The sequence below is a fragment of the Apium graveolens genome, chromosome 5, assembly GCF_009905375.1.
Source record: "Apium graveolens cultivar Ventura chromosome 5, ASM990537v1, whole genome shotgun sequence".
In the NCBI taxonomy this organism is placed as follows: Eukaryota; Viridiplantae; Streptophyta; class Magnoliopsida; order Apiales; family Apiaceae; genus Apium; species Apium graveolens.
The window spans coordinates 316,493,378-316,557,154 of record NC_133651.1 but is presented as its reverse complement, the minus strand read 5'-3'; the positions used below and the strand labels follow the sequence as shown (position 1 = coordinate 316,557,154).

The following is a 63,777-nucleotide window of genomic DNA, read 5'->3' as shown; positions in this document are numbered from 1 at the left end:
TGGACCGGGATCACTTTTGGATTCTGTTTTAGGGCCTAATCTTTGGAATATTGGTGTGTTTTGTACAACATTTGTTTGTTGGGTTTGGTTGCTTTGTTTGAACTTTTTCTCCTGATGGTAACCCCCTTTCGGTCGGTCATCAGAAGATTTGTTCCTGTTTCCTCCATTCCGAATCATTCTCATCGCCTGGAGAACATCTGTTTCTTTTATGAACCGGGCTGCCATAGAATAAGCTGCGGCCAGGCTTTGGGGCTCTTTGTTTATCAACTTCACAATATACCTCTCATTGTGTTCTGAATCCAGGTTTCTTCGAAATATGCTTAGAGCCTCCCTTTCATCGAGATTCGAAACTTTGTTGATGGCTTCCTGGAACCTCCGCATATAGGCTGAAAGTGCTTCTTTATCATACCGGCGGATTGTCTCCAGGTGGCACATGTGCATTTCATGTGTTTTATTGGCTCTGAATCTTCTAAGGAAGGCTCCTCTGAATTCTTTCCAGGAGTGAATGCTTCTTGATGGGATTCCGCCGAACCATCTTTGAGCCCCCCCTTTGAGAGTCGAGGCGAAGAATCTGGATTTCGTCAAGTCATTGTAATAGTATATCTGAGCTATCTGTTCGAAGTAGTTGAGGTGCTCTTCCGGATCCCCCAGTCCATCGAAAGAGTCGAAGTTGTAGTGTTTGAGATTTTTCTGTCGAGGGATGGCTTCTAGGGAGTGGCTAAAGGGCGTGAGGGTCTCCCCAACTTCCAACCCGGAATCTCTCTCCATCTTTCTCTGGAGCTCATAAATCATGTCTTTAAGATCCTTCTGGCCCTCCTCTTCGTCATCAGAAATGAGTTCGGGGGTAGGGTCCCTCCGAGTTCTTTTGCCTCTTGTTTTAGTAGGAGCCTCTCCTCCTCCAACTGCATTCTTTTCTGAATTTTCTGCTCCAGTTTTTCCTCCTCTTCCTTTCTTATCTTTTCTCTGATTTCTTCTAACTTTTTCTTTCTGGTTGCTTCTGTCTCCTTCTTACTTGGCTCTTTTTGATTCTTTTTTGCCTTAGCCCCAATTCGGTCGAAGACAGATCTCCTGGATTGCTGAGAGTCCCCGGACTCTTCTTGCTCATCATCTTGTTCAAATTCCATCTGAGCCCGGGCTTGTTCATCTCTGTAGAGCCTGATTGCTTCAGCAAGTTCGTGGCTTGTTAAGTTAGCCATATGCTCCTCTGCAACTGGAATATTGGTGTACTTATACTGATTGAGCTCTATGACATTTCTAGCATCCCTTACCGGGGTATGCTGCGTCAGTGGTTGCTCCTGGAAGGTCTCCCTGTCTCCTCCAGGTTCTTGAACTTGAGAGGGGTCTTGATCCTGAATATGGGTACTGGCGGAGGGCCTACAGGCGGTACTTTTTCCTGCTCTTGCCATTACCACAATTGTACAAACAACTGACCAAGGTTTGAGGCTATAAATGAGGATCTGAGGTTGCTTTTTTGAAGGTTACAAAAAATTTCCAGAATAACAGCAAGCAAACTTTCTGGGTTTTGCTAACAATAATACTAAACAAGAACAGCAGGCTCTTAAACACAAAAGAAAATATGCAAGCTAAAACAGTTCTGGGTTTTGAAATTATCAAGACTATCAAACCCCAGGCTTCATGATTATCAAGATTATCAAACTCTAAACAACCAAAACCTAACAAACAAGAGCGGGCTCACACAAACGTGGCCTAAAGTAACAAGCTCACACAAACGTGGCTACAATGAAAATTCATATTCAAAAAAAGGGTTTGGTTGTTTATGTTCTTACAGGTTTAAAAGTGGACTCTCTCAAGAGTTTGCTGATGAAGATGAATCCAGGGGCACCTAGGATGGAGCCCCCTCATTCTAGCGCCAAATGATAACTCCGGTGAGCGGGCGGCTCCGTCCGACGGCGTTCCTGGACCTTCAGTGCGGGGGTGAGGTGTAGCTGCTGGTTGGGCGCCTGCAAAACAACACCGGAAGGGGGGTTTGGCTCCCACGGCGCCTCCGGTGTGAAAATAAGAGCAGGCTTTGGAGAAGAAGAAGGTGTATGTAAGTAATGTAAAGGCTGTTGTGTGTTTGTGTGTGGATGAGTATATGTGATGGCTGCTGTGTGTTTTGAGTGTATGAGAGAGTGAGAGTGTGCAAGAGTGAATATTTTTTTCACCCCTAAACCCTTCAGCCTTGGGGGGTATATATAGCCCAAAGGTAGGGTTTAGGGGTAGTTACCTCTAAATCTGGGCCGTTGGATCTTGGGACCAGAGGACGTCTGGCTTGGGTGGATTGCTTACACGTGTCCAGGGGAGGACCACCTTCAGAGTGTCCTAACGGCCTCTGATACGCGTCGTGCTTGTCTGGTGTGTTGGTTGTTGATAGCTGTCATAGTCACGTGCCCACGTACCCTTGCTTGGCGGGTTGCGGGATGTGAGTGTGTTTGCTGAGACCCCCCTCATGGTGGCCTTGGCCCCGATCCGGATCCGGGTATGCAGGTGGATCCGGATCCGGACAATATGATAGATCCGGATTCGGGTATGCAGGCGGATCCGGATCCGGGCAATAGGATAGGCCCGGGCCTGGGAGAGGGGGGTCTTGGTAGGTTAGTTGAGCTTGTATTCCTTTAGTCCAGGTTGACGCATATCCGGGTTTCTTACACCCTATCATTATATATATTGGAAAATGTCTCAAGTCATTGAATAAGTAAACAGGGTTTGTTGTGTGCAGGGGCGGCTCATAATATAAAGAGGGTTGGAATTTTTTTTAACAAGCTGGAGCCGAGCATTTGCTTTATTCTGCTCATGTTTGGCTTGAAATAAGTTCGAGTTTGGCTCAATAAAAAACAAAAATACATTTTTATATATAAGATTATTGAGAATATTTTCGGCTGAAAATTATCTGTTAATTGTTGCAGTTGCAATCGTTAGAATCACTGACAATTTTATCTATATATAAAATCAATGATATTTAATATCTTTTATGTAAGGCTGTAATACGATCCGGACAGCTCAACTTGACTCGTGAAATTAAATGAGTCGAATTCGGGTAGCGGTTTAAACTCGATTTAGTGTAAAATTGAACGAGTCGCCTCGCCCGTCTAGCTTTTTCCATAATGATTGGATGGTTGATTAACTTATGTGTCTGTTCCAACAGTAAACATATCCAGCATTTTATGCCCCGGACAACTGTACTTGGATTGACACTATCCAACAACCATCTTACCCTCCCACCTATACACAACCGGAGAAAGTGTATGGTATGCTATAGAGATGCAAAAAAAGCGGATCGGGCGGATTTCAGGCCGGGCTTTATACAATCCAGATTTTTTGAAACCCAGTCGGGGTTTTTTTTTAAATCGGGTCGGGCTGGATTTTGTTCTAAATAATTAGGCCCGTTTAGGCCCGTGGGTCGGGCCAGATTTTTTTAAATAAATTTAATATTATTATTTTTCATTTTTAAGTAATAATATATGATTTCCGTAATTTTTTTTGAATTGTATTTGTAAGTTCAGACTTTTATTTATAAGTACACATTGTTAATTAGAAGTTAGGACAAATTATTCATATTATATCTTAGAATAATTTAGAATTTTAAATTTACATCTCGGTAATTCGATCTTAATATTAACTAAATGTGTTCACGTATAAGTAAGAAATGTGTAACAATCAATTCCCTAAAGAGTTTATTTTAAATTTAGGGCTTTTATTCGAAATTATATTCAATTATAAAATAAATTTGAATAAGGTATATTTTTTTCAATATTCTATTCCAAAATTTATTAAAAATCAACATAAAATTTGGGCTTTTAACGAGCTCGATTGGGCCGGCTCGGGCTTTTATCCGAAATCGACAGAGCTTTTGTCCCGATCAGGCCTAAATCCGGATCCAGATTAAATTCGGACTTTAACTGGATCGGGCCGGGCCGAATTTTCACAAAATATATGTGGGCTATAAGGCCCGCGGGTCAGATCAGACCCGACCGGGCTTTTTTCGAATCGGATTTTTACCGGATAAAAGCCTATAATTTCAACACCTCACAAAAAATACATAATTTTAACACAAAGCACCTAAACCTAATATAAATAACTAGATATCACCAACATACTACTAAAAGTACAATCTACATCATACTTACCACCACCATAACCACACTCTTTAACATAATTTTCATCCCCAAGCCCTATCATTTTCACAACCGCCGTAACAACTCCTTTACTTCAATGTATTAGATCTATCATATCTGAAAATTTTAATACGAAAAAGATGTTTTGTATTATAAAAAGTGATTAGTATGCAAAAAATACACCAAGTTTCAATATTTGGGGAAGAAAGTGGCGGGGACTGGGGCTCCCTTTGGTCCCCCTAGTTCCTCCCCTGCTAGTTATCACACATGAAAAATGTTCATTGAAATATGGAAAAACATAAGCAACATAAAGTAATTTATTGACTGGGGTTCATGGTGTCCATTACTCCCCCCTCAAGCTTAGAGGGGAGTTCAGCTACAGCTCCCGACTTGCTCAATAGGTAATGATGCTGGTTTGTCGACATGACTTTGGTGAATATGTCAGCAACTTGAGAGTGAGTATGAACGTGTCTGGTAACTATTGTGCCCGAGTTGATTTTGTCCCGCACAAAGTGACAGTCCACTTTCACATGTTTTGTGCATTCATAAAGGGTCAGGTTTGCTGCCAAGGCTAATGCAGCTTGATTATCACAGTGCAGCAAGACATGTGGTAGTTCTTTGAGACCCATGTCCTGGAGTAATGCTGATAGCCACGTAATTTCACACGCTGCCAATGCCATAAAGCGATACTCTTCATTTGTTGTGGATCGGGCAACCACTGATTACTGCTTTCTTGCCCCCCAATCCGGATTGGGGTGTATAACTATACTCGGATTCAAGTAGAGAGAATTGGTTATCTTGTAGAAAAAATTTGTTGCTTTCTTACCCCCTAATCCGGGTTTGGGGTGTGAGATCGTATCCGGATTCAAGCAGAAGATTCAATCCGGGTTCGTGGCTTTGAACATCGAAAAATCGGAAGAAGTTGTAACGTTTCTATAATTATTTCCCCCCTATAATTTGAATCGTGATAGTTAATCTCCTCAAAAGACACCCAACAGCTACCCTCATAATATTAGAAATAATTACTGCGCATATATATATATATATATATATATATTGTGAAACTAAAACTCCAGCCAATGAGGTGCAGCCACGTCAGTGTGGCGGTTCTCATCCCCAAGGTGCTATAAAAGCCACAACCTCTTTCTCTCTTTTTATTTCACACTTTATTAATAAGCAAAACCATGTTTTATTGCAGCACAAAAGTACAGAAGTACAAAAGTATCAAATTTTGGTACTCACCTAACGAAAATTGACTTCCATTATCTCTAACCTTTATTTTCTACTATTAGTTAGTGTTCATCTAAGTATTTATTTACTTTTAATTAGAAAAATAATTTTTTTATCAATAATTAAATAATATTGATAAAATATATTGAAAAAGCTAATTGTACGATAATTATCAAATAATATTAATTAATGCTAAATTATCTAAAATAACAAATATTTACTTCATAAGATAATTTTATAATTTAATTCACAAAAATAAAATTAATATGTTAGATTCTAATAACAATAAAATAATGCAGAAGTAGAATTATTATTGAAAATTTCATATCATATTCGATTACTTTTAACTACATAATTATTCCTTACAAGTATAAATTTTATATTTTATATTAATATATTAATTCAGATCTGTATTTCGCACTACCAATACTAATTAATAGTTTAATCCGCTTCACACGTATTATCAACTATCTATACTATTAAGCGAAATCATGTTCTTTTTTAACACAAAATTACTAAATCTTGGTACTCACTAGAAAAATTATATAACTATTTTTTAAAAGGGTTGGCTCAATTGGTTAAAGAGGGGATAATTATCCTCTTGGTCACATGCTCGAATCTCACGGAAGGAGAATTTATGATAATGACTCCTGAACCAGAGTTTGTCGCTTAAGTGCGGTTTACCTTGGTTCGTGGTTTGCAGGCTATTGCGTGAGCCCGTGAGGTTTACCCAGTACGGACTTGAAGAGTAGCGGCTGCAGGTTCTCTATGATAAAAAAAATTATAGAATTAAATCTCAACTAACACGAATTGACTTCTACTCTCTATATACTTAATTTTCACATTAATTTATGTATATTTAGTGTTCATCCAAGCGACGATTTACTTTCAAATAATCGTATTGGTAAAAGCTAACATGTTAGATTAATATAACAAGTAAAATAATTAGGTGCATAACCAGAACTATAACTAGATCAAAAATGCTAGAGGTCTCAAATATTGTTATAAAAACTTTTTCCAAATGCTTTATAAATGGTAATTTCTCTCAATATAATATGAGACCCCGCGTGCATTCATATACGCCCACGAATGAAATTATAATATGTGTCATGCCACATCATTTTGTAACTTTTTTTTTATAAATTTTGGGTTATCTAGCATTACTCTAACTAGATTTAAAAATCATATTAATCAAGAAAAAAGTATACGGTTTTTTATAATTACACTTAACTTTAATTTTTTTTAACTACATAATTTAACAACATTTATTCTGCATTTCGCGCAAATCATTATGAAATTTAATCTTCTGTAAATAATAATTTAATATCACTTTTAATCTCAACCCATGTGAAGCACGATTTATCAACCAGTATATAAAATATATAGATGTGGTCCAGGTCTCAGTAAAAATATGTGTTAGCAACACATCATTACTTGTGTATATCATTTGATCATTATTATTTGTATATATCAGTTGATCATAATTTTTTGTTATCATTAAGCTCAACGGCCCACTAAACTTATTTTTTTTTAAAGAATACTTTATAAAAAAAATTGATTTCAAACCTAAGAACTGAGCAAATTGTTAGGTTAACTTGATGATATAAGACATAATGGATTAGATAATAACCGTATGTGTTGACAATTATTATCATAATTGGATTGGATTATAATTTTATGGATATGTAGACAATTATTATTATAATCAGATTATGTATGTATTTTTGGCTAAGTTTGTGATGACTATATATACATAATCATATTATTATTTTGATGTATGATTAGGAGATGTAGTTGTCTTAGCTATCGTGTGGGAGATACTTGAGCATTGATTGACTAAGTATCACTTTGAGACACAATTGAGTTGTTATGTATTAATGTATTATTAATAATTATTTAGATTAATTTATAATAAAAGTTAGGACGTGGCTTTTCCAGATCTAATATATTGTTATGTATGTATTCTATACTGGTAGAATTGAATCTCGAACATGTGTTTCCTCCTAACACGAATTAAATGCCGTGCATGCATGTCTGCCCTCCCTGTTATGTCATGTAGAATGCATGGTTTGGTATTTTTCATTGAGAACATAGTTTGCTCAATGTAAGTAGTAACGGATTCACATGGTGCAGAGCAGTTTCCCATACCATGTTTGCAGATGCATGATTAGCTGTAAACATAATCTACACAAGGTTTCAAAATGTAGCACAAGGTTCCCTCATCCCTGTGCTGTCTAGAGGAATCTTGTGCGTATATATATACTATTATACTCGCAAGATGAACTAGACGCGAGAGTTATTTTAGTTGATCCTTGGTGACCTGGTGTGTTATAAATTAGTTGTCTGAGCTCTATGGAATCATCTGTGATCATTTGTTTCCCGATCCCATCTTAGGATTCTCCACAAGAGACAAAATATTTATATCTATAAATAAATTGTCGTCAATAATTCAATTTAATTTAATTTCTCATTAACAATAAAATCATGTGTTTCCCGATCCCATCGTAGGATTCTCCACAAGAGACAAAATATTTATATCTATAAATAAATTGTCGTCAATAATTTAATTTAATTTCTCATTAACAATAAAAGACAGAAAGAAACAAAAAGAATTAAATGGTTCCATTAAGAGTACTTATGCCTTATAGACATAAGTCATATTAATATATAATTTCTTCTTATATATCAAAGTAATGTTCTTCGTATTATTATTATTATTATTTTAAACGGGTAATACATTATTACACGAGCTCACCTAATAAAGAAACTTATTTTTTTTTAAATTTTTAAGAAAATATTGTGTGCGTATAATAAGTCTCATGTACTACTGTATAAAAAAGGAAACATTAAAATTTTTGTTAATAGTAGTTAGGTCAACTCTATTTGATCATCATCTAAATTAAAAAAAATTATGCCCCAAACATCATAAATTTTATTTCTAAGTTTTTAAATTTGTTAGTTCAATTAAAATACTTCCTAAAAGTTGTCAACAATAATTCAATTTCTTTTCTTTTTTAGTGTCAAGAACAATAATTCAATATTTAACTAGTGTTGAAACATAATAAAAAAAGGGAATCAAATGATTCAATTATGAGTACTTTATTCTAACGTACAGACAAAACTTAGGCGCACATTCAATTATTACTCCCTCTGTCCCAACAAGATATATACATGCACTATTTACACGTATTTCGAGACTTTTATAAAATATAGTTTCATAAATTTTTCTCAATTTATTTTTTTGAATAAAAGTTTAAATATAGAACTTTCAGCTAGTTATGTATTGTTATTCGGTGAAGATACATGTTGATTTCATAAAATAATATGTCACTTAATCGAGATGGAGCACACTATTAGAATATAAGATCCCGAAAAAAGTTATTCTCTAACATCTTAAGATTCCATCTTCGACCCATTAATGAGCCCTCGAGGTAGGGGAATGTTAGAATATAAGATCATAGATTAGACCGTTCTCTAACATCTTTAGATTTTAGAATAATTGGTTTCTTCACACACGTCTTTCTAGCGATTAATTGATTGATGAATCCGATTAATTATCAATTTGCAGAACATATGATATCTATAAATAAAATATTATCAATAATTTAGTTACTAACTATAATAAAAGACATAAAGACAATAATAATCAAATAATTTCACAAAGAGTACTTTTTCTTTAAACGTGTAGATAAAACTCATATGAATATATACAACCTACATTTCTTCTTTCTTGTGTATACACAAGTAAGGTGGTATATATCATTAGAGCAAGTTCAATCTAATGTTATAAGTGGTGTCATTTCTATAATTTAAAATCAAAAATCAAAAATTTTAACTTCAAAGAAGTTCTATACTTGGATGCAAATCCAAGAATAGATTTATTCATCTAGCTATATCATCAAACTACTACAAATTAGATGAATGTTGTTGTATTTTAAATGAAACTTAGGGGGAAGTGTCAATATTTAGGTAAATTAGGAAATATTTGGTTTCAAAATACATATAACATTGGAGTTAAAGTTTTATTTTAGTATCAAAAGACACTTTTGGTGCCAAATTATAGCAATAATTATAGCTATTTTGTATCTTGCATTTACTTGCTCTTACATTTTTTATTAACGGACAAAAATACAAAAGGAATCTAAGTGCTTCTACGAAAAGTTTTTGTTTTTTTTTTTTAATCGTAGGTAACCCGCAGCCGCTACCCTTCGGGTGCAATTCTCCTCCCGTGGGATTCGAACCTGTGACCAAGAGGTTAGTTTTTCTCTCTTTAATCAACTGAGCCAATCCTTGCTGGCAGTATTTATTGTATTAACGTGTAGAGAATTAGTATACGGTTAACTTTTCTTACGCACATACAAGGAAGATTGAATATATCACTACATCATGATAATTTTTTCATTGGACGGATACTACTTAATTGGGTCATTCCGTGTGTTAAATAAATTTTATCTAACATACTACTTTGGGCGTTAAATCTATATTTTAAGGGCTCAAATTTTTAAAAAAAAATTAGCATTCCGCGGATATTTTCTGCAGAAGGGCTTTTTCCCTTTTCGCGAAAAATATCCGCGGAAGGGGGAAAAGCCCTTCCGCGGAAAATATCCGCGGAACGGTAAAAAAAATTTCTTGCATCTGGACCCTTAAAATATTGATCTAAGAGTTCTGAAACAGTATGTTAGATATGTATTATCTGACACATGATTGTTAGGGATTACCGTCCTACTTAATTTCATCATTATATAAGCACACCTAACCATGAAACTTACTTTCCTCGGATAATCTCCATGTCAAAATACTCATGAATTAATAGCATTGCCTGAGTATAAAACACATAAATTAGTAGTAGCATTTTTGGAATTTCTTAAAAGCTTCTTATAGAGTAATTTTGTATGGCACAACATAAACGGGGATAACACGGATCGATTTCGATCAGATTTTGAATAAAATCGTAATTGAAATTATTTGTCTTCTTTTCAAAATTTTAAAAAATGTTAAATTTGGTTTTGAGAACTTCAATTTAGTTTCTATACGTTAACTTTCGGTTATATAGAACCGAATAGAATCACATTTTCTTGTATATCAGGGGTAAATTTGATTTTGGACAAGATATTCAAAATTACGATCATCAAGTCATGAACTAAATTTATCAGATCCGCTTGTACATCTTGTAGATCTGGCTTGATCTTGTTCTCGTCTGATCAACTTAAAAAATGTAGATCAAGTCAACTTGAATAGTATCCAACTTATGACATGTAAGTCTGGAAAAACTTATCGACAATTGTTTGTCCATCCAATTTAAAAATTTAATTTACAATGTATAGGATGATAAGTTAAATGTTAGTAATGACGTATTTTTTCTTTACTTATTGTGATTTTTCGTTTTTTATTGACTTCAGTGTTAAAATGTATGTTTTTAAATATTAATTTAATTTAAAATAAACCGGTGAAGATAATTATATTTAAAAATACTTATTTTTGTACATTTAAGTAAAAAAAATCTGATTTATAAGTAAAATTATCATAACACATATATAACTTATAACTAACCTATAACCCGTGCGATACACGCATTACTTTTAACACTCGAATAATTTTTAATAGTATATTTTATCTTAAAATTATTAATATATTAATATAGATTTTTAATTATTGAAAAATAAATTGAAGAACATAATAAGTTATAATAATATTTTGTTTTATTATAATTTGAGACTTGACTGAAAAATAATAATATAATATATAAAATGTTGTACACGGGACTCGAACCTTGAAACGGTAGAAATTGTCAAAAATAAAGAATAAAAAAGTTCAAATATAATACGCTGTGGACGGTATTCGAACTCTGAACCTATGAGAGCAGTTTAAATATTAATTACCCGTAGAAATTGTTAAAATTAAAGAATAAAAATATTTAAATATAATACGCTATTGACGGAATTCAAACCCTAACCTATGAAAACAGTTTAAATATTAATATAATATTATTTTATTATTATATCCAACGGTTCTCATCTATCTGTTTTTATATCTGACGGTTATTATATACTATATAATATAGTATTTATTAATCTATCACTTATAAATCACTTATTCATTTTTAACAAATGTAGTAAAACCAACTCAATAAGCCAAAAACAACTTGTAAAAGAATATTGTCCCCGGTGATCCTGAGTTCATATGCGACAAGGTACTAGGAGTTCATCCATGTTGTCAATTTACGAGTTTTGGTAAAAGTAATTAAATCTTTGCATCCTCCTATAAATACAAGTGCCGTATCAATACTTGTACATACAAAACTAAACCCCTGAACCAGCTTCACTGTCATGGCTCCAGCTTCCAGTTTTCCTATCAAGGTTGGTCATATTCATGATGTCCAGGAACTAATGCAGGCTAATGAACCACACGTTCCTGAACGATTCATCCGTAACAAGGTAGAAACGCAAGCATCTGCCACGACCGCCAGCAACATTCCTGTTGTTGATTTGTCAAAACTCTTGAATGGTGACGAAACTGAGTTTCAGTCAGAAATGTTAAAACTCTCTGCTTCGTGCGAGGAGTGGGGATTTTTCCAGGTATATATATCTAGATTATATAAAAAAAAATGCTTGATGAGCTGTTCACAAAATATTGGCGAAGAGAATGACCCTGTCCAGGATATTATATTATTCTAACACTCCCCTCACTCGAAAGCCCATTTATGGGTCGAAGAGTGGATCAAGTGGATCACGGGTGCCCATCTTTGGGGCATAAATTTGCCTTTCGTGTCCCTCATAAATTGTGAGAAATATTGGGGGTGGCAGGGATCGAACCTGAGTCCTCTGCCAGCCTGAGCTCTGATACCATGTTAAGGAACCAGTTACTCTAAAACCTCAAGGTGTTAGAGAATGGCCCTGTCCAGGATCTTATATTATTCTAACACTTAGCATGTACACGTGGTACTAATTCACGAGTAGAGCTAAAATATAAATTAAACTGCGATAATTCTGTAATTTGCTAGGTGATAAATCATGGAATTGACGAGGAAGTGCTGTCAGATATAGAGAAAGTGGCAATGGAATTTTTTATGTTACCTGCAGAGGAGAAACGAAAACGTCCAATTGCACCAGGTATGATCCAGGGATACGGACAAGCGTTCGTGTTCTCTGAAGAACAGAAGCTGGACTGGTGTAACATGCTCGCTCTCGCTATAGAGCCTTTCTCCTTCAGGGACCTAAGTTTATGGCCCATTTATCCTCCTACTTTCAGGTACATTTAGAATAAACCACATAATTTGTTGAGAAAATAATCAGTCTTGTACTGATTTGATTCTTTTACATATAAATTGCAGTGAAAGTCTAGAAAATTATTCGAGGGAGATTAACAAACTTTGCCAAAGTCTTCTGAGATTCATAGCAATGACTTTGTCCCTAAACAAAAATGTGTTTGAAGAAATTTTTGGTGAAGCTGTACAAGCTGTGAGAATGAACTACTATCCACCGTGCCCAAGGCCAGACGATGTTAATGGCTTAAGTCCTCATTCGGATGGGAGTGGTCTCACAGTTTTGCTGCAGCGCAAGGGTAGCTCAGCTGGCCTTCAAATCCTTAACAATGATACTTGGGTCTCTGTCGATCCCATTCCAAATGCATTGATCATCAACATTGGTGACACCCTGGAGGCAAGTACTAATCTCTCTCTCTCTCTCTCCCCCTCCCTTCCTCCCTCTCATTCTAGTCATAATCTCTCTCTCTCTCTCTCTCTCTCTCTCTCTCTCTCTCCCCTCTCCCTCCCTCTCTCTCACTCTAATCCTAATCTCTCGCCCCCCCCTCTCTCTCCCTCTCTCTCTCATTTTAATCCTAATCTCTCTCTCTCTCTCACACACACAAAATCTCTCTCTCTCTCTCAATTAAACTAAGTTATGCAACAGGTTCTAACAAATGGGAAATACAAAAGTGTGGAACATAGAGCAATTACGCACAAGGAGAAAGATAGGCTATCAATAGTTTCATTTTATGCGCCAAGCTACGACAAAGAGATTGGACCAATGCCTGAAATGGTAGATGAAAACAACCATGCAAACTATAAAATTTACTCTCAAGGAGAGTACAGTAAACACTACGTAACAAACAAACTGCAAGGAAAGAAGACGTTGGATTTCGCAAAGATTCATCCCTAAACTTTACAGTACTAAATGGGCTGCAGTCAATAAGATTGTTGTGGTTGAGGTCTTGCCCTGAGGTCAGAGTTCGACGAATCGTAGTGTGTGGCGTGTTCAACTATCCAAAAGCGAAAGAGATTACTTTTGAATTTTGATTATGTTTTTATTGTTTGTCAAAAAAAAAATGTTGTTATGGGAAGTTCCACAGCCCAAGAAGGCCAAAATTTATGTTTGCATAATTCTGTACATATGATTAATAAAAAAACTGCCGCCCTTGTTTCTTATTATACACTATAACAAAATAGGCCAACTACGACGGCGAACTTACGACGGAAAAAAATGCGATGCGCGCCCAACTTACGACGGAAAAAAGTAAAACGTCGTAATTATTTACGAGAAAACACAAAAATGTCGTAAGTTTAGTATTTTATTAATAAAATTATGCACGACACGATTAAACAAAAATAAAAATTATTTGAAGTTTCGATGATTTAAACATTTCGTCGTAAGTTAAATATTTTTATTAAAATTTTAAATTGAAATTGAATAAAAAAAATATTTTATCTAAATTTACAACGAAATATTTGCGACGGAAAAAATCGGATGGTCAAATTTACGATGGAAATTAAAATTCGTCGTAAGTTATCAAAGAGGGAAATTTAACTTTTTCCCCAAAAAATTTGGCAGGAAAATAAATATCATTTCAAGTTGCAACGATTTGAACATTTCGTCGTAATTTAAATATTTTTATTAAAATTTTAACTTGAAATTAAATAAAAAAATATGTCATTTAAATTTACGACGAAATATTTATGATGGAAAATATTGGAACATCCAATTTACGACGGAATTTAAAATTCGTCGTAAGTTATCAAAGAGGGAAATTTGACATTTTCCCCAAAATTTTGGCGATAAATTTGACTTTTATCAAATTTTTTGCAGATAATAATTTATGATGGATTCCGTCGTAAATTAGCACATGATTTTTGATAATTTCAATTTTTAAAAAATTTTATTTCATGATTTAACCATATTAATGTCAACATTTATTTGTTGGGGTAACATTTCAAGAATTTCAGAAAAAATTAAATATTTTGATAAAATAATTTAATAAGAAACATTGATTATATCACTAATATATATATATTGTCATCCATACAGTTGAATCGATGAAAAATATATTTAAAATAATCGAAACACAAATTGAGAACTAAACACTAGTTAGTTGTATTAGTCGAACTAATGCTTGACTGTTAAAATGACAAACCAAATAAATTTATTTTGATATGAAATTTTGGTTATATCACTAATATATATATATATATATATCTATTGACATCCATACAGTTGTATCGTTGAAAAATATTTTTAAAATAATCGAAACACCAATTTAGGATTAAACACTAATTAGTTGTACTAGTCAAACTGACGTTTGACTGTTAAAATGGCAAATCAAATGAAATTATTTTGACTTTTATCTTTTCTAGCAGAATATTGGATTCATGCATTGCATTTCTCGAAAGTTTGTGCTTTTGGTTTTTTGTTTGTTGATAGCTGTGTAGCAGATGGAATACAGACTATAGATGCTCTTCTTACATGCAAGGTGAAAAGAAAAAGGGATATTGCTGAGCCTATAAGCAAACCTGTTCAGAATCAGAGTTCTGATCAAGGTAAATATCAGCTATAAAGTTGTAGACTTGTAGTGCTTTCTGGGTTAAAAGAAGTAAAATAGTAAACTATCTTCGATGCAAGAACCTGTGATTCTGTTTTTGATCTATCCTTTGCTGATCTCTCGAAAGATTTACCATTTCCCCTGTCATATTACACACTCACAGAGACTGAACTAGAACAAAATGGTTACTTCCGTAGTCAACCAGGTGACAATATATATACAGTATACCATTTCCTTTTTATCCTTTATTCCCTTCACGTTTAAATTATTTGGTTGTTCTTGATAAAGCTGATGAGATACATCTTTTGTGCAGATTTTGTTTCAACTCTTCCGTGTCCTTCAGGAGCTCCTACCCACGAAATATTGGCGCTTGATTGTGAAATGGTAAGGCAGGGTTCAGATGTTCAGTGTTGTTCGATGTTTCTGGCCTGGAAGTGCTATATCATTATTATATGTATATTATATTTCTTTTTAAAAGTTGAAGTTATGTACTATATTCGTTCTTCTAATCAATTAACTGTATAGTTCCAGATCAGATTTTCTTAGTCAGACTTGTTAGTTATTGATGTTGCGGATTGAATTTTGATGGGATAATGACAGAGATATTGAGATTAAATTTACCATTTCTGGTTATCAAGAACTGTTTATCAACATGCAAGTATGACTTCCTCTTACTTGGTTCACCAAATTTCCTGCCAATCAATAGAACAAGTTTTGAGATATTGAAACTAAACATTTCAGGGATATTGAGATTAAATTTACCATTTCTGGTTATCAAGAACTGTTTATCAACTGGCAAGTATGACTTCCTCTTGCTTGGTTCACCAGATTTCCTGCCAATCAATAGAACAAGTTTTTTTTTAAGAACTTTCCACCTAAACCAAGCAAAACGAACAGATAAAAAGCAATATATTTTTACTAAGTAGATAGTTTTGTTTTTGTTATAGAAACTTATTATTTTATAATTGATTGTGATCATTAACTTGTATTATCTATTCTAGTTGTAGTATCTTTAGTTAATATGAGTATATAATATTGCCCCATGTGTTGTGTTCAATAAATACGTTTGGTACGTTGTTTTAAGAGGGCTCTGTCTAAGCAGTGTATAAAGCTGTCTGAATAGGGTTTACTACGTTCTGCGTAAATGAGAGTTTTCCTCACTTGCAGAAATTAGTTGAAGGATACTTGCTTAGGGCTGCTCACGGAGTGACATATTCGCGCATATTCTGATATGGCATTTACAGGTGGGAGTTGCTTTTTGGTTATTTTCCCCATTTTGTTAAACTCACTGGTTTACCATATTGATTTTTATAATAATATTGATTAATATTTTTGATTATCTTTAATTAATTAATTTCAGTTTATTCAAAGTTTTAAAGCTTAACTATTATATTTAAGAATGGCAGGGGGAGTCTTGTGAACGAGATACTGGGAAAGAGTCAAAGGAGAAGGATACATCAGTTGTTCCTGTATTTTTGATTGTTTTGAAAGGAGAAGGAGACTGGGGAAAGGAGAAGGATACATCAGTTTTAATTAACTTTTTGATTGTTTTTGAAAAATGCAGCAAGAGTCAGGAGGACAAGAGGACAAGAGTATATGGGTGCTCCTGTATTTGGATTTTGAAAATTGAAATATTATGTAACTTTATATACTTAGGCATCATGTAACATGGATCACTAAAGATCCTTGTTTTCTCATTCGGGAGTGTTTCACTTACCACTTTGAACTTGTATTTAGTATTGGGTTTGATGTAATAAAACCAGAAATGTATACGTTGTTGGAATTATCCTTAGGAGAAATGTCTTTGGTTTAGAGATTGTGATTGCATTAGACTTTGACATGTTTAGAATTTAAATTGGAAGCTGAAAATGGCTAGAAATTGAAAAATTAGAATTTGGCTATTCTGGAAATACAAACTTACGACGGTCGTTCATCATATATTCCGTCGTAAGTTGGCCCCAGTTCCTAAAATACGACAGTTTTTTCTGTCGGAAGTTACTAATTTACGACGTAAATTTGCGTCGTACATTTATGTTATATTTTATCAAGATGGGACCCACAAGAAAATATCTGACGATTCCTCCGTCGTAAGTAATTAACATACGACGATATTTTCCGTCGTAAGTTTATAACATACGACGATATTTTCCGTCGTAAGTTGATTTATTATTTTATTGAGTATGTGGGCCCCTTCTTCCTAACTTGCGACACAATTGTATCTTGTGACGGAAAAATGAACTTACTACTCGACCAAAAACGAAGATTTTTTTCCGTCGTAAATGGCTCAATTACGATGATTTCAGTTCAAAAAAACCGTCAAATGGCCTGATTTGTTGTAGTGTTACTACCTTCTTGCTAATTGGCATGATGAGTTACTTTGTTGCGTCAGATATTACCTCACTTCCCCTTGTTTCTTTACGATTTTTTTCACATATCTTACATATATTTTAATGTTAACTATAAAGTATATTTTCGTAATTTGTTTTTAAAATTTTCTTTTTTATAAAAATCTAAACATTATATTTTTATTTAAAAAGAAATTTTTTTTAAAAAAATTATGCAACTACATTTAATAAGAGCATTAAAGTGCGTGTCGAATCCCCGTCCCCCGGTGTAAAGAATTGAGGGGGACGAAGGGAGTATATCAATATTAAACTGTAATAATCGGAAGAGTGAAGGGCCTGGATAATCATATTTTAATAATCGTTGTCCAAAATACACACCAAAATATTAAACCGCCCAATAACAGTTTTAAAATAACAGTTTGATACTTCAGTGACATAAGAGTATTAGGATGATACTACTTTGCTAGTGGACTATCATGCCCGATACTCTCAGTGTAGTATCAGTCCAGATACTCCTTTATCAGTGGAGTATCATCTAAAATTTTCAAATTATTAAATTAAGGTTCACACTTTAATTAGGGTTTTGGCTATAGGGTCGCTTTTGCTACGGCTTCGGTGGGTTCCTTTAACCAAGCGCCCTAAATCCTCTATCCCAAACCCTAAATGAATATTACTTTTATTCATTTTTTAAAAATATTTCTAAATTTCAGATGGAAAATTGTTGAACCGTAAAATATTAAAAATTGTAAAATATGGTACATGCTCAACTAATAAAATTATTTAATAAATATTTAAAATTTGAAAAAAAAAAAATCACATAATGCTTCACTGACGATGGAGTATGAAGCCTGGTATTCCACTGAAATAGGAGTATCAGGACTGATACTCTACTGAAAGAGGAGTATCACCAATGATACTCCATTGTCAAATTAGTATCACCGGGATACTCCACTGGAAGTGGCAGTATCTGGTGGATATTTAGGACACCTTATTTCAGAATGGGTATTTTAGGCAAAATTACCTCTGAACAGAGGTATTTTGATCATTTTTTTCTAATCGGAAGAGGGTATAATTTGGTTCAACCTCCATTTTTGGTTATCTACTCCTACGACCGTCGTATCTTCTTGATCAAATGATCAAAATCGTTAGATCTAAATATTAAAATTATGCAATACTTAAGCTACAACTTCGAATCTCTTTAACAACAAACATATATATTATTATCTATAAAGATACAAATAAGTTCATAGACTCGAATCCACCCAACAACAAATTTTATTCAAATATCATATAATTGTTATTTTAGTAGTTAATTATTTATATTTGACGGGGAATAAAAATAACCCTAATTGCGTGGTTAATGTCGTATTAATTAGGTCTGATTTGGTACAAAAGAGAATCCTAATTTACAAAGCCCGGTAATTAATATTACATTAATTAGGCTCTAAAGGCCCAAAGTTATGGTCTAATTAAGACCTTATTAAGTTAAAGAGTTTGGCCCACTACTTTAGCTATACATGAATTAGATAAGGCCCATAAATCATGAATTTCTTATTAAATTCGTGGGTCATAAATCAGCCAAAATTACAGCTCAAAAAATATGTCAGAATTATACTCAAACTCCTAAAAGAGTAGTCCCCAAGCAACACAATTCTATAAGGAAACAAATCCCTACTTTCTAGGAGTTCTAAACCCAATCAAATATGGAGACTTGTACACCAAGTCTCCTAACCCTAAAACACAGGTTCCTAACATCTATATAAGGAGTCTTACCCCATAAATCAGAACTATATCTTGGAGTACAGTTCTAAACATCACAACGCCCGAGAAGGCTCTACAAGCCACGGGACCATCACCTAGAGTGACGTTTTAGACTTAATTCTCGAAGAAGGACGAATCAGTCACTATAACCTTGGCGAGCCCTTACCGCCATAGCTCCGAGGGCATTACCCAGAACTACGTTTTGGCTTCATCATTGCTATACACCAAGGTACGTAGGCATCTTGTGAGGGCAGATTCAATCCATGAAACACAAGCGCGACCATTAAAGCTTGAAACTCTCAAACCCTAGCATTAATTACATGCCACAAATTCACTTCAGATTTTTACCCACAACAGTTGACGTCGTCTGTGGGAAAAAGGCAACAATCATGAAGAACACGAAAAAGCACTAATGATCCGCCGTCCACAACTCACACTACTGTTATTCCGGCTACGACTGACCTCACTTGTGGATATATATATCCCAAAGTTGGAGGGAGTGAATCTTATTGACCATGTGAAGGGATTGAATCCCTGTATTTTCGAGTTTTGAGTCCATCCATGAAGGAGGTCGCGGTTTTTCTAGCACCTATATGGAAGATAGTGAATGATTGATTGATGAGGATGCTCATCTTTGAAGGAGACGTCCAACAAAAGATCTTATTAGAAGAAGGCGTTCACAGCCTTGAGGGCTGGAAATAGTAGATGATCAGTCCTCATGAAGCACACGTTCGGAAGCTCCGCAAAGGTCTAGAAGCATAAAAAGCAAGATAGCAAAAAAGGAACAACGAAGCTTGAATAACAAGGGAATGACTCTAGATCATTGAAAACCCCCCATTAAAACTAACACACGAGATCCTAAGAGGCTGAGCCCGTATTAACAGATACGCATGTAGCTCAACTCAACCTGGAGGGACGATCCTGAATCCTCAAATCTCAGGACTGCTTCCTCAAATTCAAGGACCGAATCCTCAAATGCAAGGACCAAATCTTCAAATCCAAGGACTGGATCCTCAAGTTCAAAGATTGAATCCTCAAGGGGCGAGTTCCCAAATTCCAGATGGTAGTTGACCCTCTAGCATCTAGCACACTTTAATAGTGGCGATGCTAAACCATCGTTCTCCCTTACCGAACCATGAGTAATTCAAGTTATGGATTCGCGAATTATGAACAAAAATTGGAATTTACCACTGATCCCATGGGGATGTATGCTTGTATTTAAGGTTTGAAACCTATTGGTAAAAGAGTTTGAGATTACATAGATCTATACATGACGGTTACAATGAATGTATTAGACACGAGGATGCCGCTTCAATAAAAGAGTTTAAACAAAGAACTGGAAAAATAGGGATGTCCTAAACCCCGAAGGCTGAAGGCCTTAAGGACCAAAAGATCAAAATAGTGAAGGAACACGGCTCATGAAACACATATCCAAAAGATGAAACAAGATTCATGGAGAAGAAAACAAAGCAACAATTCAGGGCCGATAAAGTTAATGCCTCGATGGTCGATCCTTGATAATTAACTTTGATGATCTTCCACAGAGGAGAAGGGTGGAGATATCCAGGGCTAATCCCAAAGATTTGATTTATCTAAGAAGATCTCGATGATTCAGCATGAAGGACATTATCTAAGTTTAGACTATCAAGACACACAGTGAAATGAGTGATTTGACAAATTATGTTAGGAATTCTCCCAAGGCACTACCGCTGTAGATGGTGACTGATGCCCTAAAATACATTAGAGCATCTCCAACGCTCTTCACCTGTTAGGTATAATATCTACGTGTCATCCTATTATACCTAACATGTAAAAAATGGAATACTCCAACGGGAAGACCTGTTAGGTATAATTTTAGATAACGAAAAACAAGCACGTCACATTTGTTGATTGTTCACCCATCATCTATAATACTCCACGTCATCTCCCGCCTGTATTAACCCTAATTTAGCCTAAATTTTATTCTAAATTTTATTCTTTATAATTTTTTATAACATGTTTAAGATTTAAATATATAGTATTATAATATGAAAATTATGTATATATCTTCATAATTATTATATATATAGATGTATAGATGTATTTTATTTAAAAAAAGTGTTATGTAATATTAAGTGTGATAAATAATTTATTGTTAACTAAATTTATAAAAATTCTAATATATTAATATATGTTCTAGTCATATATTTTATTTTATATGTAAGTAATGTTCATAATAATTACTCATTTTTATTTTATAATGTTTACTTTAAAATATTGATATAAATATAAAAATGTTATAATATTATAAAAAATATATTTTTATTAAATATATTATTTTATTTCCACTAATATAAAAAATATAAATAATTAAACTCCTTTTCAAAAAAAAGAAATAATTAAACTTTTTTATTTATATATTTAAAATTAATAAAAAGAATAATATTATGAATATAGCTAATGGTTATAGCTAATGCCACTGGAGTAAAAATGCTTACAGGTTCAATAAAATTTTAGCTAATCATGTTTTAGCTAACAGTTTTAGATGTTAACCTTGAAGATGCTCTTAGAGGCCTTAAATATAGTTACAAAAAAAGTCTCAAATATTTTAGAAATGGTAACTTTACTCGAAATAATATGGGAAACTCCGTGTCTTATGCATCCACGAATTAAATTTCGACACTTATGATGTGAGGTCATTTTGTAAGTATTTTGATATAAATTTTAGGTTACCTAGCGTTATTTGTTTGAGTTGTGTTAATTTATTTATTTCGGATTTTCTATGATTTGCCCATGAACATACAATAAGCACAAATTTTTATAATTTGAGCTTGTTTTAATTGGGCAACACTTTTTAATAGTGATGTACCCCTACATTCGCAACAACTACACTAATCAAAACATTCCAAACTTATAAATTTTACTCCCTCTGTTTTTTATAGACTTTTGTGCACACACTTTTAAGTGCTTTGACCGTATAGTTAGAATAATATTTTTTAATTTTTTCTTTTTGTGAATAAAAATATATAACTAAAACTTTAATTTAGAAAAAGAAAATTTTAAAAATTATTATTTTATCTATACGATCAAAGCACTTAGAATTTTGTACAATAAAGTCAAACGACATATAAAATAAAACGGAGGGACTAATATTTAGTACGTGCTCATAGACACGCACCAAACCCTATTTACTTATTCAATGATTAGCATAAGACATTTTTCCGATATATATATATGTTTGCAAATTTAAGCATCTTCTTACCTTGATTGTCTTTGGATCCTGTGTGTCCATTGTCTATTGTTAAATATTATGGCAGGCGCCGCACGCCCCTTAAAATTATATATTCCCTTGGTCTCTCACGGGTACGAGAAATCGGCATGTATTCTAAGATTCCCGTAAAATATGGTTTCTAAATAATTTTAAACATTTTTTCCTTTAAATAAAAATATAATGTTCAAACTTTTATACATAAAAAGAAAATTCTAAAAATAAATTATAGAACTATATTTTATACTCCATCAATTTTTATTATATGACGTTTGACTTTTGTGCACACACTTCTATTTACTTTGACCGCATAGTTAGAATAATAATTTTTAATTTTTTCTTTGAAAAATATATAACTAAAACTTTAATTTAGAAAAAGAAAATTTTAAAAAATATTATTTTATCTATACGGTCAAAGCACTTAGAATTGTGTGCAAGAAAGTCAAACGACATATAAAAGAAAATAGAGGGAGTAATCTATACTATATTATAATAGCCGGAATAAAGATAATTTGGTTTAACGGTTTGGTTCAACGATAATTCCCTAATTTTGATTATTACAAAAATTGATAAATAGTGTTATATATCTAATAAACTACTAAATTATTAAACTACTACTAAATATAGTATACTTATCCTACTAAACTACGAATACAACTTATCCTATTATTAAAAGATATAAATAATAGTGTTACATATATGCTAAACTACTAAATTGTTAAATTACTAGAAATAGTCTATTTATTCTACTAAATTACGACCGCATGTTATTATATTATTTTTATTATAAATTTATAAGCATTATATAATTATATAAATATTTTAAAAATATAATATAACTTGATAAATAAAAATTTAAGATATTAATGAAAACCCGTGCTTCGCACGGGATTTATGCTAGTAATCTTAAAATACGTGACAAGTATGAGGAAAAAAATACCTAAAAAATCTAGTGAGACCAAGGGGTAGCAAAACGCCAGAGTACTAAAAATTGATTCCAAGAATAATTATTAATTTCAAGTGGTTATTAATATCAACTTATCAAGTGGTTAACTACTTTTCCATTATTATTGAAATAAATCAGTCCAGTACACTATTAAGAATTTTTTAAATTAAAGAAATCTAATGTGATTCGAAAACACTCTTGAATTCTTTTCGAATACGTGACGGTACTCAAAAAGTAATGCCAAAATTTTGATTTTTTTGTCAAGCTAAATAAAAGAAGTGGGTCTTGAGTAAATGAAGAGAAATAAAAGTTTTTCAAATGATAAAGACTTTATTAGTTATAAATTATTTTTTCAAAAATACAATGAACCCACGAAACATAAGTGATTGTCTCGACAATTTATGTTATCTTTGTATACTATTATTTTTTTATCAATAAATATTAAACATTGTTATTAAATCCTTTTTTAAGTAATTTATGTTAGTTGCTCTTATTTATTATACAACAGTAAAAAACGGGAATCGGAGAATATCAGTCCAATTAGCCATGGGATTAATTGAAAATAGGACCATCAATAATAGTACTACCGAAGATGCTCTGATGTCGTTTAATTTTTCTATATATTCTGAAGGACCAGAGCAAACAAGTAGTTTGTTCTCCCCTGGCTTCTATAATAGCATACCATACACTTTCTCCGGTTGTGTATTGGATAGTGTCAACGCAAGTACATTTGTCCGCGCATAAAATGCGGGATATGTTAACTGCTGGAACACACACATGAGCTGCTAATCAACCATGCAATCATTATGGAAAAAGCTAGACTGGAGATGGATGCTGTTGTTGGAAGAGCAGATTAGTCGAACAACTAATCATCTTCTCTTCCAACAACCGTTTCTATCTTCTGTCTAGCTTTCTCCATAATGATTGCATGCTTGATTAGCTCAGCAACTGCCCATTCAATTAATCAAACTAGCTGCTGTTTTTGTTCCAGCAGTAAACACGTCCTGCAAAATGACTGATGTTAATCTCTAGAAGTTATATTTTAGCAGTAAGATAGCCTTCATTTGATACATGTTCAATGTGGATGCCTTAATCCATCTTCGTTCTCTTGTCTCCTCTGTGTTCAATGATTCGTGTGTTTTGAGAAACCCTTTAGCCATTCCAGGGGAAGAGACTGCCACACTAAAGTATGAGCCAACAAAGACTTATGAAGTGGTATAGAAGCCAGCAGGTGAAGATTTATGATGTTTGAGGCATGAATATGTAGTTGTTATATTGAAGTAATTTTTAATGAACATTTAATAAATTTGATTAATGCAATTTTTAATGAATATGTAATTATGTAACGTCCGTTTCATGATATATACAACCTTACTTGTATATACATTAAAAAACTTGGTTGTATACTCGTATGAGTTCTGTCTACACGTTAATAGAAAAGTACTCTTTGTGGAACCATTTGATTCCTTTTGTCCTTTTTTGTCTTTCATTGTTGGTTAGAAATTGAATTAATTTAAATATCGATATTTCTTGTGGAAAATCCTACGACGGGATCTGGTAAATTGGTCAATGTAAAGACCGCGGAGTTTGAAACAACCCAGTCCTACAAGAAAATGTAAGCTGATCATGCTTTTCCGGTTAAAGCATTGTCAGATAGTTAAGTTGTTTTTGTCTCAGGCAAAGCCAATAGCCCACACATTAACTAGTAGTCTTGTTAAATATCATTATGGCTTAACAGAGGGGTCCAAATTGTATCTACAAGTCCAGAGTAAAATTATAGCAAAATGACTAATGTTTTTTTTTTTGACAAATGCAGAAAACTTTCATTAACTTCAATATAATACAGTCAGGACAAACCCCCAACTGTCGATACAACCAGTTGGTAAAACAAATATCATACTAAAAACAATTAGATGATTTGTTTCTGTTGTTAGCTCACTTACAAGTATAGCAACATAGAGGCAAGTGTATAAAGAATTTAACAAGTTTAGGCCAAGACCACAGTTAACAAAACAAAACATGCAGGTAAACAAAATCAGTAACTGAAATAACGTAGAGAGAAAGAAAGATGTACCCGAAACCATAGCTTTCAACAGTGACTGAAATAAAGGTTTACAGATACAAAACGCCAAGAAAATGATTACAGCTGAGTCACCAGGCCTTGCTCAAAGTCCTGGCTGCTCTTGAAGAGATTATTGCCCCCTACCTGCTGCGTTTGGGATGTGCGCAATATCTCCACCAGGATAAAACAGCTCGGAGTTTATGTTAACAGCAGCAACAAAACCTCCACTTCGACCAGCACCTCAGTCGCCGGAAAATATCAGCACTTCAGGACTTATGGGAGAGAAATGCAGAGAGGTTGAAGAGAAGAGATGAGAATGTAGTGTGTTCTATTCATTCAGTTTAGCCTCTATTTATAGGAGAGGAAAAATGAAACTGTCCACACACTTAATGTCTGAATTAAACTGCTCCATTAATGAAAAAATCAAAACTGATCAGATTTTGAATTCATAAATGAAAAAATCAAAACTGAACAGCTTTTGAATTTAAATTATTTGTAACAGCTTTTCACATTAACACCCACATTATTATCAGAACTTAAGTTAAGTTCTGATTCGACTCATCAGTACTTAAGTTCTGATTCGACTCATCAGTACTTAAGTTCTGATTCTGATATCAGAACTTGTTAAGTTCTGATTTTATTCATCAGTTCTTAAGTTCTGATTCTTATATCAGAACTTGTTACAGATCAGATTATTTGCAGGTTCAATATATTTAGACTACTTAGCCTATTTCAGAACCCAGCCCAATAATCCAATCACCGATAAATAAATTCGAATTAAAATAATTCTCAAATAAATAAAATCCTCGCCCAGGTCGCCTCGCGTACGCGAGACGCCGAGACATTCGCCCAAATCGCCATTCGAACCGACCCGGTCCGGTGCGTGGCGTGGCGGGGCGGGGCGCGCGTGTGTGTGTGTGCGCGTGAAGCACACAACAACACAATGGACCATCACACACCTTAGTAGTTGTATACTACTCATGTGGGTAATACCATATAAAGCACACAACCCCCTTTATTTATTTCAATGTGGGACAAACATTCTCAAATTTTCCAAGCTTTTCCAAGCTACTTTCATCTCTCATTTCATATGGATTTCATTAAGAAAATTCTTAAAACCTTACATGAAAATTTAAGTTCAAATATCATTGAACAATTTCCAATCATTAGATTTTAGGATTAACATCAAGAACATAATTAAATTAAGCTCTAAAATCCTAATTTTCTAACAATCCCCCACAAATCCATACAGAAATGTGATCAATTTCCCATCATGACTTGTTTTTCAGAGTCGGTACCCTTCCGGGTTTGAACCCTCCTAATTCCTCTACTTCAATGGCTATCGGACTCAGATGGAATGTTTCACCTTGAATCTTAATCCATTTAGTATAACCATATTCCATAGACGACGACAAGTCAAAGGTTATGGTGCCAATCTACGGCTTTGAGACATTAATGGTCATGTCTCGATCCTGTTCGTCGAATGCTTCAAGGATTAACCCTATCCTCTAATTGCGACCACACAATTACATTCGCTTAGCTGGGCATCTCCAGAGATATACTGCCTCTATCTCGTCAAATGACTTGATCCCATTCAGAGTTTCAACACTCTTGCTTTTCTGGCAGTGTCAGTACCTTCTAGGTTTACAGGGGATAGATTCAGATACTGTAGTATCATCTATGTAGCAAAGGTACTACCAACTCATCCTTACAGCTTGTTATTACCCATTGAATACACTTCAAGGGATCTCCTCTCATGTGTATTGGGTTCCCACTGTTGATGAATTATGATGGGTTGACAATCCCATCCCCAACCTTGACTTAAGGACCACTGCAGGTTCCAGTCCTTTAGTAAGAGGATCAGCTATATTATTCTGAGTTCCTATGAACTCTATAGCTATGATCCTATCAGTCACTAAACCCCTTATAGACTTGAGTCTAACTTGGATGTGTCTCTTAGTTTTAGCATTATGCTTTTTACTGCTAATCTTGTCGATAGTTGTTCGACTATCACAGTGAATAGCAATAGCAGGAAGCGGTCTGCTTACTACAGGTATTGCAGACATAAGTCCATGTAACCATTCAGCCTCCGTCCCTGTGGCATCAAGTGCACACAACTCAGCCTCAAAAGTAGACCGAGTAACAATAGTCTGTCTGCTTGACTTCCAGGATATTGCTCCACCAGCCAAGGTGAACACGTATCCAGTCACTCCATTGGAACCAGACTTCTTAGCTATCCAACTTGCATCACTGTACCCTTCAAGCACACCAGGAAATCTCCTGTAGTGTAAACTAAGGTACATTGTGCCTTTTAGATATCTAAGTACTCTATCAAGAGCATCCCAATGAGTTCTGTTTGGACAGCTTGTATATCTCGCCAATTTAGACACAGAATATGAAATATCTGGTCTAGTACAGTTAGCAAGATACTGCAAGCTCCCAATAATCTGAGAATACCTTAACTGAGACACAGGCACTCCTGAAGTATTCTTGACAAGGGCAACTTTCGAATCATAAGGTGTACTAGTGATTCTACACTGTGAATAACCATATTTCTCAAGTATAGATTTCTCTATATAATGAGATTGAGTCAAGGTTATTCCTTCAGTGGACTGAATCAATTTGATTCCAAGAATCACACTTGTCTCACCCATATCCTTCATTTCAAAATGCCTTTTCAAGAATTCTTTAGTCTCGTTAATAATCTCAATATTGGTTCCAAACAGTAAAATGTCATCCACATATAGGCGCAAAATAACACACTCATTACCTTTAACTTTAGTGTAGACACACTTATCACTTTCATTAATCTTATAACTGAAAGGCAATATAGTTTCATCAAACTTTTTATGCCAATCTCTGGGAGCTTGTTTCAAGCCATAGATGGACTTGATCAACTTACATACTTTCCTTTCATTGCCTGATGCAACAAATCCATCAGGCTGATCCATATAAATCTCTTCCTCAAGTTCACCATGAAGAAAAGCCGTCTTTACATCCATCTGATGGATGATAAGACCATGGACTAAAGCCAATGCTATAAGCATTCGGATTGTTACCATTCTTGCAACTGGAGAGTATGTATCAAAATAATCAATTCCTTCCTTTTGCTTAAAACCCTTAGCTACCAGTCTAGCTTTGTACTTATCTATTGAGCCGTCAGGGTTCAACTTCCTTTTAAAGACCCATTTGCACCCAATAGTAGAACACCCAGGAGGGAGATCAACCAACTCCCATGTTCCATTGGAAACAATAGAGTCAATTTCACTCTTGATAGCGCCCTTCCAGTGCCTTGACTCAGAAGAATCCATAGCTTGCCGGAAAGTTAAAGGTTCGTCCTCGATATTGTAAGTGATGAAATCACCTCCAAAATCCTTGACTATTTTTGCACGCTTACTTCTCCTTGGTTCCTCTAATTCCTTAGGAATAGAGCTACTACTAGGTTCCGCCCCCACATTTGTCATCTTTTCCACATGATCAGGAATAGAACTTGATGTGTGAGTAGGATCTTCCTCAGAAGTCGTTTCAGGTATTCCAGTCTTCATAGGGTAGACATCCTCAAAGAATGTCGCATCTCGAAATTCAACTATCGTGTTTGCCACTATACCATCTATGTCAGATTTTAACACTAAAAATCTCATAGCTGTAGTGGTTTCAAGATAACCCAGAAAGATACAGTCAACAGTCTTCGGACCTAGTTTCTTTCTCTTGTGTTCAGGAACAAGCACCTTAGCAAGGCACCCCCACACACGAAGATACTTAAGACTAGTCATCCTGCCTTTCCATAACTCCAAGGGTGTTTTATCCATGTGTTTCAGAGGGACTCTATTCAAAATATGGCAAGCCGTATTTAGAGCCTCTCCCCACATGTATTTAGGCAACCCAGAGTTAATAAGCATACTATTAATCATATCTTTAAATGTTCTGTTCTTTCGCTCAGCAACCCCATTAGACTCAGGTGTGTATGGTGGAGTAACTTCATGAACTATACCATTGTTTGCACAAAATTCATTAAAAGCATTACTCGTATACTCACCACCTCTATCAGATCTCAATCTTTTAAGTAACTTACTAGTTTGTTTTTCTACTTCAGTTTTATATATAATGAATTTACTAAGTGCTTCATCCTTATGTCTAAGTAAATAAACATAACAATATCTACTACTATCATCTATAAAAGTAATGAAGTATCTAAACTGGTCCTTGGTCAACACACCACCAAATTCACAAATATCAGTGTGTACTAAATCTAACAAGTCTGAATCCCTAACAACGTTATGAAAAGGTTTCCTTATCTGTTTAGCAGACACACATACTTGACATTTAGAATTCTTTTCTATGGTATATTTTGGAATCAACTCTAAGTTCATCATGTTCTTAAGAGCACCAAAGTTTAAATGACCTAGTCTAGCATGCCATATATTTGAGGATTCAATACAATTAACAGTAGGAATAACATTATTATTCAAACTTCCCAAAACGGGATCCGCATTAATAACAAATAAACCATTTGACAAGTAACCCTTGCCAAAGAATGTACCAGTGTGAATAAGAACTACTTTATTACACTTGAACGAAATTTCAAAACCACTAGAAACTAAACAGCTTCCACTTATTATATTTCTACGCATGTCGGGAACATGATGCACTCTCGTCAGAGATAGAATACGTCCTGAAGGGAACTTCAGATCCACATTTCCAACTCCATGTACTTGAGCAGCACTAGCATTCCCCATCTTCACAGTCAGGCTATGACTCTGTTGATAAGATACAAATAAACTAATATCAGCACAAATATGTACATTAGCTCCAGTATCTATCAACCATTCATTTGACAGATAGGTAGAAAATATCACAGGGTTGTAGGATACATACCGGTCAACGTTGGTTTCAGAAGCCGTAGCCTCACCAACAACCATGTTCACTACAGGCCCACTTGCGGTTCCAAGCACAACATTTGCTTGTGCTACCTCGGTTTTCTTCGCTTTCTTCGTAGGGCAGTCCTTACTCCAGTGCCCAACCTGCCCACAAGACCAGCATGGTTTGTTTGCCTTGGGTTTCTTGGCCTTGGCCTTATCACTCTTAGGTTTATTACTATTAGCTTTCTTAGCAAAAGCCTTCCTCTTTTGTCCTACAGTTGCTATGTTTACCTTCGAGGTACCGTGTTCAGTTGGCATCACATGTCCCTGTTTGGACTTGTGTTGTTCTTGCACCGAGATGTCCATCATAAGATTGGTCCAGGTGATCTCTCCTTTCTGTCTTTTCAGGGAGAGAGAGAACTTTTCCCAAGACTTCGGGAGCTTTTCAATCACACTCATCACCTTGAACTTCTCCGGGAGATTCATTCCAGACTCCTTCAAAGCATGCACTATCATCTCGAACTCATGCACCTGCTCAGTCATGGACTTATTGTCCACCAGCTTGAACTCGAGGAACCTTGCCACAGAATACTTTTCTAGACCTTGTGAGTCAGTATTATGTGTCTGGTCCAGCTTCTCCCATAAGAGTTTTGCAGAGTAGGCATCAGAAGAATAGACATCAAACAAAGTGTTTGTTAGTGCCGCCATAATGGCCGCTCTAGCCACTCCATCCTTCTCAGCCCACTTCGCAAAAGCCTTAACTGTGTCAGCCTTCTCTTGATCCACTACTGGTTTCTCATATTCCACAACCGGCCACAGACCCTTTATAGTCAACCACAACTTCATCCTTTTCTGCCAGCGAGAAAAGCCAATGCCACCGTTGAATTTCTCCGGTAAACCGGTTAGTTCAACAGCTTGTGGGAAACTATAGGTGGTCCAATCAATGACCCCAGCAGTTACACCCGAACTGCTACCACCACCAACGATAACCTCACTTTCGTTAACCATTATGCTAAATTCTAAATAACCAATAATCTCTTCAAGAATGTTGTTCTGCTCACTTACAAGTATAGCAACATAGAGGCAAGTGTATAAAGAATTTAACAAGTTTAGGCCAAGACCACAGTTAACAAAACAAAACATGCAGGTAAACAAAATCAGTAACTGAAATAACGTAGAGAGAAAGAAAGATGTACCCGAAACCATAGCTTTCAACAGTGACTGAAATAAAGGTTTACAGATACAAAATGCCAAGAAAATGATTACAGCTGAGTCACCAGGCCTTGCTCAAAGTCCTGGCTGCTCTTGAAGAGATTATTGCCCCCTACCTGCTGCGTTTGGGATGTGCGCAATATCTCCACCAGGATAAAACAGCTCGGAGTTTATGTTAACAGCAGCAACAAAACCTCCACTTCGACCAACACCTCAGTCGCCCGAAAATATCAGCACTTCAGGACTTATGGGAGAGAAATGCAGAGAGGTTGAAGAGAAGAGATGAGAATGTAGTGTGTTCTATTCATTCAGTTTAGCCTCTATTTATAGGAGAGGAAAAATGAAACTGTCCACACACTTAATGTCTGAATTAAACTGCTCCATTAATGAAAAATCAAAACTGATCAGATTTTGAATTCATAAATGAAAAAATCAAAACTGAACAGCTTTTGAATTTAAATTATTTGTAACAGCTTTTCACATTAACACCCACATTATTATCAGAACTTAAGTTAAGTTCTGATTCGACTCATCAGTACTTAAGTTCTGATTCGACTCATCAGTACTTAAGTTCTGATTCTGATATCAGAACTTGTTAAGTTCTGATTTTATTCATCAGTTCTTAAGTTCTGATTCTTATATCAGAACTTGTTACATATCAGATTATTTGCAGGTTCAATATATTTAGACTACTTAGCATATTTCAGAACCCAGCCCAATAATCCAATCACCGATAAATAAATTCGAATTAAAATAATTCTCAAATAAATAAAATCCTCGCCCAGGTCGCCTCGCGTACGCGAGACGCCGAGACATTCGCCCAAATCGCCATTCGACCCGACCCGGTCCGGTCCGGTGCGGTGCGTGGCGTGGCGGGGCGGGGCGCGCGTGTGTGTGTGTGCGCGTGAAGCACACAACAACACAATGGACCATCACACACCTTAGTAGTTGTATACTACTCATGTGGGTAATACCATATAAAGCACACAACCCCCTTTATTTATTTCAATGTGGGACAAACATTCTCAAATTTTCCAAGCTTTTCCAAGCTACTTTCATCTCTCATTTCATATGGATTTCATTAAGAAAATTCTTAAAACCATAAATGAAAATTTAAGTTCAAATATCATTGAACAATTTCCAATCATTAGATTTTTGGATTAACATCAAGAACATAATTAAATTAAGCTCTAAAATCCTAATTTTCTAACAGTTTCCTGATCGTTTAACACATAGAATTTAAAAATTCTTGAAATTAAAAACGAAATCAAAGATATCCCGAGGAATCCAAATTGTACCAACATCTCTGAAAATAACAACATCGCAATTGACCATATCACATAAAACCCATTGTTAGCCCAATGTTCAAAAACACCAATCACTGAGATTGGAGAAACGACACCACAGCTATCTACTTGCCGGACACCGGCTATAGACATGCCGAAAACACCCCAGCTATCTACATGCCGGATACCAGCTATAGACATGCCGAAAGTGTAAACACGTGAAAGATGAACAATCTTTGGTTGTGAAAGGTGAGCTCTTGCAATAATGAACACCGCTCCAGATTCGACGCAGGCTTTGCAGATCACCAAGAATATCAATAAACTCGTTCTCAACCGATTCAACACGAAATAAACCCAACCATAATTAAACAAAAACATAACAAAACACTCCAAAAGGAGAGACAAAACACACACTCCAAAAGGAGAGACACACAAACACCCAAAAAATTGGGTTTTATTGAAGGGAAATTAATAAGGACAAAAGAGAATGAAGGGTTGGGGCTTTTCACCGGTGAAAATCAGTGGAAGCCCCTTGATTTACTTGAAAATAAACAAACCCTAGGAGAGCGGAAGGAGGCGGCTAGTTTACGCAAGTAAATTTTACTAGTACAATTTGATCCATGTTCAATCATATAGAATACAAACAAACGATGCATCTGACGTAGGGGTGTACACGGTTTGGCCAACCCGGCCAATCCAAACCGAACCGACCCTATTTCGGCCGAACCAAACCGATTTTTTTCAACCCGATATATAGTTTGGTTGAAAAAATGTCAACCCGATTTAATTGGGTTGAATATGGTTTTCGATAATATATATGTACATGTTAATAAGTTAATCCAAAATTATGTTTAGGCCATTTACATAGATCCATATATCTCTAACTCTAAATATAACTTATAACCTCCGAGTTTAGAGCTTATGTCTAGTTGTCAAGGCTGATAGATGTTTACCAGAATGATAGCCTTGATGTTATCCATGCCAAGCTTAGTTTCCATGCCATCATCCTCGTACATTTCAAGTATGAGGTCAAGGAAGTCCTGTGCATCCTCTGCACCACCATTCTCTTGTCTCCTCATCCTCGCGTGCCTGTGCTCCTCTATAATCTTATCCATCATTCTGTCGTACTTTCCACGTACGTCTGCTAGCCTCTTCTTTATTCCCTGCAAATCCAAATTCTTGCAAAACCATATATAATCAGAGAGATTAAATATCCCTGAAATTTGCAAGAGCTCTTTTATCAAGTTTCTAATTTCTCCAGCTTCATCCTCATTCTCTGAACACCTCTTCTTCATAAGCTTGCTTGAAATTACATTGTTGGTGAGCCTAGTAAGTTCGACTCCAACATCAACCGCCTCTGCAGCTACCGACTTTTTTAACATTACGTTGATCATACTCCGAATCTCATAGCATCTAACAGTTTGAAGAAGATCTAGAGTTCGACCACCAAGAAGCTCAGACATGATTAATTTCTTTACAAACTTCCAGTAGGGTCCGTAGGGAGAAAACATAAGGTTTTGTGAACCATAGCCTAGATACTGTGTGGCCACTGTTTGAGGCCTGTCTAACCAATATGCTTCCTGAGTTTTGAGAAACTCTTTCGCGATTTCTGAAGAAGAGACGATCACACAAGGGTATGAGCCAAGGTATAAGTGGATTAAAGGTCCATACTGATTAGAGAGCCTGTGAAGAGCCTGACGTGCTCTAGGACCAAGAAGGTGAAGGTGACCTATGACAGGAAGCCTTATTGGTCCAGGTGGAAGACCAGAGCTGGTTCGATTTTTAAATAATGCTCGGAGTATAATTATCGAAACAAGCGAAACGACGAAGAAAATAATATAACTCTGAAAATCAGCCATGTTAACTTAAAATCTAACTTAGACAAGAGTAAGAGGAGATGGTGTTGAATTACAGAGTGCAGTTTATTTATGCAAAACGAGAACATGGTTGTATTAGTTTAATCTAAAAGTTGCAGTTTGACAGACACACTTTGATAAACTATTTCTTGATTCTCCGGCGTTTACTTCTTGTTTCAATTTCAGTACTATCTACCTAAACGACGAGGGTATTGGCCCTTTATATCAAAATTTGGAATGAAATGATCCAAAATATCACTATATAAGAAAATGACCATTTACATCACTTGTAAACACAATTTTAACATGTTTTACTTAAAAACATAGTTTTTAATTGCGTTTTTCGAAATAGTTAAGAAATAAAAAAACTGAAATCGCAATTACAACATGCGTCAGAGAAGACAGCAACGCAAGGTTTATTTGCGTTACGTGAAAAACGCAAATTTGTATTGCGTTTTCTGATAATACACGAAGACATAACATCACAGAATGGGGTTTACCTCACATGCAGTGAGCAAGTCATTTGCTCAAAAACATTGTGGACCATGCACTCAACACCAATATATTAAAAAGTAAAAAATGGCATGACACCTAGTTGACCAGTTTAACTAGACAGTCTCTGATATTGAAACACTAAAAACGCATATATTAGGCTCGTTATTCAGTGATACAAAGGGCCATAAATTCCGGTCAATGATATTTTGGACCATTCACTCTGATATTTTGGACTATTCACTCTGAAATTGTGAGAAAAAGGGCCTTTTATCAACAACGATAACTTAACCTACAACCAGTATACTCGCCAATCTCAACAGGTTGAAGTATCATTTGAATCACTAAAATTAATATAATATTAAATGGATATCTCTAAATATGTAATAGAGAATTAAAAATTAACTTAATGAAGTTCTATATATTTTTCTCTAATGCAACTGCAGGCCTGCAACTATGCAACTAAATAAGAAGGTACGAATTCAAGTATTTTAAATAACATATTTTGAAAATGCAACTTTATATCATGTATATATTGAAAACATCACTTAAACTCATATTTTGCTTTTTTAAAAACGCAACTTCAATTTGTGATTTTATGCGAAAACTTAACTTAAAGTTCTGGTATTCAGCTAAAAACACAACTTTAAGTTGAGTTTCCCTCATATTACACAAACAAACCTAGTATCAAAACATGAATTAGAGTTACATAATTAATTAAAAAAAAAGGTCCTAAAAACGTCACACGTCATATTTTAAAATGACATTTGAGGTCATTTTTTCAAATTTTGATATATGGGGCATCTTATCTCAAAATAGTGACATTAAGGGTCCTTTTTTTGTCTTTAGTAAGACTTTATTAATTTAACTGATAAACCTGTTGAGATTGGTGTCTAAAGTTAATATTAACTCCAACATAATGCTAATGCTAGCATCAAAACAACACGAATAACTTTTCTGTTGCTCAAATTTGACTCGTAAAATACATAATTTTGACCTTGTAATAGTCGATCTAAAGTTAAGTTATCAAGCCCAACACGAATTTCAGACATTCAAAATTGTAGAACTCAAATTCGTATGTACTTTTGATAATACATAATACAAGCAATTGAAATTTTGAAATCGAACTCTGTTATGTTATTAATATGAGATATAATTCTTAATAAACGCGATTCCTAATAAGTTTGAGAACAGGTAACTTAATATAGTTTCAGAGTTCTGGTTGTGTGAGGTCATACCCTCAATATTCTCAATGATTATTGAAACATTGATCTTGTACTTTAGTAGGCCTAAAAATGGAACGAGATTCGTACCCGGATAATTGAAAATCGTATATTATAGTTGCCCAAAATATGATCTGATCTCTACTTGGTAATAGACCAGTCACTAGAACCCAAAATTGACGAAACACCTAACGATTCACTTTTCAAATCCTAATAACGGGATTTAGAGTGAGAAGAATTTTGATGAAATGTGGCATGATTCTAATAAGTTTGCTTCCCAACAACTTGAGATATTATGAACAACTCGAGCCTTTAAAAGTTTTCAAAATTGTAGTCTCTTACGATCTCTTATAAAAATACAGTTCTTATAATATTTATCAACTTGGTTAATTTTTATTAATCTTTAATGGACACCATGAACCTCAGTCAATAAATTATTTTATGTTGCTTATGTCTTTATATATTTCAATGAACATTTTTCATGTGTGATAACTAGTGTCTAGTATGTCATCTAGTGCTAAGTAAAACACAGCCGGTCTCCCTTGTCATGACATGGAGGACCACCTTTCTGTTAGAAGTAGCGGTCATTGTCCTGAGCATATATTGACTTATTGATATTTTTTGTAACACAGTTTTCAGATCCATCTTATGAGACTTTTGAATTATTTTGCTTCTCTACAATTCTTGTTTTGTGTTCTTTATTTGGCTGTTATTTTCCATTAAGTCACATGGTATCAAAGCTGCTAATGAAGAAATATTAGTGGAGTGAATTGAATAGAGAGTCTAGCAGTTGTTTAGTGTTTAGTAATCTCATAGATGAAGCTCGTGTAGTTCTCTTCAATAATGTGTAACTAGTGTATGTGAGCAGTGCTCTTACTCTAGAGCCAGTAGCAGTAAATTCTCCTTTTCGGATATGCAGAACCCTCTATTTTTATATTTTTCTGACAATCCATTATTCATCAGTGTCACCAAGCTTCTAAGTACAAGTGATTACCGTACTTGGAAGAGATCTATGGAGATACAACTCTCCTACAAACAGAAGTTGGGTTTTGTGGAAGGCACGGAGATAAGGAGCACAACAGAAATAAGTGAAGCGGTGCAGTGGGACAGATGCAACCGTATGGTAACTTCTTGGATACATAATAATATATATATGACTCTATTAAACAATCTGTGTTTTTAATAACCTCTGCGTCTGAAGCGTGGAAACAGCTTGAAAAGCATTTTCAATTAACCCATGGATCTCGTAAATATAAACTCAGTAAAGAATATTTCGGGTTGAAACAAAATGGTGCTAGAATATTAGAATACTATACATCCTTGAGTAGTCTGTGGGCTGAACTAGATTCTATGAATCTTTTACCCACTATTACTACAGTTAGTGAAGAAGTGGCAGCCCTGTTAAAAGCTATTTAAACCAAAAGGAGGAGTCTCATCTCTTCCAGTTTTTGAATGGCCTAGATGAGTCCTATGGACCTCTACGCAGTCAACTCCTGATAGTGACACCATTACCCAGTGTAAAAATGACCAGTACTGTTATTTAACAAGAATCTCAAAGAAATATCCTAAAAAATCCTCTCACTTGTGATTCTAAGATGTCAGATATGTATAGCAAAGCCTCCTTCAACCCAGGAAAACCATTAGTGCGTGGAATGTATGGTTGTAAAGGTTATAGTAGTGACAAGTGTTGAAACATCATTGGCTACCCCAGATGGCACTAGAAATATAAATCCCCTCAATATAATTATTCATCTCGTAACCAAAAGACATCTAATGCCCGTAGGTCTAATCAAAAATCCAACTTTGTCTCAAAAGTTCCATCAATTGCACATGTTACTATAGAACACTCACACATAAACCCTAATAACCCATTTGTGACCTTGTCAATACAACAGTTACAACAGCTGCTTCAACTATTGCCCACACAACCTCAGTCAATGTCCCATGAAACTGATGATTCCCACATGAAAAGTCCATTTTCAGGAATGATAGCATGCCACACAGTTCAAACAAACTCTCTCACCTGGATAGTTGACACAGGAGCAACCAACCATCTGACCTCAAATCCTGAAATACTCACCAATTTCAAACCTGTGTCCACACTATGAGTGTCAATCTTTCTACATGAGCACGGGCTTTTGTGTCACATGTTGGAGATGTGAGCTTGTAAAATATCTTAAAAATACTGAATGTGCTCTATGTGCCGGCCTTTACCCACAACATTCTCTCCATCCATAAATTATCACAAGACAATTGTTGTTTTGCTGTTTTTTCACCAACCAACTGTAAGATAGTTGACTCTCGAACCTATGAAGAAAAAGGCAAATGCATAGTGTCAAATGGGTTGTATCACATGTCTAACTCTGTATCTAAGGCCGCACCTACAATGACTCGATCTCAGTGTATGGCCGTGTCAAATCAGTCCCTCCCTTCTCAGTTTACTCGCTGGCACAATCGATTGGGTCATGCCCCAGCTTTGAAGTTAGAATTTATTGATTGTGTCAAACATTGTACTCATGTGGCTGATACAGTATGCTTGACCTGTCCGATGACAAGTTCACAAAGCTTTCATTTCCAACCAGTGAATCTCGAGCAACAAAGGCAATTAAACTAATCCACAGGGATATATGGGGTCCGTATAAGGTGAACACAAGGCAGAGATTCAAGCTCTTTCTCACTATTGTGGATGACTACTCACTTATGACATGGATTTATCTTATACGACATAAATCAGACTACTTGAAGACTCTTAAAGTGTTTTACAACTTTGCAAAAACTCAGTTCAATGCCTCTGTTTAAGTGGTGAGATCTAATAATGCTTTGGAGTTCAAAGATGCAGGGTGCAAGTGATTCTTTCAGTCTCATAAAATAGTACATCAGACATCATGTGCCTATCAGCCACAACAAAAAGCTTGAGTCGAGCGGAAACACAGGAACCTGCTGGAGGTAGCTCGTGCACTCATGTTCCAATCAGGCCTGCAAGTATCAATACCGGTGAGAAGCTGTTCTCACAGCACCCTATATAATCAACAGATTACCCTTTTCAATCTTAAATAACAAATGCCCATATGAATTATTGTGTAATGAGCCTGTAGATTACAATGATATGAAATCGTTTGGTTATTTAACATTTGATGTTAATGATATGCACACTGCTGATAAGCTAGCACCTAGAGGTGTGCCATATGTCTTTGTAGGTTACCCACCTACTCAAAAGGGGTACAGGCTGCTACATTTGAAAACCAGAAGAATATTTACTTCAAGGGATGTGTCCTTTAATGAAGATGTATCCCCCTTAAATTCTGCAACTCCCAAGCCTTACATGATATCCTCGCCTACTAAAATGCCTAACACCTCTGTGAACGTATATATAGATGATGAGTTTCTTTTACCATCTGTCATGGTCAATCTTATAGGCAACACTACAGTGACTGAAAACTCACCTTCTAACATTACATAAATTTCTAACTCTCACACAGTTACTAGCAGTGACTCTAGCTCCAGAATTGAACACCAAAACCAACCAATCTCATCTCGTAGATCAACAAGACCTCATAAACCTCCAGTATGGATGAAAACATACATCATCAAGCCCTTCCCATAAACATCTGCAAACTTAGTCACTAAAACCTCTCATCAAGTTGAACCAAAATTTGGGTTTTTCTTGTCCTCTCTAACGACTCGTGCAGATCCAGTAAAATTCAGTCAAGCTGTCCATGATATTAATTGGGTAAGGGCCATGAATCCCAAATTGAAAGCTCTTGAGAATAATGACACGTGGGAAATCACCACTCCCCCTCCATCAAAGAAAGCAATCGGGAGTAAATGGCTGTATAAAATGAAGTTTAAACTAGATGGCACGGTTGATCGTCACAAGTCACGACTTGTCATATTGGGTTATAGACAAGCATATGGAGTTGATTATGAGCACATGTTTGCTTCCGTTGCAAAATTGACAACTGTTAGGGCCTTGCTGGAAATGGGTGCTCTACACAGGTGAGAGGTTATAAAAATGGACGTAACGAATGCCTTTCTACATGGAGTTCTCTTTGAGACTGTATATAGGAAAATGCCTCAGGAATATAGTCATCTTGGTAGCAGAATGGTACTGAATCAGGGGGAGTGCACTAATGCAAACACCAAGCTTGTGTGTAGGCTGAAAAAGTCACTATATGGTCTAAGTCAAGCTCCGAGAAATTGGTTTAGTAAGCTGTCAACAATATTGAAGGACCTCAAGTTTCAGCAGTCCTTGTCTTACAATAGCTTGTTCACTCTAACTACTCCTTCAACAATAATGTCGGTGCTTGTCTATGTGGATGATTTGCTGCTGGCAATGATAGAAAAGCTCTTGATCATCTCAAACTCATGTTATCCAACACCTTCAAGATGAAGGATTTGGGAGACGTTCGATATTTTTTGGGACTTGAAATAAGCAGGTCATCGACTGGGTTCTTTGTTTCGCAATAGAAATACACATTGGACCTTATAGAGGAATTTGGACTCACCAACGTCTCAACTCTCAAGCTTTCGATGGACATACACTTGGGTCTAAACTCTAATACCGGGGAATTCCTCAAGGACCCGCATCCCTATCAATGATTGCTTCGTAAACTGATTTATCTTACCATAACCCGTCCAGATGTCATGTTCTTTGTGCACATTCTGACCCAATTCATGCATCACCCAACAACAACACACATGAATACTGCCATTAAACTGTTAAGATATTTGAAATCCAACCCAAGTCAAGGGTACTCCTCGCATCTTCCTCTGCTACTGAACTAAAGGGTACTGTGACAGCGATTGGGCCACATGCCCGTTCTCGAGATAATCTACAAAAGGTTATTGTATATTACTTGGACATTCACCCATCTCGTGGAAAACTTATAAGAAATTACTGGTTTCCCGATCCACAGCATAGGCAGAGGATCGCTTTATAGCATTAGCAACGTGTCAAATTACGTGGCTATCAACATTATTCCAGGACATGGGTCTCAAAGAACTACCACCTGTCTTGCTGCACTATGATAATCAAGCTGCATTAGCCTTGGCAGCAAACCCGGTCCTTCAATAACGCACGAAATATGTGGAAGTGGACTGTCACTTTGTGCGGGACAAAATCAACTCGGGCACCATAGTTACCGGACACGTTCCTACTCATTCTCAAGTTGCAGACATATTCACCAAAGCCTTGTCGACAAAGCAGCATTATTACATGTTGGGCAAGCTGGGAGCTGCAGCTGAACTCCCCTCCAAGCTTGAGGGGGAGTAATTGACACCATGAACCTCAGTCAACAAATTACTTTATGTTGCTTATGTTTTTCTGTATTTCAATGAACATTTTTCATGTGTGATAACTAGTATGTCAGCTAGTACTTAGTAAGACAAAGCTGATCTCCCTTATCATGACATGGAGGACCACCTTTCTGTTTAGAAGTAGCAATCCTTTCCTGGGCATATAATGTGCTCGTTTGAAAAATCTTAAAATAAGTAACTTATGACTTAAACTGAATAAATAACTTATATGTGATAAGTTGATGAATGTTTATAAGTTATATAAGTGTTTGAATAATTTTACTTATAATTCAGAATTCTTTTTACTTAAATGAACTAAAATAAATAATTTTTAAATATAATTATCTTGATTCTTATATTTTAAGTTAAATAAATATTTTAAAAATATTTTTTTAAACTAAAATTAATAAAAAAGCGAAAAATTAAAAATAAGTCGAGAAAAAGTACGTCGTTACCAACATTCAACTTATCAGCTTATAAGTTATAAATTCAACTTATAAGTTGGATCGACAAACACTCGTAAATAAGTTGTTGTGGGCTTATAAGTCATTAAGCCGACTCATTAGATTTGTCAAACATGTCCATTGACTCATTGACATTTTTGTAACACAGCCTTCCGATCCATCTTATGAGACTTTTGAATTATTTTGCTTCTCCATGATTCTTGTTTTATGTTTTTCAGTTGGCTGTTATTTTTCATTAAGTCGCAATCTCGTAATCACAACTTTCGAATCTTAGCTTTGTCGTTATTTGATTACTTTGATTCTGTGTAGATCCCATTTGATTCGTTTCATTGTGCAGGCGTTTCTCTTTAGTAAAATTTATAGTGGTGTGGCTATCTTTCATGTCAATTGTCAACTGGAGCTATTGGTTTAAAGTCAACTAAGTAGTTAGCTTGGGAATATATCATTTTCGGGTTAAATATCGATATGGTCACTTAACTCAAGCCCATGTATCAAAAAACACACTCTAGTTATCGGGTGCTCACTTGCATCACTCTAGTTGACGATAATGCAAGGGCCGTTAGTCAGAGTCGTTGACCTGACGGGAATCGTTTAAATGTTAATGGAATGCACATCAGTTTAGACGTGGCGCCATGTGACATATTACGTGGCATACAACTAAGCTGAATTAAATTATAACACGGGTAAAACATAAAAAACGGTTTAATAAATTCATATCGGGGCATTTGGAGCAAATTAGGGTTCCAGAGGCGATTTGGGCGAAAAAACCCTAAAAGGCAAAATCGTTCAATTAATTGGGAGATTTTGCATACATTGTGAGGAGTGCTTTTGTTTGTCTTCAATTAGAGGTATATTCGAAAAACCCACCTATTATTGAGAAGAAAAAGTATCGATTTTGTGTGTATGTATGTTGATATGTTTAGATTAATGTAATTTATGCTTTTTGTATGTATTTACAGCATGCCTACTACTGTGTACCTTCACCATCACGGTGATTTTACACCACCTCCTAATATTAAGTATGTTGGTGGAAGAACAGAGGTTATAAAAGATTTTGATTGTGATACTATGTCATTTCGTGATCTTGAAGAATTTGCTGAAAAATATTCATATGATGTTAATGCTTTGGTCTATTTCAAGTGTGATGGTCTTCATTTGAAGAATGGTACTAGGTTGGTTTATGATGATAAATATGTTCTTGATTTGATAGAAATACATAAGCCTTATGGTAGAATAGACTTGTATGTAGATCATTTTGAGCTTGATGAACTAATTGATGTACCAAACACTCCAAAACAAAATCCAAGTAAGACTGGCCCCCCTATAGATAAAATGTTGGAAATTGAAACAGTTAAGGGAAATAATCAGAGTGAGCCAGATAATGAGAGTGATGGTGTCTACTTGAGTGATGATTCAGATGACCCTGATGATCCAGACTTTAAAAACATGAGTGACAATGAAGATTCTGAAGAAGAGAGCTTAGTTCCTGATGATTGTGTGAGTGATGAGGAAGAACAAGTTATAAAGCAAAATGCTAAGAAATTTAAGGATAGTATGTATAATGCTATGAATATACCCACCAAGTCCCCTAGTGAGGAGTCTGAGTTTGATTCTCAAATTATGAGGTCCCTCTCTTCTTCAAGTGAGGATGAGAATGCTAAGATTGGTTATATAAGTCCACCTAATCCAAAAAGAAGGAAAAAGTTGAGAAGCAAGAGAAGTATTGGTGGTGTTCCAAGATGGGAGGTTGGTCAAAAATTTGTTAACATGGCAGAGTTTAGGGACCAAGTGAGATCATATGGAGTTAGTGAAAGAAGAGCTGTGCAGTTTATAACTAATGATGCACGTAGGTGTCAAGTAAGTTGTGAGGCTAAGTGCCCCTTCTACATATGGTGTAGTAGGGACAAGGATGGTCATGCTTGCACAATTAAAACACTGGTGGACACACACTTGTGCACTAAGCCATACAATAACAAAATGGCAAATGTTCAGTACTTAGTGGAGGTATTTGGGGACAGAATTAGGAAAAATTCACAATGGAGTTGTAAGGAGATGGCAGAAACTATCAAGAATGAATTGGAGATTGAGGTCCCTAGAATTAAGATTCTCAGGTTAAGGAAAGCTGCACTTGAAAGAGTTGTAGAGAGTCTTAAGCAGCATTACTCTAGGGTTAGGGACTTTGGCCATGAGGTTTTGCTAAGTAACCCCAAAAACATTGTGAAGATTTCAACTACAAGGCTTAATCCAGATGACCCTGTCAAATTTAAGAGAATATATGTGTGTTATTTTGCATTGAAGGCTGGATGGAAGGAAGGGTGTAGACCAGTTATTGGTTTAGATGGTTGTTTTCTCAAAACAGTCACTGGTGGGCAGCTACTATCAGCTGTAGGGAGAGATGGGAACAATCAAATGTTCCCAATATGTTATGCTGTTGTAGAATCAGAAAATACAGATTCATGGAGATGGTTCATTGATTTGATGATTGATGACTCAGAGTTGAATGAGGGCAGGGGCTTGACTATTATCAGTGACCAGCAAAAAGGGCTTGAAAATGCTGTGAAGGAGCTTCTACCTAGGGGAGAACACAGATTTTGCACAAGGCATCTGTGTTCCAATTTCACAAAAAGGTAAAACTCACCATTTTTTTATTTTTATTTTTCTACTTTGTGATATTTTGTATAACTGACCAATTGATATTTTGTGCAGGTTCCCTAGCTCTTTGTTGAAGAGGATTTTTTGGAATATTGTTTGGGCTACACACAAGGTGGCATATACCAGATCAATGAAAGAATTGGAGAAGCACTCAAAGGCTGCTTATGCACATTTATCTAAACTGGATCCCAAACAGTCGTGTAAGGCATTTTTTTCCACCCATTCCTTGGTTGATAACACAGACAACAACATGTCAGAGAGTTTCAATTCATGGATAATCAATGAAAGGTAAATTGAAATTTAATATGTATTTCATGCATTCTATTTTGTATTTTACCATCTGTTTCATGCATTTTATTATGTATTTCATGCATTCTATAATGTATTTTATTATGTATAATATAGGTTTATGACATTGTTAACTATGTTACAAGAAATACACAACAAGTTGATGACAAGAATGAGGCAAAAAAGGGATGACATGATGAAATATGACCTTCAGATTTGTCCTAAAATTAAAAAATATTTGGACATCTTGATCACTGAGTCAAGGAAGTGGTCTGCTGCATGGGATGGACATAAAAAGTTTCAAGTTAAGTTAGGCACAAGATCAGTGACAGTGGACCTGGATGCAAGAAGCCGTGATTGTAGGATGTTTGACTTAACTGGCATTCCTTGCCATCATGCCATTACAGCAATTCATTCAAGGAGGCACCAACCTGTTGACTATGTTTCAGAGTACTATACGAGGGAAAAATACTTGGCAACATATCAATACTCACTTGAAGCTATGAAGGGGGAGGAATACTGAGACTTTCATGCTACTGAGGAGTTGTTGCCTCCAGACATACCTAAAAAGCTTAGAGGAAGGCCTAAGAAGTTGAGAAGGAGAGAGGCATGGGAAGGAGGGTCAAGGAGTCAAGCAACACCATCTGAAGGTGTTATCTTATAAAGGTATTCCAACAAAAGGGTGATGCATTGCAGCAACTGCAGACAAGAAGGCCATAGAGTATCAAAATGCCCAGGGAAAGATGAAGCTAAGGACATAGCTGGAAATAATGAAACTGCAGAAAATGAAAAGCAAAAATCTGCCAGTAAAAGAAAGCCCACAAACACTACTCCAAAAAAGAAAGCAGCCAAGGAACTAAAAAGACAGAAACTCACTGTGAGAAGGCCAGTGAAAGGGATTAAAATCAATGAAACATAAACACAATCTTCACAAACTGGGAAGAGCAAGGTCAAGGAAGCATCTTATATTGGTAAAGGCAAGGCACTAGCACCATAATCTGAATCAGAAAATGAATCAGATGACAGTGAGCATGAGGTGTGGAGACTATTTGAAGATGATTATTTTGGGCATGAAGATGAACAAGGAAAAACATTGGTAGATGAGAAAGAGATAGATGAACCATTGGTAGCAGATGAACTAAAAGATGATGAGCCATTAGCATTTTTCAAAAAAGTTCCAAGGAAGAAAATGCCATTGGTGAAGGGTCAAAATGCAGATGAATGGAAGCAAAGTGGCAAAGACTATGTAGATTTTAGTGATAAACTATGGGGGACTGTAGGCACTAAGGCTGTTTTCATGCCTACACCAGGCCTAATTCCTTTCAATCCTCCAAGGGGCACACCACCAGTATCAACTCCCCCAGTCAGACCTGGAACCAGCAACAACTCAGCCAGAAATGCACAATAAAGCAGCAGCAGCACTAGAAGGATGATGGGGAATCCTCCACCTCAGCAAAACCCTCCACCACCACCTCCTCCTCCCAGCAACAGGTATGGACTCAGATTGAGTACTGAGCTCAAAAGGTTGAGTGGATTCAAGAACACTCCAGAAGATCCAATTAACCTAGCAGACTGACTTATCTATCTAATGATTATGAAGGATCTATTTCCAGACTTCTAAATATGTAATGTTAAGTTCCTCTCCAAGACTTATGTATTTTGTTTTTTGGTATTGTAAGACTTATCTATTTACCATCTGATTGTAAGACAGGGTATCACTTTTGCTATTTGGTATTGATGGTTAAATGCAGTTGAATGAATTTGTTTCCATAACCATTAATTTTTTAGTAAACATTATACTTTGGCTATTTACGCAAAGACCAAAATTAGGTTTACATGACCTTTTCATTCATTGCAAAATATACCATACATTGACTGTTACCAGCCACTACTAAATACCATTCACTACTACTACCTACCATGGCACATCAACAATTACTACACTACAACTACATCAGCATTAACAAAAATGCAACCCCTATCACAGCTAAGACAATGCAGATCTTCAATTTTTTTTTCAGGTTTGATTTGTCAGCCTCCAACTGAATTCTTGCATCAACTAACAGCCTCCTTTCCTCCTTCAAAATCTTTCTTTTTTCAACACTTTCTGCTAGATCATCTTCAACAAGTTTCAATTCTCCTCTAGATAGATTCTCCTGTGATTTAAGTGAGTAATCATTTCCATTGCCCTGAGACAAAAATCCTCTTCAAACCACTGAAAGAAATGGCATCCTTCTCCTGCCTACATTTATAAAAAATAAATTGCTTTTTACAATTACATAAATCTTAAGTTAAAAAAAAATAAACAATTACCTTAGGAATTGCACAAGTGTAAAAACGCCGTCCAGGATTTTTTAAGGTTCATGATACACAAATTCTAGCTCGTCTCCCACATAAACACATTTGGTGCTCTTCCTTTTTCACCGAAGATGAACTATCGCTGCTTCAACCCATGGGGCTTCTGATTGTCGACATGTTACCTTCAATTTTGTGCAATGAATTAAACTGATATATGGTGGACTTAGATTTCTACTAATTTAAGTTGATGAACCCTAATTTATACATACATACAGAGGTTGTATATCTTATATAGCCGTTATACAGAGGTTACATATCCACGTAGCAAAAATCGGACCGTTATGTCCACTCTGTCCAACTACTCACTGCCACGTCATATTCCCGTCAGGTCAACGGCTCTGACTAACGGCCCTTGTATTATCGTCAACTAGAGTGATGCAAGTGAGGCCCCGATAACTAGAGTGTGTTTTTTGATACATGGGCTTGAGTTAAATAACAAATGCTCATATGAATTATTGTGTATTGAGCCTATAGATTACAATGATATGAAATCGTTTGGTTATTTAACATTTGATGTTAATGATATACACACTGCTGATAAGCTAGCACCTAGAGGTGTGCTATGTGTCTTTGTAGGTTACCCACCTACTCAAAAGGGGTACAGGCTGCTACATTTGAAAACCAGAAGAATCTTTACTTCAAGGGATGTGTCCTTTAATGAAGATGTATCCCCCTTAAATTCTGCAACTCCCAAGCCTTACATGATATCCTCGCCTACTAAAATGCCTAACACCTCTGTGAATGTATATATAGATGATGAGTTTCTTTTACCATCTGTCACGGTCAATCTTATAGGCAACACTACAGTGACTGAAAACTCACCTTTTAACATTACATAAATTTCTAACTCTCACACAGTTACTAGCAGTGGCTCTAGCTCCAGAATTGAACACCAAAACCAACCAATCTCATCTCGTAGATCAACAAGACCTCATAAACCTCCAGTATGGATGAAAACATACATCATCAAGCCCTTCCCACAACCATCTGCAAACTTAGTCACTAAAACCTCTCATCAAGTTGAACCAAAATTTGGGTATTTCTTGTCCTCTCTAACGACTCGTGCAGATCCAGTAAAATTCAGTCAAGCTGTCCATGATATTAATTGGGTAAGGGCCATGAATCCCGAATTGAAAGCTCTTGAGAATAATGACACGTGGGAAATCACCACTCCCCCTCCATCAAAGAAAGCAATCGGGAGTAAATGGCTGTATAAAATGAAGTTTAAACTAGATGGCACGGTTGATCGTCACAAGTCACGACTTGTCATATTGGGTTATAGACAAGCATATGGAGTTGATTACGAGCACATGTTTGCTTCCGTTGCAAAATTGACAACTGTTAGGGCCTTGCTGGAAATGGGTGCTCAACACAGGTGGGAGGTTATGAAAATGGACGTAACGAATGCCTTTCTACATGGAGTTCTCTTTGAGACTGTATATAGGAAAATGTCTCAGGAATATAGTCATCTTGGCAGCAGAATAGTACTGAATCAGGGGGAGTGCACTAATGCAAACACCAAGCTTGTGTGTAGGATGAAAAAGTCACTATATGGGCTAAGTCAAGCTCCGAGAAATTGGTTTAGTAAGCTGTCAACAACATTGAAGGACCTCAAGTTTCAGCAGTCCTTGTCTTACAATAGCTTGTTCACTCTAACTACTCCTTCAACAATAATGTCGGTGCTTGTCTATGTGGATGATTTGCTGCTGGCAATGATAGAAAAGCTCTTGATCATCTCAAACTCATGTTATCCAACACCTTCAAGATGAAGGATTTAGGAGACGTTCGATATTTTTTGGGACTTGAAATAAGCAGGTCATCGACTGGGTTCTTTGTTTCGCAATAAAAATACACATTGGACCTTATAGATGAATTTGGACTCACCAACGTCTCAATTCTCAAGCTTTCGATGGACATACACTTGCGTCTAAACTCTAATACTGGGGAATTCCTCAAGGACCCGCATCCCTATCAATGATTGCTTCGTAAACTGATTTATCTTACCATAACCCGTCCAGATGTCATGTTCTTTGTGCACATTCCGACCCAATTCATGCATCACCCAACAACAACACACATGAATACTGCCATTAAACTGTTAAGATATTTGAAATCCAACCCAAGTCAAGGGATACTCCTCGCATCTTCCTCTGCTACTGAACTAAAGGGTACTGTGACAGCGATTGGGCCACATGCCCGTTCTCGAGATAATCTACAAAAGGTTATTGTATATTACTTGGACATTCACCCATCTCGTGGAAAACTTATAAGAAATTACTGGTTTCCCGATCCACAGCATAGGCAGAGTATCGCTTTATAGCATTAGCAACGTGTGAAATTACGTGGCTATCAACATTATTCCAGGATATGGGTCTCAAAGAACTACCACCTGTCTTGCTGCACTATGATAATCAAGCTGCATTAGCCTTGGCAGCAAACCCGGTCCTTCAATAACGCACGAAACATGTGGAAGTGGACTGTCACTTTGTGCGGGACAAAATCAACTTGGGCACCATAGTTACCGGACACGTTCCTACTCATTCTCAAGTTGCAGACATATTCACCAAAGCCCTGTCGACAAAGCAGCATTATTACATGTTGGGCAAGCTTATTACATGTTGGGCAAGCTGGGAGCTGCAGCTGAACTCCCCTCCAAGCTTGAGGGGGAGTAATTGACACCATGAACCTCAGTTAACAAATTACTTTATGTTGCTTATGTTTTTCTGTATTTCAATGAACATTTTTCATGTGTGATAACTAGTATGTCAGCTAGTACTAAGTAAGACAAAGCTGATCTCCCTTATCATGACATGGAGGACCACCTTTCTGTTTAGAAGTAGCAATCCTTTCCTGGGCATATAATGTGCTCGTTTGAAAAATCTTAAAATAAGTAACTTATGACTTAAACTGAATAAATAACTTATAAGTGATAAGTTGATGAATGTTTATAAGTTATATAAGTGTTTGAATAATTTTACTTATAATTCAAAATTCTTTTTACTTAAATGAACTAAAATAAATAATTTTTAAATATAATTAACTTAATTCTTATATTTTAAGTTAAATAAATATTTTAAAAATATTTTTTTAAACTTAAATTAATAAAAAAGCGAAAAATTAAAAATAAGTCGAGAAAAAGTACGTCGTTACCAACATTCAACTTATCAGCTTATAAGTTATAAATTCAACTTATAAATTGGATCGACAAACACTCGTAAATAAGTTGTTGTGGACTTATAAGTCATTAAGCCGACTCATTAGATTTGTCAAACATGTCCATTGACTCATTGACATTTTTGTAACACAGCCTTCCGATCCTTTCCGATCCTATGAGACTTTTGAATTATTTTGCTTCTCCATGATTCTTGTTTTATGTTTTTCATTTGGCTGTTATTTTTCGTTAAGTCGCAATCTCGTAATCGCAACTTTCAAATCTTAGCTTTGTCGTTATTTGATTGCTTCGATTCTGTGTAGATCCCATTTGATTCGTTTCATTGTGCAGGCGTTTCTCTTTAATAAAATTTATAGTGGTGTGGCTATCTTTCATGTCAATTGTCAACTGGAGCAGTTGTTTTAAAGTCAACTAAGTAGTTAGCTTGGGAATATATCATTTTCATGTCAATTGTGAACTTTTTTCTGGACGTCAATTGTACAACTACACATTTTGATAAATACATGTTTGCAGATTTAAGCATCTTCTTGGCCTTCATCTTGTCTATTGTTAAAAATAATGAGGCAGGCCACCTAAAAATATTGTTAAAACACTTAGCAATAAAAGAACTACTGTTTTTTTGTCAAACTATCAACTTGCCAAACCGAACACAGGTTCCAATTCGCCTTAAAGAGTCTCGTTAACCATGTACCAAACACCCCCTATAATTTCGTTAAAAGACTTGACGATAATTTACTATATATTCTGACGAACTAGGGCGACCAAGTACTTTGTTCTCCCCTAGGTTCTCTAGCATACCATATAAGATAGTATAATCTTCTCCGATCAGCATCTATATTCAGCTTAATGGCAAACACCGATTCACTTGTAACGCAAAGCAGAAGAAGGTGAGTAGAACTGTGACGTTTATTGTGTAGAACCTGTAGTATTAATTCTAAATAAATTCGAGTGTAGATTTGTTAAATAAAATTTAAGAATTTTTCCGTTGTATAGGTTGGAGGGTAAGGTTGCCCTCATTACCGGAGGATCCAGTGGCATCGGTGAATGCACAGCGAGGCTCTTTGTCCAACACGGAGCTAAGGTTGTTATCGCAGACATTCAAGATGAACTCGGGGAAGCTGTCATCGAAGCATTAGGAAAATCGAACTCTTTGTACATTCACTGTGATGTAACCAATGAAGACGATATAATAAACGCAATTGACAAAACAGTTTCAACTTATGGAAAACTTGATATCATGTTCAACAACGCTGGCGTCTCGGGACCTAACAAACCTCGAATTCTTGATAACCTAAAGTCTGATTTTGAAAGTGTGCTTGCTGTTAATGTGACAGGTGTTTTTTTAGGCATGAAACACGCGGCCCGGGTTATGGTTCCAGCTCGAAGTGGCTGCATTCTTTCCACCTCTAGCTTATGCTCTAATCTCGGTGGTGCAGCATCACATGCTTATACTGCTTCCAAGCATGCTATGCTAGGACTAACCAAAAATTTAGCGGTTGAGCTAGGGCAATTTGGAATACGAGTCAATTGTGTGTCGCCTTATGGGGTTGCAACTCCATTAGCTAAGAGCCCAGTGGGGGTCGAAAAGGATGAAGATTTTGAATTTATTATGAATTCAGTAGCCAATTTAAAGGGCGTGACTCTCCGGACAGACGATGTAGCCAATGCAGCTCTGTTTTTGGCCAGTGACGAGGCCAAGTATATAAGCGGCCAAAATCTTTTTATCGATGGAGCATTCGGGATTGTTAATTCAGCTTTTAAGATATTTCAATATCCTGAAGTTCAGTCTTAGCTACAATTTTTTGTGTTCAAATAAATTGCTCTCAAGCCGGAAGGAATGTTAAGTAGCCGTCGCTCTAAAACCTTGACGTGTTGGAGAAAGGTCTTGAGAGGATCACAGTTGTACATTATCACTTCCAGGCTCCACCTGTTGTGTTTTCCTGGATTTGTTTGTCGTGTTTATAAAAAATAATAAGCGTCCTCTTTATCCTCCCATATTGATAAGCGTCTTAATTTAACGTTCCGGGTCTAGGGTAAATAGTAGTACTTGTAATTTTGCATTTGGAATAAATATCAAAATCGTCACCATTTTTCAAATATATCAAGTCAATCATCGCAAAAATGGTTCAATTTAGTCATAAATTTGAAAATTTGTGTCAAATTAGTTTTGAAAAATCGAACAATTTAATCATCCCAGATGATCTTGATACAAAAATTTCAAATTAGTAAATAGGTTGAGTAATTTTTACGATGATGAGTGATTAATTTGACATATTTGAGTGATTAATCAAGCCTTGAATATAGTCCCCTGTAGCTAGACCTGGCAATTCGTGTCGCGTCGTGTACTTTCGTTTTTCGTGTACCAACATGTTGATCCATGAACGAAACGAAAATAGTTCGTGTACCCAAGTTATGAAACGAAACACGAAACGAACATTTTATGTTGACACGAAACAAAACGAAAAGTACACGAAACATTTCGTGTACTTTTCGTGTTACTACACGAAACTGAAACGAAAACGAAAACGAAAACGAAATGATACACGAAAAAGTACACAAAAATAAAAAAAATAGTCTGCCAACTAATTAAAGTTAATGTTTACATCAGAATGAACCTTAAAAATGGATTAAATCTCTAGAAATCCAAAGGAACTGTAATGGCTATTAATCTCCGCATACATAAAATATTAAAATGCTTAAAATGTCATTAAAGTCTAAACTATGCAGACTCTCAAATGGCAGAATACATCACAACCACGTCAATACTATGGATGACATTCCTGCATAATTTTACAGAATTTATGAAGCTGCTGGTCTAGGATATGCTGGCATACATGTAAACAAAATGAAGAATACTAGTAAATACAGTTAAAAATACCTTATGTGGCAGGGCCTAAATCATCCTTAATTGACAAGTTTATAATATCTTGAGTAAGCTCTTCCAAAGAATAATTGGGAAGAACTGAAAAAGGAAAATTGCAAAATAAGTATTTAGATAAAAGTTCTATTATAAATATGTATAAAACGAAATATACCACATGTTTTATTACCTTCTTTTTATTAAATCTCCAATCTCGTGTGCAAATCAAGCTTTCAACAACAGCATGTGCTAAACAATCATCCGTAATATAATGTGTCATAATTGTGATATACCCATCAGTTGCAACTGATGTCCACAAATCTGAAGTTAAACAGACTCTACCATCATAATTTTTGAACATATTAAACAACTGCTTCTTTTCATATTTGTATAGTGCTATTATATCGCTTTTTAAAGTGTTCCTACTAACCAAGGTAGCTTTCGGATTAGCATAAAGAAAGGTATCCCTAATACCTTCATACTCAACAAATGAAAGAGGTAGATTATGTCTTACGACTGCACTAGCGATCATATCTCTGAAATTTTTTGGATCGAATGATGTGTTCCGTAATGCAATAGAACCTTGACTGCTTGACAAGATCATCTGCCTTACATCTCCGGTGCTTAGACAAACTTTATGATGTTTAAGCATATTACATGTCCCATTTGTTGAATTGTAAATGCAGGTAAACCCACATTTCGAACATCTGACATACAGCACCTTATCTTCTCCAATCGGAAGTTCATCAAATGTATCTCATGCTTTCGATCTTCTTTTTCTTGTTCCCTTGCGCTTCTGTCCAGGTTTACTCGAACCCTCAGTTGGATTAGTCGGGTCAGTTGGGTCGGTTGCTTCATCATCTTTGTCTTCATCGTGCTTGTCTCCTTCATCATCGCTTAAAGATTCATAATCCTGCAAACGATTCACAATCGCAATCGAGTCCTACTTAGATATATGACGAACCTTATGAAAATTGAATTCAACTCATGAATTATGAAAAACCAAATTAAATCAAAAACAGATTTGATAATCCACACACTATATAAATTGAATTCAACTCATGAATTTGATATGTAATTTTCTTTAAGTACAAATTATAAATTCACACACAAATTGTTCAGCACCCAAAAACAAAAAAATTGCTTTCATAGATCGAAGCTTACCGGAATATTAGTGTTCGTTTCTTCCATTGGAAGCGAAGAACTCGCGGAGCGGCGGATTGAAAGAAGAGAGCGGCGAAATGTTTAGAAGCGGCGGAATGTTTGAAAGAGGGAGAAAATAAAAACCCTAAGCTGCTTTTAGTTTCAAAACATGTGGTCCACGATTTTGGTCTTAATTCGGTCAACAACTACTTCCGGGTAGAAAAGTAAAATTTAAAATTAATATATATATTTATATATATATATATATATTATTTAATTACATATTTATTTATTTATTTCGTGTACTTTCGTTTCGTGTCGTGTACCTGTCGATAAAACCAAAACCAACACTATAATTATTCGTGTAATATCGTGTTCGTGTACTTTCGTGTTCGTGTACGGTAAAGGTAAAACCAAACTCGTTATTATCGTGTCGTGTTCGTGTCGTGTTATCGTGTCGTGTACGATATTGCCGGCTCCACCTGTAGCCCGCACACATTGAATATATTCCCCTGTAGGCCGCATACAAGGTGTTTGATGGATTGCATAGCTGAAAAAAGAGATGATTTTAATGTATTATAGTAGTATTATCGAATTGTTTCAACTATTGAATCTATCTGTGTCGATATTCTTTTTATTCATTTTATACATTTCTGTTATGTAAGTTGCAGATGATATTGTATAGAATTGTGGATGTTGATATGATAAGTTCTAAAGATGTTGTAGTTTGTTTGTTTTGAAATTGTAAAATGAAATTGAGCAACATTTTGCTGCCTTTTTTTAAAATCTGGTGTTAGTTCAAATTGACCGCGTTCGGTGGAATTAAGTAGAATGTTTCATCTATATTTGGTCAAATTTAGTAAAGTTATTTTGACAACATTCTGTTGAATTTAGCATTTAGGCGGAATTTTCATTTTTTTTTGAAAATTTCCGCAGGGTTTTGAATATTTTGGAGGGGTTTTTGAATTTTCACTAATATAAATTCAACCGAAAAAACTAGTCGAATTTACTATAAATACAACCGATCTACTAAATATCACTGCCATATATACAACCGATCCCAGAACCGGTCGCATTCAGTTAAATTCAACCGCTGGCGGTCACATCTAACTAAATGCGACCGATTTTGGACCGGTCGTAATTAGCCATTTTTCTTTTTTTTGTAGAGATTGGTTGCTAGCAAGCTTTGGACACTTCCAAGTTACAAGCTATCTTGAGATAGATTTTAAGTTAATCCTTCGTGCCTGAAATACATCCTGCAGCGTTGTTAGATAAGGTTTTGGTTACAAACGCTACATATGTAAAGTTTTGGCCCCAAAACACTACTTTAACTAGCATTTACACATATTTTTTTCTAAAATAATATATTTTTAACCTCAAATAAAAAATTGTTAATTCCTAAAATAATAAAAAAATATTTAAGTTGTTTCTAAAACCCAAAAAGGGATTGGTGAACCCTAAAATATTAAAAATTATTAAATTAAGTTACACTTTTAAATTTAAAATTGTTTAATATAAAATTTATATTTTTGGTTTCTAGCCTAAACCCTACCTTAAATTAGGGTTTAGGTTCTAGGGTTTAGGGCCCTAAACCCTAAATTGGTGTAACATTTATTAATTTTTTTTAACATTTTTAAAATCCAAAAGTAGATTGGTGAATTCTAAATGTTAAAAATTATTAAATTATGCTATAGTTTTAAATTTTAAATATTAAATAAAAAATATCGAAAACGTAACATTAAATGATGTTTCCGGACCCCCAAATAATACACCAAAAGAAGCTCAAAATGAGAAGAAAAAACAAAAGTATACAAAAACGTGACATGAACTAATGTTGGCATCTTTAAAAGTAAAAAAAAATAAACAAAACGCTAAATCGTATAGCGTTTTGGATGTTTATCCAAATATTACACTATATAACGTAGTGAAATGACAATTTGAGTCATAATTTTCAGAAGTGAAGTGATATTTCAGATCATTTTACATCTCAAAGTGACACTGACATTTTGGTTCATTTCTCAATAAATATAGGGGTGTGGTACCAAAATCACCATACAAAACTATACCATTTGGAAAGCTCCACCTGTCGGCTTCGTTAAAATCAATTGTGACGCTGCATTAAACGTTGATGAATGGGTTGGCCCGGGAGCTATAGCAACAAATTCTTTCGGAGGAGTCTTGTTTGCTGGTACAAAAAAAATTTAAAGGTCGTCGGTCCCCTTTAATTGCAGAATATAAAGCCATCATGTTTGTTGTACAACTAGCTCGCAGATTTAAAGCATCTAAGATTATTTTTGAAGTAGACCGTCAATATATGATTCCTCGTCTCACCAAAGCATTAAATATATATTTTAAAGAATTTTATTCTCATATTTATAATATTATATAATTAATTTGATATTATTAGTCAGAGTTTATTATTTTATTACATGAAATAAAGAATTACCAATTTTAGATGAAATTGGGCTTATTTGGACTTGAATTATAAGCAAATTCGAATTTCAAGTGTTGCATGCACATACAACACAGTTTGAGCCCTAACTTCAGTTTTATACATCAGAATTGGGCGATCTTACAGCTCATGCGAAACCAAAAGAATTATCTTACAGTTTAGAACTGGTCCAATATCAAGATTCCAACTGCAGTAGTCCAGAATCAGGTCTGAAAACAGACTTCGAATTTTACATTAGAATCCAATTTATTTTGGGAATTTATTTATATTTTCTTGGAAAGCATTAAAAAAATTATATTATGTTTTAGACATATTGTATAAAGAGAACCATAATGTATTGTAGATTAGAATAGAGATATTTGTATTCTTAAGAGAGAAGGGAGAGACAGCTAGAAAGCGAGATTGGGAGAAGGAGCGAAGGGATTCGTCCGGATTTCAAAGGAAATTTTTATGTTGTATTCTCTGTACTCAAATTATTAACTCATGGTTTGTGATATTAATACATGTTTAATTTATTATATCATGAGTAGTTAATCTTTTTATCCAAGAGTTGGGTAGTATTCTTTGACTTATTGTGTTCGTTTATTTATATTGTGATTTTGTTGTAATTGTTAATTTGTCATTGAAGGCGTAACACAATTATGTTGGGTTTCAACCCAAGATAATTGGTTGGGCTTGGTGATACAATACATAATTGGAGTGGATAATAGTTATATGTGTGGACAATTATTATCATAATGAGATTGGGTAATAATTGTATGGATAGACAGTTATTATTATAATCAGATTAGGTATGTCTTGTTGGCTAATTTTGTGATGACTATATATACATAGTCATATTTTTGTTTTGATGTATTTTTAAGAGATGTAGTCGTCTTAGGTATCGTGCGTGAGATGCTTGAGCATTGGTTGACTTAAGTATCAATTTGGGACACCACTGAGGTGTTATGCATGGATGTATTACTGATAATGGTTTGGATTAATAATACAAGTTGGGATGTGGATTTTCCACGTCAAATATATTATTGTGTGTGTGCATACTCTATATTGGTAAAGTTGAAACTCAAATATGTCTGTGTTTCCTCATAACAAATTAAGGGAGTCGCGAAACTTTAATTGTATCCATATGAATTATAATTAATCAGGAGAGAAGTTGTAATTCTAGTACATGATATGATAGACATAATTTAAATATTAGATCGGGAGATTGATATGTGAATTGTGAAACATGTAATCCTTGGCTTTTAATAGTCTATAATTGTAGTTTATTGGAAGTGGCTTTCAAGGGATAATTGTAGACACTATAATCTTTCTTTGGAGAGGATTTTATAAAAATTAGAAGGATTGTTTTTAACTAACAAGAAACACAAATTAGACAGTCATGATAATCATTGAAGAACCATAATTCTTGGATTGTTTTCTCTCATGATTATTATATAGTTTTATTTGTTTATTTGATTAATTAGTTGATGATTAAACACACTGCAATATTATTTTCCCACACTTCTGAACTGTAAGAAACAAAAGATTCTGAAATTGGTGTTGATATTAATCCTTCCCTAAAAACGAACTTCTAAAAATACGTTTCAACAAGCATCAATCTCTATCACCAAGTTAGATTCTTTCTTTCAAGATGAGTTGTTCCTTAGTTCCTCACTTGATTTTTGTTGATTAGTTTCATGTGAAAAGAAGTGGGAATTGTGTCGCTCACACTCTAACTAGACTAGTTTCTTTCGATGGTGATAAGTCCAGGTTGATCATTGTCCCAATACTATTTCTGATATTTTTCTAATTGACAGTTTGTCAATTATTCTATTAAAGTTTTCATTTTACCTAAAAAAGGCAGTGAGGGGTTAAATAGGTTGAGGGTTTTTCTATGTGCACATAATATGCACAAACTCTTATCAGAGTTTGATTTATTTTTATTAATACAATTAGAGTGTGAAGGCAGGGGAAGTTCATTAACATTAAAACAAATTCCATCAATAAAAATAAGTTAAACTCGTGAAAGTTTGTTTATTGTGTTTTCATAAGCACATTAAGAAAAACCCGTAAAAAATGGACATTTCTGACCTCGCACTTAGTCGGAAATATATGGTATCTTGTAATAATTTTATTGCAAAGAAATCAACAAAGAATTCGTACCTATTTTTGACTAATATGATTGATAGTATTACAATTATGTATCTGTTTTAAAAAAATTTCAAGTTAAGCCACAGTCAAAACTAGTACATGAAACAAAAGAGAATAGACTCTTGGTCACTTGAGCGATATAACTGTGCTCGAGTTTATACCTATATAGATAAATGAATGGGGGAATTGTTATGGTTTGGTCACGTTAGGAAGAGATAGAGTCGACTGTCATGTCATTATAGTAATCTCAAGATCGAGGAGGGTGAAGTCATGAGACCAAGTCTAATGTTAGATGCAGCCATTTATATGACTTATAATTTTATATATATTATTTTTACTAATTTTTTGAATTTTAAAAGCCATCCTTTTTTATTATTTTTATAGATTCATAAATTGGCCTAACTAAATAGATTCCGAAAAATATAAACGACGGCCAAGTAAATAGGTCATGTGTTTAAATTTGTGAAATTCCATTTTAATAAAATGATATGAATATTATTGAAATTATATTTTCATTTCATCCCTATAAAATAATAAAATTGTTCAAACCATAATATGATTACAATTCTATTTTCGTAGAACTCTAAATTATTTCTTGACAGGGTACTTGGTTTCATCTTAGTAAGGTTATGCCGTATTTTGGTTTCACCCCTAAATTTCTCTTTTAGTTAGAGTTCTATATTACTTTTTAACAAAATATAATTTGTTGAAATCATATTATAATTATGATATTTCTATTTTCCGTAGAATTCTTTTTTTATTAAAACAATAAAATGGAATCCTTTATACATTGTTATTGTTATTAATAAGGAAAACCATCATTTAAAACGTACTTTGGTTTTACCCCTTTTCGGTTTCAAGAACTTTTGGTTTCACTCCTTTTTAAATTTTACTATAGCTCCCGCAAGGGTGGGTTCAATTGGTTAAAGAGGGGATAACTATCCTCTTGGTCACAGGTTCGAATTTCACGGGAAGGAAAATTTATGATTATGCCTCCTGAGTCAGAACATGTCGCTTAAATGCGGTTTACCTTGGTTCACGTCGCACCCGAAGGGTAGCGGTTGCGGATACCTACGATAAAAAAAAATCTTACTATAGCTCTAAATATATCATTTTTATTTTTATTTTTTATTCTTATAAGACTTAGAATTATATATGTAATATTTTATCCATTTTTTGATTCTTATATCCCACATATTTATATTATTTTTATATATCGGAATCGTATATACATTATAATTTCTAGATTAATACACATAGAATTCTATTTTAGCACAAAATACAAATTTATATATACATAGAGAATATTTTATTATAAAAAAATATGCGATCACAAACTATATAAAACACAAATCCAGTTAACAATAAGAAATCTAATATGTAATAATTTAGTAATGTTAATTTAATATTTTGTTAAAATGTCCGTCAATCATGTTTCTCATTACTTGTCTAAAGTTTCGATGTAAAATGTTAATTATGTTTTTTTTGAACAACATATAAATAATAACGTTGAGTTTATTGTTCTAATAAGATTTGAGTTAATGAAAATTACATATAATTTCAAAAAAAAATTACAATAATAGTATAAAATTTTATTTATTATATATCCTAACAATAATTTAAAATAAATTTCTACAATCAGTATTTAATATTGATATTTTGATCTGCTTCGCACTTATCAACTAGTTACAACTTACAATAGGGGACGAGTAATTTAAGATGCAAGTTGCAGATAGTATATTAGTGAACGGAAATCATAATTTTATATCTTCGCTTCTTCGGCCTGTAGCCGTCGTTTAATTTACTCTAAGACGACACCGTATTTCCTTTTAACTTTTTCTATAGCCTTTTACCCTTGGTGTTAACGAACAAGAGAATCACTGCAGTGTTATTTTGTTATCATCATATTTTCTAAATTATTTCTAGTTTGACTGGAAAATTGATTAATGTAGACAGATTTTACTAATTTCTTTTCATGTAAAGCACAGAAGCAAACGAATATATACCAACACGCAGGGGATAACTCTACTGAATAAGAGCATTTCCTACAGTCTCTTGACGCACTCTTCAAATATATTATAAAATATTGACTCTTAACAACTTAATGTATATTCACCTCTAACAACACTCTTTATATCCACTCTTTAAATAATATTTTAATATTAAAATATCGTTATTTAGTAGGAGTACAATACAAAGTGGAGAGAGAAAGTGGGCGGCTGAATTATTTTATAATAAAATATAAGTTAAGAGCAAGTGACTAGCTCTTAAAAACAGAAGAGAGAGCGGAGGCTCTTAAGGTTTTAAAGAGTCTTTTGGAACTCCAATTTTGACAATATTCTTTATTTTTCCACTTAAGAGCTTATTTAAAGAGTTTGTTGGAGATATTTTAAGGACAAAGTCTAGATTGCTAATTACCACAAGCAAGATAGTATACATACTTAAATCACTACTAATTCTTCTGCGACATTTTAAGTTGTTTAATTTGGAAACTTCCACATTTTTTTGTTAAGTAAACTTACGCAAACGGCAGGTGTCGAATTGCTGCAAGGAGGGCAAGAACTCAGGAGGTGTTTGGTTGATGATTAATGTGTCCGGTTAAGGGAATCGGAACCTTAAATCCAAGGGATAGTGTTTGGATTACTAATTTGGTGGTGGGGAACGGGATCCGTTCCCTCTTGGTGGGTAAATCAAACCCACAATACCCCTTAAGTTTCCATTTCATTCTCATTCCCATTAACCTCCATTCCCATACCCTCAATTCCCATTCCTCATTCCCTTTCACATGGTGCATCCAAACGCCTCCTCAGTTATTGCATTAACCATTTATCGGCATAAACAAGCATATTGATTAAACTAGCATAATTGTTTTCATATTTTTTTGTGCACACAAACTGCAGTTGTTCAGGAAGCAAACAATACATTCAGCTCTTCTAATTTATATTAAAGATGGCTGATTTTCGTTTTCATTTTAAGGAAAAAAGGCCTCCAATGTCATTATTTTGGATTAAATGACCCTCAATGTCACTTTTTAAACTGTTGGCCCCAAATGTCAATTAAATACGGGGTTTCGGTTGAAGTTTTTCAAAATAAACGAAAACGCAGTTTCGTGTTGAGTTTTTCTATACTAAAACGCATCTTGAAGTCATGTTTTTTTAAAGCGGCCAGTAAACTCTGTTTCTTTTTTAAAAAAAATAAAAGAAAAACGCAATTTCGTTTTATATTTTTGTTTAAAAACGTGGTTTCAAACTATATTTTTGATAAAAACGTAATAAAGATTAATAATAGAATAATAACAAAAAGGGATTAAAATTAGATAAAGATTAGGATTTAATATTGGGGTTAGACTAATGGGCTAAAATTTGGATCATAATTTAATACGAATAACTTGATGGTTAAGAAATAGGGTTTTGTATCGTTATAAATACATCATATTTGTTTTCCTCGTGTTAATTATTAAAATTCGTAGGGCTCTTTTTGTTAGTCCCTAACAATGCAACAAGAATTACAGAAGGGGGTTGAATAGAATTCTTGAAACTTTTTCACAAAGATATAAAATGTTCTATCTTAATAATATATAACTGTGTGAATTGATTTGCAAACTGCGAAATAATAACTTGGAATGAATCAATACACAAGTAATTAAAAAAATAAGTCTTTAAAAACATTCTGGTGGATTTGAATGTATCCACCAGAGATATATATTATATCAAGAGAACTCTGTGTATCAATTAGCTCACATCTGCTTACAAATTTGAACAACTAAGTTTACAGAGAAATGCTAAGAATACAGCTTACAAATATTTCTCTGAGAATAATAATCTTGCTCAGTTGCTTGTTGTTCTAGTTTGCTACTTCTTAGTTTATATAACACCAAGATTACAAAGTAATAAGACAAGATAATAATACTAAAACTATCAAGTCTAATACTATACTACTTAATTACTCTATTCCAGCATCTTTGAATATCTTCATAATAGCATGGAAATGACAATGCTTCTTTGTTCTCTAAAACCCAGTTGAATAAACTTCCACATTCCATTTGCATACACTCGACGCATGTGACTGTGTTGTCACTGTCAACAGATGTTTGAATTCTTTATCCGTCGGGTTCATGATCAACGCCTAGTTGATCATCCGTCGAGTGGCATTGTTGTTTATCCGTCGGGTAGCAATCTGGCACTTGATTTCATTTCATTTACACAGAATTACAAGACATCATCTATGTACAATTAATCAACCTATTCTGCATATCTAATTAAAGTCAACATGACTTGAGTACTACTACAGAGTCTAAACAATGTGTATGCAGAAATGTGCTACAGACTTATGGTTACACAAGCTACTCACTCGATGGATAATTGATCATCATTCGTCGGGACTATATTGAGTCATCCGTTGGGACTATATTCCTTATCCGTCGAGTGCTACATTTTTCACTAAGTAAAATCTACTAAGGTGTTTTGTTAATGAAATCATCAAGTTCACAACATATCCACAACACTTTTTGTTGGGT

General features: G+C 34.9%; 2 protein-coding genes and 1 pseudogene across 2 annotated transcripts; 2 read left to right on the top strand and 1 right to left on the bottom strand.

The window, feature by feature from the left end:
* The first annotated feature begins 11,671 nt into the window (after positions 1-11,671).
* On the top strand, positions 11,672-13,501 carry LOC141661327 (protein LATERAL BRANCHING OXIDOREDUCTASE 1-like). Its single transcript, XM_074468311.1, has 4 exons — positions 11,672-11,920; positions 12,346-12,593; positions 12,676-13,003; positions 13,253-13,501. Exons 1-4 carry the CDS (start codon positions 11,672-11,674, stop codon positions 13,499-13,501), a joined length of 1,074 nt encoding a protein of 357 aa, XP_074324412.1.
* A 10,818-nt stretch (positions 13,502-24,319) lies between these two features.
* LOC141661326 (cytochrome P450 93A3-like) lies at positions 24,320-34,732 on the bottom strand (annotated as a pseudogene).
* Positions 34,733-51,519: 16,787 nt separating this feature from the next.
* LOC141723329 (secoisolariciresinol dehydrogenase-like) lies at positions 51,520-52,660 on the top strand. The gene is made up of 2 exons (XM_074525123.1): positions 51,520-51,560; positions 51,667-52,660. The coding sequence occupies exons 1-2, from the start codon at positions 51,520-51,522 to the stop codon at positions 52,463-52,465; spliced, it is 840 nt and encodes a 279-aa protein (XP_074381224.1). The 3' UTR covers positions 52,466-52,660.
* The last annotated feature ends 11,117 nt before the right edge of the window (positions 52,661-63,777 follow it).

Bases quoted from the DNA above. Each gene is read 5' to 3' on its own strand.
- LOC141661327 (XM_074468311.1), top strand. From the start codon at position 11,672: ATGGCTCCAGCTTCCAGTTTTCCTATCAAGGTTGGTCATATTCATGAT. The intron at 11,921-12,345 runs GTATATATATCT...GTAATTTGCTAG, and splicing joins AGGAGTGGGGATTTTTCCAG to GTGATAAATCATGGAATTGA. The intron at 12,594-12,675 runs GTACATTTAGAA...TATAAATTGCAG, and splicing joins ATTTATCCTCCTACTTTCAG to TGAAAGTCTAGAAAATTATT.
- LOC141723329 (XM_074525123.1), top strand. From the start codon at position 51,520: ATGGCAAACACCGATTCACTTGTAACGCAAAGCAGAAGAAG. The intron at 51,561-51,666 runs GTGAGTAGAACT...TCCGTTGTATAG, and splicing joins GTAACGCAAAGCAGAAGAAG to GTTGGAGGGTAAGGTTGCCC.